Source organism: Lissotriton vulgaris, chromosome 6 (assembly GCF_964263255.1).
Source record: "Lissotriton vulgaris chromosome 6, aLisVul1.2, whole genome shotgun sequence".
Lineage (NCBI taxonomy): Eukaryota > Metazoa > Chordata > Amphibia > Caudata > Salamandridae > Lissotriton > Lissotriton vulgaris.
This window is the reverse complement of record NC_141694.1, coordinates 160,097,985-160,170,073: the sequence shown is the minus strand read 5'-3', so window position 1 is coordinate 160,170,073 and position 72,089 is coordinate 160,097,985.

Genomic DNA, 72,089 nt, shown 5'->3' with positions numbered 1-72,089 from the left:
CTCGCAGCCCTGCCGGTCAGTGGGAGTGCCCAAGTCCTTGCTGAAGATGTTAGTCAACCGCCGCTGACCGCGCAGCGGGACCCGCGAAGCGGGTCCGGCCAGCAGTCGGATCAGCAGCGGGAGCAGGCTGCAAGGGGAGCAGGTGACAGCGGCACCAAAGATCCCGAGGTGCTGGTTATGTCCGTGGTTTTTCCGCCAAAGGAATCCGCCTTCTGGTGATACCGGTGCAGCTTTGTGGAGGTGAAATGGGGGTGGAGCCGGCAGGGAGAGCAGCCCAGGTGGTGACGGGCGCGCGGGGACTCCTGGTCCTTGGAGTCCCCCGCTAGCAGCTCGCAGCCCTGCCGGTCAGTGGGAGTGCCCAAGTCCTTGCTGAAGATGTTAGTCAACCGCCGCTGACCGCGCAGCGGGACCCGCGAAGCGGGACCCGCGAAGCGGGTCCGGCCAGCAGTCGGATCAGCAGCGGGAGCAGGCTGCAAGGGGAGCAGGTGACAGCGGCACCAAAGATCCCGAGGTGCTGGTTATGTCCGTGGTTTTTCCGCCAAAGGAATCCGCCTTCTGGTGATACCGGTGCAGCTTTGTGGAGGTGAAATGGGGGTGGAGCCGGCAGGGAGAGCAGCCCAGGTGGTGACGGGCGCGCGGGGACTCCTGGTCCTTGGAGTCCCCCGCTAGCAGCTCGCAGCCCTGCCGGTCAGTGGGAGTGCCCAAGTCCTTGCTGAAGATGTTAGTCAACCGCCGCTGACCGCGCAGCGGGACCCGCGAAGCGGGTCCGGCCAGCAGTCGGATCAGCAGCGGGAGCAGGCTGCAAGGGGAGCAGGTGACAGCGGCACCAAAGATCCCGAGGTGCTGGTTATGTCCGTGGTTTTTCCGCCAAAGGAATCCGCCTTCTGGTGATACCGGTGCAGCTTTGTGGAGGTGAAATGGGGGTGGAGCCGGCAGGGAGAGCAGCCCAGGTGGTGACGGGCGCGCGGGGACTCCTGGTCCTTGGAGTCCCCCGCTAGCAGCTCGCAGCCCTGCCGGTCAGTGGGAGTGCCCAAGTCCTTGCTGAAGATGTTAGTCAACCGCCGCTGACCGCGCAGCGGGACCCGCGAAGCGGGTCCGGCCAGCAGTCGGATCAGCAGCGGGAGCAGGCTGCAAGGGGAGCAGGTGACAGCGGCACCAAAGATCCCGAGGTGCTGGTTATGTCCGTGGTTTTTCCGCCAAAGGAATCCGCCTTCTGGTGATACCGGTGCAGCTTTGTGGAGGTGAAATGGGGGTGGAGCCGGCAGGGAGAGCAGCCCAGGTGGTGACGGGCGCGCGGGGACTCCTGGTCCTTGGAGTCCCCCGCTAGCAGCTCGCAGCCCTGCCGGTCAGTGGGAGTGCCCAAGTCCTTGCTGAAGATGTTAGTCAACCGCCGCTGACCGCGCAGCGGGACCCGCGAAGCGGGTCCGGCCAGCAGTCGGATCAGCAGCGGGAGCAGGCTGCAAGGGGAGCAGGTGACAGCTGCACCAAAGATCCCGAGGTGCTGGTTATGTCCGTGGTTTTTCCGCCAAAGGAATCCGCCTTCTGGTGATACCGGTGCAGCTTTGTGGAGGTGAAATGGGGGTGGAGCCGGCAGGGAGAGCAGCCCAGGTGGTGACGGGCGCGCGGGGACTCCTGGTCCTTGGAGTCCCCCGCTAGCAGCTCGCAGCCCTGCCGGTCAGTGGGAGTGCCCAAGTCCTTGCTGAAGATGTTAGTCAACCGCCGCTGACCGCGCAGCGGGACCCGCGAAGCGGGTCCGGCCAGCAGTCGGATCAGCAGCGGGAGCAGGCTGCAAGGGGAGCAGGTGACAGCGGCACCAAAGATCCCGAGGTGCTGGTTATGTCCGTGGTTTTTCCGCCAAAGGAATCCGCCTTCTGGTGATACCGGTGCAGCTTTGTGGAGGTGAAATGGGGGTGGAGCCGGCAGGGAGAGCAGCCCAGGTGGTGACGGGCGCGCGGGGACTCCTGGTCCTTGGAGTCCCCCGCTAGCAGCTCGCAGCCCTGCCGGTCAGTGGGAGTGCCCAAGTCCTTGCTGAAGATGTTAGTCAACCGCCGCTGACCGCGCAGCGGGACCCGCGAAGCGGGTCCGGCCAGCAGTCGGATCAGCAGCGGGAGCAGGCTGCAAGGGGAGCAGGTGACAGCGGCACCAAAGATCCCGAGGTGCTGGTTATGTCCGTGGTTTTTCCGCCAAAGGAATCCGCCTTCTGGTGATACCGGTGCAGCTTTGTGGAGGTGAAATGGGGGTGGAGCCGGCAGGGAGAGCAGCCCAGGTGGTGACGGGCGCGCGGGGACTCCTGGTCCTTGGAGTCCCCCGCTAGCAGCTCGCAGCCCTGCCGGTCAGTGGGAGTGCCCAAGTCCTTGCTGAAGATGTTAGTCAACCGCCGCTGACCGCGCAGCGGGACCCGCGAAGCGGGTCCGGCCAGCAGTCGGATCAGCAGCGGGAGCAGGCTGCAAGGGGAGCAGGTGACAGCGGCACCAAAGATCCCGAGGTGCTGGTTATGTCCGTGGTTTTTCCGCCAAAGGAATCCGCCTTCTGGTGATACCGGTGCAGCTTTGTGGAGGTGAAATGGGGGTGGAGCCGGCAGGGAGAGCAGCCCAGGTGGTGACGGGCGCGCGGGGACTCCTGGTCCTTGGAGTCCCCCGCTAGCAGCTCGCAGCCCTGCCGGTCAGTGGGAGTGCCCAAGTCCTTGCTGAAGATGTTAGTCAACCGCCGCTGACCGCGCAGCGGGACCCGCGAAGCGGGTCCGGCCAGCAGTCGGATCAGCAGCGGGAGCAGGCTGCAAGGGGAGCAGGTGACAGCGGCACCAAAGATCCCGAGGTGCTGGTTATGTCCGTGGTTTTTCCGCCAAATACTTGGACAACCAATCAATAACCCATACAGTTACTCATATAGCTACTGATCAACATATGCAGCAGTTTGTAGAACAACAGATATAATGATGCACAAATTAAAACAGTTTAGTCACTAACCCATGCACTCAGTGAGACACATTTAATCACTCACTCAATCAGTCAGTCATGCACCTAGTAAATCCTTCATCCAGACACTTATATATCCACTCATTCTTCAATATGTAAAACATATTTTAACTTTACAGAAACATACAGTCACTGGATGTTGTAATCAGTGATGTCATCAGTGATGTCATTTGAGATGTCATCAGTGATGTCATCAGTGATGTCATCAGTGATGTCATCAGTGATGTCACTAACCATGTCATGAATGATGTAATATGTGACATCATCAGCAGTGGATTGCGGGTGCGCGATATATAGTTAGCGCTTTTAACTATATATGGAATTTCAATGGTTTTATGCGAGTAAAATAAGGTTTTCTAAATGCAAATCCCTAACTATATATGACCTAAAACCAATGGTTTTTTCATTGAATATATATATATATATAGTTGTCCTACTATGTGATAGATTCTGTTTGGCCCATGAAAAGAGGTGGGGATCGGGAGGCGAGGCTTCGCCTACCCGAAACCCGGTACATTCTAGCATTAGACAGCAAGCAGCCAAATGGGTTAAATGCCAGGGCGGACCTTTACACTTGTCTTTAGCCATTGTCCCAATGTATCCATTTAACATTCACTATTTCAGTCAGGAATATTTCCTTGGGGGTAGGTAAGACAGCAGTTGACATCAACAAAAGTGACCACTGTGCCTTTGACTAGGCTGGGTCACCCCTCCTGCTGCTCATGCCTGCCGCTGCCTCCTGCTGCCTTCCGAGTGACCCAGCCGCCGCTGAGCCGCCCGCCTGACCAGAGTTCCCGCCGCTGCATCCCTGTGGCCCCGCCCACCACCAGCCCTTTTGCCGCCCCGCTCCCGCCACCCAGCTGACCCGCCCTCCCGGCCCCTTACTTATGACACCCCCCGAGCGGACGCACGCAGCGGGAGCACCGATTGAGCGCCGAAGGTGCGCCAAAGGTAAGCCCGTCTGCGCCTGTCCGCGAATGGACCGCGCCCAGCGCCCGGACCTCTGGCCCCCGCAGATGCCAGACCATCTGCCAGACCTACGACTCCACCGAACTCAACGCACTCAACACCGGTCGGATCCCGGGATACTACCGAGCCACCCCGAGACGCACCCACGGACCCTTCAGCTGCCACTCCTGCAAGTTCACCTGCATCCGTACCTGCACTACACGATCACCCACCAAGCCGAGCACCAGCAGCGACCACCTGAAGTGCATCCTGCTCAACACTCGCTCCGTCCACAGACACGCCATCGAACTCTGGAACCTCCTCGACACCACATCTCCAGACGTCGCCTTCCTCACGGAAACCTGGATGAACACCTCCTCAGCGCCCGACATCGCCATCGCCATCCCGGACAGATACAAAATCACCCGGAGGGACTGCGGCAATCAGACCGGAGGAGGCATCACCATCATCCACAGGAACACCATCCGCACAACGACCAACAACGACGACACCCTCACAACTGCCGAACACCTGCACTTCCTGATCCACACCGACCCCAAGACCTCCCTCAGAGGCACCCTCATCAACAGACCCCCCGGACCACGCACACAATTCAGCGAAGATATCGCCGACTTCATCAGCCGGCACGCCCTCCCCTCCGCTGACTACATCCTCCTCGGGGACCTCAACTTCCACCTGGAGAACAACAACGACCGCAACACCACCACCCTGCTGGACAACCTCACCAACCTCGGTCTCAAGCAGCTGGTGACCACCCCCACCCACTACGCCGGACACACACTCGACCCCGTCTTCTCATCCAGCAAGGACATCGTCTTCAGCCACCCCACCGGACTCCACTGGATGGACCACAGCTGCATCCACTTCAGCTTCAGAAGAACCACGATCCACCATCACCAGCAACAGGTTGCACGCAGAAGCTGGAACAAGATCACTGCCGACCAGCTCGCCGCATCCCTGAGCCAGCACCCTACCACCAGCCCAGCGAACCCCAGCCAGGCCACCAACAACCTCACGAAGTGGATCTGCACCTGCGCAGACGACCTCGCCCCACTGAGGACCCCGCCTAGCAGACCCGGCAGTAAGAAAGCACCATGGTTCACCGACGAACTCAAGAGCTCCAAGAAGAACTGCCGAGCCCTTGAGAGAGCCTGGCGCAGAGACCCAACACCAGACATCATGACCACCCTCAAGCTCACCACTCGAAAACACCATCAACTGATCCACGCCACCAAGAAAACTACATTCAAGGAACGACTGGAGAACAACGCACACAACAGCAAGGAACTCTCGAACATCGTTAAAGAGCTCTCCAACCCCAACGCCGGAAACAACAACATCACCCCATCGCAAGACCTCTGCAACTCTCTCGCCTCCTACTTCCACAACAAGATTGCAGACATACACAACAGCTTCAGCACAGGACCAACGCTCCCCACGACCGCACCAACGCCCCCCACCACCTCCATCCGCGCCTGGACCCCGATCACCACCGAAGACACCATCCGTATGATGAACTCCATCCACTCCGGATCTCCAACAGACCCCTGCCCTCACCACGTCTTCAACAAGGCTTACGCTGTCATCGCTCCCCACCTGCGAGACATCATCAAAACCTCCTTCGACACCGCTACCTTCCCGGAGAGCTGGAAGCACGCCGAACTCAGCGCTCTACTGAAGAAACCATCAGCGGACCCCACCGAACTCAAAAACTACTGCCCCATCTGGCTCCTCCCGTTTCCGGCCAAAGTCATCGAGAAGACCGTCAACAAGCAGCTGGCCGCCTTCCTCAAGACGAATGGATCCCTCGACCTCTCGCAGTCTGGCTTCCGGGCCAACTACAGCACCAAAACCGCCCTCATCGCAGCCACCGATGACATCCGAACCCTGTTCGACAACGAAGAAACAGAGGCCCTCATCCTCCTGGACCTCTCCGCGGCTTTCGACACTGTCTGCCACCGCACCCTAGTGCAGCGCCTCAGCAATGTCGGAATCCAGGAGAAGGCACTGGAGTGGATCATCTCCTTCCTCGCCTGAAGGACACAGAGAGTCCGCCTTCCCCCGTTCAGATCAGAAGCCACCGAAGTCATCTGCGGCGTACCACAGGGATCATCGCTCAGCCCCACCCTCTTCAACGTCTACATGAGCCCCCTCGCAGCCATCGCACGCCAACACAACATCAATATCATCTCCTACGCTGACAACACTCAGCTGATCCTCTCCCTCACCAACGACCCCGCCAGAGCCAACCTACACGAAGGGATGACAGACGTAGCCGAATGGATGATGACCAGCCGCCTGAAACTGAACTCAGACAAGACGGAAGTTCTCATCCTGGGCTCCTTGCCCTCCGGTTGGGATGACTCCTGGTGGCCCCCCGCCCTGGGCAGCGCACCCAAAACGACAGACCGTGCATGCAACCTGGGCTTTATCCTGGACTTCTCCCTCTCCATGACCAGAGAAGTCAACGCCGTCTCCTCGTCCTGCTTCAGTATCCTGCGCATGCTACGTAAGATCTTCCGGTGGATTCCTACCGAGACCAGGAAGACGGTCATCCAGGCCCTCGTCACCAGCCGACTGGACTACGCTAACGCCCTCTACGCCGGAACCACCGCCAAGCTCCAGAAGAGACTTCAGCGGATCCAGAACGCCTCAGCAAGACTCATCCTCGACATCCCCCGACACAGCCACATCTCCGGACACCTGAGAGACCTGCACTGGCTCCCGGTCAACAAGAGAATCACCTTCCGTCTCCTCACCCACGCACACAAAGCCCTACACAACCAAGGCCCAAGATACCTCAACAGCCGCCTCAACTTCTACACTCCTACCCGCCAGCTTTGATCGACCTGCCACGCCCTCGCCGCCGTCCCCCGCATCCGAAGAGCCACAGCAGGAGGAAAGTACTTCTCCTACCTGCCCGCCAAGACTTGGAACTCCCTCCTGTAGGAAGGTGGATATCTGACTATGGTTACCCCCAAACTTTTTGCCTGGTGTTTAGCTGGTTTTTGACTTAGTTGGCCTGGGATCCTGCTATTCAGAGCCCCAGGCTGATTGCTCTCTCCTTAAAATGGACTCCATGTACCCTAGGTGCATAACATAATTGGAACTGGTTCACCTTATAGGCCCCTGTAACAGTGTACCCTAGGTACCCAGGGCATAGGTGCATCCAAGGCCTACCAGGGGCTGCAGCACGTCTTGTGCCACCCCTGGCCTGGCCTCCAGATTTGACACAACTGGCTGATCACTCAGCTGGGGTAAGTTGGTGTAATCACCTCTTACTTAGATATAGTATCCCTATATCTAACCTTAAACTGGACACATGTTAACCTGTAAGCCATTCCTATGGAAGGCCCCTGCAATCCTGGGGGCAGAGTGCATGGTTACATGTGAGATGGTGCTCTAGCATGAGCTGAGCCTGTCTGCAGCTGTCGGGAACCAATCCCTAAGCTGTTCTGGGATATTGCCATACCATATACTCTTAAGTGCATTATAATCCTCGCGGTTATATGCTATCTTTGGTTTGGCTTTATCAAAACATGTCGAGTAAGGTGTCATACGAATTGGAATACTATCCCCTCGCCAGTTCTGGCGACGGGGATAGCATTCCACCCTTCTAGAGGGACACGACATGTGTGTAGCCTTAACCCCGGTTAAAGTTAAACAGAGCCTCAGCTCCACAAAATGGACGCTGCCACCACAGACACAAGTCTGGCCTCCTGCTGCTGACCGAAACTCGGCAGATGGTGGCCTGGACAAAGGGTTTCCTGCCTTGGGAGGTGCGAGCACCACCCCAGACAGGATTTTGTGTATTAGGTAGGACAGGGCTGAAAAGAATCAGACATGCCCGGGGCACACAAGGTGTCCCCGTGCATAGGCCAGCCCAAACCGGTTCTGGGGCCTTCCAGCCCCAGTCCTGGCGCGGAGCTGGACAAAGGAAAGGGGGTGTAACCGCCCCCCTTCCTGGTTCCTCCCAGAGGAGGGACCTAGTAGGTGATCCACCCCCTAGATTGGAATAAGAGGGGGAGCAGTGCCATTGCACAGCAGATCATCCCGAAATCAACTTAAACTAAGAAGAAGACTGGACTTCGACATTCTGCTGCACAGAAGACTGAAGAAGAATCTCCCTTGTGGCCAAGGAGTGACCACCCTGTGAACACAGGTACCAACCAGCAACTCGACGTCTGCTTTGCCGCCGCCTCCCGCCGGAGCCCGAGCCCAGAGCCCGACAAGAACCAGATTCCCAGACCTCTCAGAGCCCGATCCACAGTCCCTGCAAAGAAGGGACCCGTGGAGGCACCGAGTGACGTGGGACCGGACCTCTTGGAAGACACTCGTAAAGCTGACTGCGCAGCTTCTGAGGCATCCTCGACGTTGTGCTTTGGGGACTGAGAACCCCCACCACCGAGCAGCCCTTGCACCGAAGATCAGCCCCCCAGCATCTCCACGATCTGCGTGGGGCCCTTTTTGCACTGTGCCACTCGACGCGCCATCCCGGCCACTAGCCACGCGGCCAGCGGCCATCTTGGCGACGAACCCGAAGATTTAAACAGCAGGTCTGGTTGCTCCAGACCTACCCAAGCTCCTGTGAAAAGGAGCACCCGCTCTGACCTTGCTGGTCCGAGTGAACAGCATCTTTCAACTTCTGCGTGGCTTGCATTTGCCAAGGCCTGTTTGCTCCGATCAGGTCGCCGACACCGCCAACAGCGAGAAGCCTACGTGGGACAGCTCGTGACCGACTCCTGGACGTCCTCGACCCCGGGTATCCACGTGGCTGCAGAAAGAAGCTACCCGACAACGCCTGTTTGCACCCGACATCACCTGGTTCCACTCTGGTTCCACGGCAGTCACTGGCTAGTGACTTTGAACACTGTCCCCTCTGCTTTCAGGTCTTCACATCTTCAGATCCACCCTTGGATCCACCGGAACTCTTCTCATCGAGCCGCCTGCAGCATCTCCTGCTCCAAGCACCATCGACCAGCGTGACGAAACCCGACACATCTTCGACCCTGTGCACCCGCTTCCTGTGGGTGAGGTAACTCAGCTCCGCCGGTGCTCCTGCACTGGTACACATCCCAAGGGCCTGTGTTTTAAGTTTCAGCTCCGTAGGTCACTCGGAAGGTTCCTAACTTTCTAACTTTGTGCTTTTTACGCACCATAGACTTTGTATTGAGAAGTGCGTGCACTTTGAACACTGCACCCGAGTCCCGTGGGCCTTTCCCGACTTAGTTAACTCCAGTCTCGAATAGCTCCAGCGATTCCCAAGGCCCTAGGCCTCTTCACTTTCCTCCTGGTATCCCTTATACCACTTATTTAGTATATGGTTTAGGTGGCCCCTAGGGCTCATCCATATTGTGCAACTTTTGTGTATTTTAAACTGTCTTGTGATTTTAACGCTTGTGCTTCTGTGCTCATAAAGAGTCCAGGGGATGTTAATGGTTAATAAATCAATATATATTTTCAATATATATCTGTGTGGTGTCCCTTTCATTTGGTATTCAAGGGGGTTGTGTATGGTATAACAGCTGGCTTCACATGCCTTTCAGAGTTTAGCCTAAGACTGCTTTGTCCACGTTACCACTAGGATAACTGGTCTACAAGGTTGAATTACAACCATCATCATAAGGGTTGCTTGGCATGGTACAAAGTGATCACTAGAACTAGTGAGCATTATATACCAGGCCAACTTCTCACATTGGTGAGCAGCGGATTGGGATCTGAGCTTGCTGTTGTTTTACCATTACAATCTTTGAGATTATCATTTGAAAGATCATACAGGTACCTGCTAGGTACATATAAAACAAGACTAGTATACTTAAGTTCTACTGAACTTAGTTGTTGTAGAGCAAAGGGAGTAGCACACCCTAGCTACAACTACTAGATAGGTTTAGTAGGTAAACACCAGTGTAGGTAGATTGCAACACATCCACCCACACTAGAGCAATGTCTGGAACAGAGGGGTCCAGTGGACTTACTCCTGTTGAGAGTGACCCTCCAAGGGCACCATCCCAGTTTGCTATTTTTCCCTTTAAGGAATTAAGACAGCTTTGTGTCTTAAGGGGTCTGAAGACAGGGCCTTCCCCTACTACAGACCACCTAAGAGAGCTCTTGGATCAGTCTGAGGCTCTAAAGACCTCTAAAGCAAACCCCACAGGGGATGCTGAAGGAGGCCATCCTTCAGAGGATGACACTGTAGACACCCCTGCCCCTATCATCCTGGTAGATGAGGAAGCCTCCACCACTGGAGCTCCTCAGGTAGATGTAGAGGAAGAAGAAGAGGAGGAGGAGGTGGAAAGCAGTGAGTCAGATGATGACAGAGATAGTCAGGTGCTGGTCAGTAGACTGAACCAGGCTAACTTAAGTCAACTTGGGAATGAATCAGGTAACAACCCATTCAGACCCCCAGGTGGACTTAACCAGGGCCATAGGAGGAGGAGGCATCACTCAGGTGAATCCAATACCTCCCATGTCTCTAGAGGCTCTCATGGTCACTCCAGGAAGGAGATGACTAGCCCTCAGAGAAGGGAACATGAGGCCAAGATGAGAGAGGCTGAGCTTAGGATCCAGAGGCAAGAACTAGAGGTTGCCCTGGCCAAGGAGAAACTTGCTAGAGCAAGACAGCCTAGAGAGAGTGGATTAGGATCCACTGGTGGCAGCAATATCCATAAGGATAAAGACAGGTCTTTTGATACAAGAAACCTGAGTAAGATTGTGCCCCCCTACAAAGCTGGGGATGATATCCACAAATGGATGACTGCACTTGAGAGAGCCTGCATGGTACAGCAGATCCCTCAGGAGCAGTGGGCAGCAATCCTGTGGCTCTCCTTTGAAGGTAGAGGCAGAGACAGACTCCTCACAGTTAGTGATGAGGATTCTAGAAACTACATGGTCCTGAAGAGTGCTCTGATTGATGGGTTAGGCTTAACCACTGAACAGTACAGGTTAATGTTCAGAGATACCCAGAAGACACAGACTCAGGACTGGTCTGAATTTGTTGAGTGTGCCACTAAGGCTCTGGAGGGCTGGTTGCTGGGAAGTAAGGTTACTGACTATACAGGATTGTATAATTTAATTATGAGAGAGCAAATCTTAAGTAATTGTCAAAATCAGCTTCTACATCAGCACCTGGTTGACTCTGATCTGACCTCCCCACAAGAATTGGGTAGGAGGGCAGACAAATGGGTCAGAACCAGGATCAGGCCTAAGAACCAGGGTGGTGACCAAAAGAAAGAGACTACCAAGCCTCAAGAGAAGGGTGGGGATAAAAGTAAGGAAAAGACTTCCCCAGGGCCCCAAAACTCCAAGAATGGGGGTGGGTCCCAAGACACTTCTACATCCCAGAAAAAGCCTTATTGTCATACCTGTAAACAGGTTGGGCATTACAAAACAGACAGCTGTTGTCCCAAGAATGGCAATAAGGAGAATATACCTCCAGGTAAGGCTCCAACACCTCCTGTCACTGTTAGCAGTGGTCCCCCAGGTGGTGGGAGCACCCCCAAGAATTTGGGTGGGTTTACTTTTGGAGGACAGGTGGACTCTGGCCTATCCAGGTCCCCTAACTCAGATACTCTTGTCTATGAGACTGGCATGGGGTTTGCCAATTTCACTGCTTGCCCAAACACTTTGAGCAAGTATAGACAGGAGCCCCTCATCAATGGCTTGAAAGTTGAGGCCTTCAGAGACACAGGGGCTAGCATCACCATGGTGGCTGAATGTCTAGTCCCCTCAAGGCAACTTTTACCTGATGCCAGATATCAGGTGACAAACATTGATGGCATAGAAACCAATCATCCCATGGCAGTAGTCAATCTTAGCTGGGGAGGTGTCACTGGCCCAAAGAGAGTGGCAGTGTCAGCAAACTTGCCTGTAGATTGCCTACTGGGTAATGATTTGGAAATCTCAGCCTGGGCTGAGGTTGAACAGCAAACCCATTCTAGAATGGTAAATCTCCATGGAAAGGTTAGTGGGGCTGTAATGGCTACAGCCCCAATTCAAGATGTCCTTCCTGAAAAGGTTGGGAGGGCTGAGCAAACCTCAGCCCCATCTTTAGACAACTTCCCTCCTGGAAAGAGTAGCAGGGCTGTACTAGTAACAGCCCATACCCAAACTGAGTCTCCTCCTGAAAAGGTTGGTGGGGCTGTGATGGCCACAGCCCAAACTCAAACTGATACATGGGTAGTGAAGCCTGAAATGATGGATCACTCCACCCAAACAGAGAGCATTGAGGAGGAAGAGAAATCTCCCTCTCACCAGACTTTAGGAAAGGATCAGCCTCCTCAGGGAACTGATCTTACCCCTGATGAAGGAACTGTCCCAGAGGTTGTTAGGCCTGGCCTAACAGAGCCTCTGATGGCAGTGGACCCTTCTCAGGTGGGACCCAGTCTGAAGCAGGTAACCTGCCCCTCTCTACCTTGCCTTACTCGGCCCAGGGCTGCAGAGGACAAGAAGGACAGTGAGACCCAAAGGGCCCCCTGTCAAATAAAGCACCCCCATCAACAGATTAGGGTCACCGAAACTAGTAGCCCTAGTGAGGTGCAAACTTTAAAAACTCCTGAGGGATCCCCCTTAAAAGTAGTTAGGGACCTCCCCCAGATGGATATTGTTGGGCACAGCCAAACCTGGGACCCTAAGGGCCCAAACCTGAACTGTCCCTCCAGTAAGCCAAACAGAGGGACTCAGCCTCCAGCTTTAGGTAGCCAGAGGTTGACCCTGAGAGCACAGTGCAACTCAGTCAAAGAAAGAAAGGCACACATGGTGGAGAGTGATTGGAGGAAGCTGAGCCCTACAGAGGAAACTCACTTCAGTACTCCATCCCAACACCAGCCTTTGACTTTGCAAAGACACACCACAGGTAGAGATTCCCTATGGTGGAGACCCTCAGATACCCTTAGGGTGAGGGATTGCTTAGTGGACCATGAAACAGGGGGTTACCAAGCCAGAGCTGGTACTTCCTTATATGGCCACTTAGGCAATATAGGCTTACCTGGTCAAGGATAGCCTTATCTCCTTTCGTTTGGGGGGGGGTTATGTAGGAAGGTGGATATCTGACTATGGTTACCCCCAAACTTTTTGCCTGGTGTTTAGCTGGTTTTTGACTTAGTTGGCCTGGGATCCTGCTATTCAGAGCCCCAGGCTGATTGCTCTCTCCTTAAAATGGACTCCATGTACCCTAGGTGCATAACATAATTGGAACTGGTTCACCTTATAGGCCCCTGTAACAGTGTACCCTAGGTACCCAGGGCATAGGTGCATCCAAGGCCTACCAGGGGCTGCAGCACGTCTTGTGCCACCCCTGGCCTGGCCTCCAGATTTGACACAACTGGCTGATCACTCAGCTGGGGTAAGTTGGTGTAATCACCTCTTACTTAGATATAGTATCCCTATATCTAACCTTAAACTGGACACATGTTAACCTGTAAGCCATTCCTATGGAAGGCCCCTGCAATCCTGGGGGCAGAGTGCATGGTTACATGTGAGATGGTGCTCTAGCATGAGCTGAGCCTGTCTGCAGCTGTCGGGAACCAATCCCTAAGCTGTTCTGGGATATTGCCATACCATATACTCTTAAGTGCATTATAATCCTCGCGGTTATATGCTATCTTTGGTTTGGCTTTATCAAAACATGTCGAGTAAGGTGTCATACGAATTGGAATACTATCCCCTCGCCAGTTCTGGCGACGGGGATAGCATTCCACCCTTCTAGAGGGACACGACATGTGTGTAGCCTTAACCCCGGTTAAAGTTAAACAGAGCCTCAGCTCCACAAAATGGACGCTGCCACCACAGACACAAGTCTGGCCTCCTGCTGCTGACCGAAACTCGGCAGATGGTGGCCTGGACAAAGGGTTTCCTGCCTTGGGAGGTGCGAGCACCACCCCAGACAGGATTTTGTGTATTAGGTAGGACAGGGCTGAAAAGAATCAGACATGCCCGGGGCACACAAGGTGTCCCCGTGCATAGGCCAGCCCAAACCGGTTCTGGGGCCTTCCAGCCCCAGTCCTGGCGCGGAGCTGGACAAAGGAAAGGGGGTGTAACCGCCCCCCTTCCTGGTTCCTCCCAGAGGAGGGACCTAGTAGGTGATCCACCCCCTAGATTGGAATAAGAGGGGGAGCAGTGCCATTGCACAGCAGATCATCCCGAAATCAACTTAAACTAAGAAGAAGACTGGACTTCGACATTCTGCTGCACAGAAGACTGAAGAAGAATCTCCCTTGTGGCCAAGGAGTGACCACCCTGTGAACACAGGTACCAACCAGCAACTCGACGTCTGCTTTGCCGCCGCCTCCCGCCGGAGCCCGAGCCCAGAGCCCGACAAGAACCAGATTCCCAGACCTCTCAGAGCCCGATCCACAGTCCCTGCAAAGAAGGGACCCGTGGAGGCACCGAGTGACGTGGGACCGGACCTCTTGGAAGACACTCGTAAAGCTGACTGCGCAGCTTCTGAGGCATCCTCGACGTTGTGCTTTGGGGACTGAGAACCCCCACCACCGAGCAGCCCTTGCACCGAAGATCAGCCCCCCAGCATCTCCACGATCTGCGTGGGGCCCTTTTTGCACTGTGCCACTCGACGCGCCATCCCGGCCACTAGCCACGCGGCCAGCGGCCATCTTGGCGACGAACCCGAAGATTTAAACAGCAGGTCTGGTTGCTCCAGACCTACCCAAGCTCCTGTGAAAAGGAGCACCCGCTCTGACCTTGCTGGTCCGAGTGAACAGCATCTTTCAACTTCTGCGTGGCTTGCATTTGCCAAGGCCTGTTTGCTCCGATCAGGTCGCCGACACCGCCAACAGCGAGAAGCCTACGTGGGACAGCTCGTGACCGACTCCTGGACGTCCTCGACCCCGGGTATCCACGTGGCTGCAGAAAGAAGCTACCCGACAACGCCTGTTTGCACCCGACATCACCTGGTTCCACTCTGGTTCCACGGCAGTCACTGGCTAGTGACTTTGAACACTGTCCCCTCTGCTTTCAGGTCTTCACATCTTCAGATCCACCCTTGGATCCACCGGAACTCTTCTCATCGAGCCGCCTGCAGCATCTCCTGCTCCAAGCACCATCGACCAGCGTGACGAAACCCGACACATCTTCGACCCTGTGCACCCGCTTCCTGTGGGTGAGGTAACTCAGCTCCGCCGGTGCTCCTGCACTGGTACACATCCCAAGGGCCTGTGTTTTAAGTTTCAGCTCCGTAGGTCACTCGGAAGGTTCCTAACTTTCTAACTTTGTGCTTTTTACGCACCATAGACTTTGTATTGAGAAGTGCGTGCACTTTGAACACTGCACCCGAGTCCCGTGGGCCTTTCCCGACTTAGTTAACTCCAGTCTCGAATAGCTCCAGCGATTCCCAAGGCCCTAGGCCTCTTCACTTTCCTCCTGGTATCCCTTATACCACTTATTTAGTATATGGTTTAGGTGGCCCCTAGGGCTCATCCATATTGTGCAACTTTTGTGTATTTTAAACTGTCTTGTGATTTTAACGCTTGTGCTTCTGTGCTCATAAAGAGTCCAGGGGATGTTAATGGTTAATAAATCAATATATATTTTCAATATATATCTGTGTGGTGTCCCTTTCATTTGGTATTCAAGGGGGTTGTGTATGGTATAACAGCTGGCTTCACATGCCTTTCAGAGTTTAGCCTAAGACTGCTTTGTCCACGTTACCACTAGGATAACTGGTCTACAAGGTTGAATTACAACCATCATCATAAGGGTTGCTTGGCATGGTACAAAGTGATCACTAGAACTAGTGAGCATTATATACCAGGCCAACTTCTCACACCTCCCGATCCACCTCCGCCTGACCCAAGACCACCTCGTCTTCAGGAAGCAGCTCAAGACCTGGCTTTTCGAGCAGTAGCGGACCCCCCCTCCCCAAGCGCCTTGAGACCCTCCGGGTGAGTAGCGCGCTATATAAATGTTTTTGATTGATTGATTGATTGAAGGAACACCAAGAAGGAGGATTGATAATCTAGGGTTTATATTATTAAGGTCTTTTGATTATAGCTTGTACTGTACACATTTGTGGAAGTGGAACCATTCATTTTGGCATTTTTCTGATTATGGAGATGTCCGCACTTCTTCTTTTCAATATTAAAATGTAATGAGCTACTAGAAGAGAGTTACACTAGGAGTATTGGCTCTACTCATGTTTTGCATTAGCACTAACACAGTTTTTTGTTATCATGTATTAATTTGCACATTTCTTTGTTGATCTCTTTTATGTCGGTATCTTTTTTCAGGGTGTCACATAGTTATTAGGAATTCAAACAATATTTGAGCAAAGAGTTTATTCGATAGACACATGCGGAGGACATGCGGAGGACACATTTGTAGTAGTGATTTATTTCTACTGTTCTTAGGAAAATGTGGGTTTACCGTGAGCTATATAAGCACATTTATTGCTAAATATTTGGTAAAGTCACATAAAAATCCCTATGTTCAACATGGTTTAACAGTATTTTTTCTATGGTGTTGGTACTGTGAAATTGCCCGTGCACTAGCACTTTAAATACCAGCACCAGCTCTTAGCAACTTGCCATGTGATCAAGCTTTGTGAAAGGCGAAACGCGGAATGGCAGCTGGCTTGCTGGACAAAATAAATCACCTTGACTGAGCACTTATTCATGGGTCTGCTCCTTCGTCATTTAAAACCGGGCTGGGGCGAGGTCTGGAGTCTGTTGGCGAATTACCTTCATACATATATGAGTCATTGGCTGCTGAGACGACAACGTACCAAAAATATATATATATATATATTTATATATATATATATATTCACTGAAAAAAACCATAGGTTTAACACCAGTTATAGTTAGGAATTAGCATTTAAAAAACCTATTAAATTCACTGAAAAAACCATAGGTTTCACACCAGTTATAGTTACCTCTAAACTTTACTGACATAAAACCATTGAAATTCCCCCGTTATAGTTAGTTGGACTCACTATAACTTGCGCGCCTGCAATGCACTGCTGATGATGTCACATATTACATCACTCATGACATGGTCAGTGACATCACTGATGACACCATCCTTGTGACAGAGTGACAGACCTCCTTTCAGTTTAATGTAACCCTTAATACACATATTCAAAAATAGAAATTAACATTTTCAAAAAAATGGAGATACCCATACCAGTTACAACAAACAATTCAGTAATTCCACCATCTATATACATATCCACTCATTCACTTTTGCAATGATCCAACACAATAGAAAGGCATCATTGCCCAGCTCTGGAAACCATCAGCATTTATTAAAAATAACGAAGTTTGAACATGCACTAAAATCCAACCCTGATGCATTTCATAATAAATATATCAGCTCCACTCCTGTTCACAGCATTCAAGAAACAGAGACCGACACGCTGGGTGAGAATTCTATATTTTAATCACAGAAGGCTCCTCGTGTGTTTCGGTGGTGAAACCACCTTGCTTACATATCACGGCACCATTGCAGAGTTATTTTATAATGACATGGTAACCATATTAAATACATGGACATAAAAGAAATACTATAAAACCATTGCTTGTTAATAACACATAGAAATAATTGGAATACATGTAATTAAATAAAATTAAATTTCCAAACTTCAAGCGAAATGCTTATGATTACACCGTGGAACAACTTGTGATGACATCACATCTATGTAAGACAAGTATGGTAAAGTCTCAATTCATCCCCACAGGGATAAAAAATCCCTAATGTATAATACTCAATATAGGGCTGCCTACTTATATGTACATGTTAGCTAGGTGTAGAAGAAGTGTTAACCCCAAGTGGGTGGTTACTGGATAATTCACTATTCTTCACACCTTCTAAATACAAATCCAATATCTACACTGCAGTGAACAACCTATAATGCCATATATACACGCATAGAGTTAGATAATTGTCACCAGCAGGGGTAATGAATGTTATGTCAACATTCCAAACTGCCAGTATGTACCCAACAATCTTATTCATTGCATTCCTACACATTCAAATATAGACGACCAAAGTATCAGATACATTGGGCCCGATTCAAAAAACAAACTTAAGACAAAATCCTAAACTTACTACCATTTTTGTATTCACAGCAGGTACTTACTCACTTGGTATTCATAGAAGGCACTTACTCATTTTGGTATTCACAGAAGGCATTACTCATTGATGAGTTAGTGCTGTCTGTGAATACCAAAATGAGTAATTCGTAGTAAGTTTAGGATTTTGTCTTAAGTTAGTTCTGTGAATCGGGCCCAATATGAGCAAGTACAATATACTGACATAGTGTCTAATATAAAATTGCACAAAGGAATTTTTCAAAATAAAAAAAAACAACCAAAAATAAATTCATTTGAACCATGACACTGTATCCTAGAGTAACTTTAAGGCACAGTTCTAATGGCTACTGAAGAACTGTAAGCATATTTACAGATGCACATTTAAATCTTCTCCTGAGTATAATCCGTGCAGAATATTACCTTTCAAAATTAATATATATTGGTATTCCAGTCTCCTGAGCTGTAACTTCCTGTTCCCTTCTCTGGAAATCTTCGGGGTTGCGTCTATGATATAATAGATAAACTCATTGGCATTGCCCCTATGGTGCTCATGCATATGTTTTGCAAAGCAGTCGCTCATGTCATCATTGCCTATGGCCAGAAGGTGTTGTAGTACTCTCACATGGACCATGTGGATGGTACTGCCAATGTTCAATTTTGGACATGAACACATAGACCATATACTCACCCCTGAAATTGAAAGCCGCACGTATGGTTATCGGGATGTTTCATAAAAGTGTCTGAATAACCTTGGTGTTTCGCCCTGTGGTATTTTTGAAAACTACAACTACCACTAAGCCAATCAACTCCTGAGTTATTTTGCAAACCATTCGGCACTAATTCATTATGCATCGATTATGCCCATCTGAATGACATTAAAGTGGTTTGGGGTATGCTTTGTCCAATATCTGGGTCACTTTTAATGAGATTCCAAAGTCTAAGCAAAATGCTCCTCAGTTTCTGGTGGTAAATAGAGTATACTGTTATTAATCAAATCTGACTGGTGCCTCCAGTAAGTGGCTTCTTTTTGCCAGTGCTAAACAGTAAATCTTCTCTCTTCTAAGCATTAACCTTCTCTTTAGCTGTGTGTAGAACTGCCACACTATACCACTCAAACTGAGTCTTTCATTTAGTTCCTCCTGTACCCCTTTAAGTGTTTCTTCATTACTGGAGTTGTGCTTGATGCAAAGATTTTCTGCACAGGGAATACTATTTTTTGTTTTGGTCGATTAAAATCACTAGCATGTCGTATGGAGTTGCCTGATGTTGTTGTAAACTATTTTAGGACACTATTGTAAATTTCCCGATTCATGCCCTTATATAGGTATAAATCACTATGTCCTTATCTACAATGATTTCTTGAAAAACTCGGCTTCAGCAGCTAGGGACTTTCTCTTGCTCGAGAACTGACTTTTCCAAGAACTCATGGAGTTTTCAAAGAACTGGGAGTCTTTAATGACGTTATTATGTCCACCTTTAAGTCAAACTCGGCAACTTCAAGGTATAAATATTCCCACACTTGCCTTAGCAAACACACGCTGGTTTGGAGCAGTTCGACTATCTACTTCCCCGACACATCCTGCTACAGCAAGTGCCAAAGGAAGCGATCCTCCAGCAGACGCACTGAGAGAGACGGTGTCTTTTCTCCTGCTGAGAAATCCAGCTGCAGTGTTTTCAAGCTATACCTTGCTGGTTGTTGGGAAATCGAGTCCTGAGCCTGACCTTCTTCATTCTGAACTAAGGTACAGAGCTGATTAGACCCTAGATAAATCTTGGACAGATTCTTGGCAAACGAATACTACATTTATGCTACGACTCACTTACTTCTTCCCTCGTACTAAGCTTAGGTTAGGTAACCAGGGTAGGCGTATTTCAGAAGCACCAATTGAGTACTTTTACCCTCTGTTATTTATGTATGTATTTATCTATGGTTTAGGAACCATACAATGCTCTTATAGTATTATTTTATTCTACTGTATGCATTATATTTTACAACCAGTTTTACGATTGTAGCAGTTAATTTCTTATGCTTGAGAAAGAAGACTGTTCAATAAAACCTTTTTATTGAAGACACCCGTCTATCTATTTCTCTGCACCTCTGGTGAAACGAAGCATGCACGATTGACTGAGTGAAATATCTATCGATTGTTTCCACAACTCTGAAGATCAGTTTTATCTTGGAAAAACAAAGTTGCCATGTTTATGCGGTTGTCAGAAACGAATCCTTTTTGTTTATTCGAGAACATTTCTAGTGACCTCTGAGCTTGCTGGCACTCACAATTAAGTCTAATATATTTGATAGAGACCTAGTGGACCTCAGTCCTACGTCTAATCTATAGGATATATTATTCCAATGCTCGGAGCCTATTGGGAATATAGGAACTCCACTACAATGTAGGTTTTCTAATTGTATTTGTGTGTATTTGATTGTCCTTCAAATACACTGCTAGATCTAAAAAGTGTACCTCCTCTGTACTTATGGTGCTAGTGATAAAGAGGTTCAGATCATTGGTATTTCATCTCTCTGCAAATAATATTGCAGATTTGGGTTTTCCCTTTGATACAATAAACAGGTAATCAATATAAAATTCCTCAGAAAATTTTTCACAGTACACTCACTTGCATATCCTCCCACCAGCCCATATGCACATTTAAATAACTGGGGCGAAGCAGGTACCTAATGCTTGTAACCCTGATCTGTCTTTATGTCTGTTGCTCAAAAAGAAAGAAAGAAGTCACTGTTGAGACACCACTCAGTTATTTCAAAGAGCATCAGTGTGTGTTGATGATGGTGTATAGTTCTTGTGTCCAGATAGTGCTTCAGAGCTCTAATGCCATCAGAATGTGTGATGCTCGTATACAGTGCTGTGAAATCCAAATATATATATATATATATATATATATATATATATATATATATTACCTACTGGCGGTCGCCAGTAGGTATATATAGTTAGGATTTTTTCTCTATTGGATTTTTGGAAATTCTATGTCTAATAACGTTGGCGTTTGTGGACGGAATTGGCTGAAATTTTCAGGAAAATGGAACATTTTGTTTCTGAGCAGCCCCTGAAAAGTGGGGGGGGGGTTTCGTCAAGGGGGGGGGCCGAGAAAAAAGGGGGGTCCCAAAACGCGTTTTTCCCATGTTAATTTCCACAGGGCGGTTGGCCTCACTTTTAGCTCGAACGGCTGAATGGATTTGCACGAAACTTGGCAAAATTGTAGGGACTGTTAGCCCGATGTGCCTTTGCTAGGTCTCAATATATGTGCTCCAGTGGATTTTGATAAATTAACGTTAAAAAAAAGATATATATCTGTGACAGCGCTCCGGGTAGCGCTCCGGTTCGCGTACCTGACGCGTAACGGAACTTCGCGAAGCGAAGCTAATTGGCTCTCCGGTGTCTGTCAACATTCTAAACAGTCCGGAGTGGCCGCCATCTTGTCTCTCTGTAGGATCGAGAGACAAGAGGAGGCCAAAACAAAGGGGGAAATGACCATAAGGGGGCATAGTAGATCCTCCCTGACCCCCTAGGTTTGATGTGGAGGCTTTAAAAGGGCCCCGCGGGACAAAAAAAAAACAACAAAAAATTTTTTTTTGCGTGGGGTGCGCCCGGTACGCGCACTGGAAAGCGGTCCGGGGAGCGTACTATGAGGAAACAAGAATGATAGACTTTTTAAATATTGTATGTTTATTGATTGTTCGTTTTTTTTATTTTTTTTATTTAAGTAGCAATATGTAGGTACCAATGCAGAGTCAAACAATTAATATACACTGTCTCCTTTGTAGATATCTTGCATGTTGTTTCAGAAGTTATTGTGGAATATGGAATTCATACCATAGTGTGTCAGGAAAGTAGAAACAATATGGAGGCAGGAGATGATAAAGAGATGTTAAATGGAAAGGGGCGACCATTCGGTCCCCCCGAACGTATGGCGGAGTACCACGATCCCCCCGGGAAGCCATCTTGGGCGGGAGGCGAGTCTCGGCTGGTATGCCCGAAGCGGCGTAGCCGGGGCGCGCTTTTTCCCGCCCTGGAGTGGGCTGGCCTAGACACTGACGCGGCCGGCCACGCCCTTTAAGGCAGGCAGGGGCGGGTTGACGCCCGCTCTGAAGACGGATAAAAGGAGCAACAAGCCAAGAAAGCATCCTCTTGTTCCTGTGCTCTGAAGCTGCACCTCCTCGCTACACGTGAGCTCGAGACGGAACGAAGAGCCAATTTTGAACGTGGTAATCTTTATTTTTGTCTTGCAGATACTCTGTCTGAGAATGCCTAAGAAAGTTGGAAAGCGAGTTACTACCGACCAGATGCTCCGTATGCTCATGAAGGAGGTAACCGATCTAAAGAGGCAGATGGCGGCTAGAGACGGGGAAGGGGGACCGAAACGACCGTTGGCAGGAGCCGCTCCAGGAGGGAAGGGCAAGAGGCCCAGACGGGGGGCAGCGGGCGGAGACACCCCGGTTCCCGATACCCCACTCGAAAGGCCAACTCCGGTGCCGACAGAAGGGAATCCGATTCCCGTGGTGGTCACCCCCGTGTCCGGGGAGGATATGCCGCCCGAGTTGGCAGCACAATTGGCAGCGTGGTTGGGGAAAGATGGCGAGGGCGCCACGGCTGACGACGCACGGGTGTTGATGAAGCAACTGCGTGAAAATAGGGAGGCGGTGAAGGCACCATCGCCAGTTATCACGCCGTCTCAGGCGGGTGGAAAATCGACAGGAGCAGGTCCAGCGGCAGACGCAGCTTCCGGTTCAGGTAAGCGGCCATTGCCGATTGCGAGGGATGAGTCTGCACCCTCACGAAGGGAAAAATTGGGTCAGCATGTTCCTTTGGCTATTAAGGAAAAGATGTGGGCAGATGAGTATGTAAACATGTTCTCGTTGCTTACTGATCATTATGAGATGGAGCATGTTAAGAGCCAAAAGGAGCTCATGCATCCGAGTGTTTGGCGCGCAAAGATGGCCGCCTTTAAGGTTGACGAAAACATTGGCAATTGGGGCAGGGCATGGGGAATTTTTACCGCCATCATGGGTGAACGTAGGCCCGAGTTGCTGTCCGAATTGCCTATTTATCAGTCACGGATCATGGAATATTCTGTATCGTATGGGGGCAATCAGTGGTTTTGTTACGATAATATTTTTAGAAAAGCGAAAGAACACGACAAGAACTTGACTTGGGATTGTTACGATTCTGTTTCATGGTCGAAAATGGAGAGTACTGGTATGTTGAGGTTACCATTGGTAGGGAGTAGCGGGGGTGAATCCTCCCGCCAATATGCTGGGACACCCTTTCGATCGAGTACAGGTAATGACTACCACCCGAAGCCGAACGGCAACGCAGGTAAAAGGGGGATTTGTTGGAACTTTAACAGGGGTAAATGTACGAGGCCCCAGGGGTCATGCAAGTTTAGACATGAATGCAGAGGGTGTGGGCAGCCATCCCATCCTGAGTCCATGTGCAGAGCCAAAACAGGTGATAACGGTGGTAGGGGAGGCGCTAAGCAGGTCTGAAATAGTCCGAGGGGCGCCTTTACCTACTCCGATTGATACCATGGCAATGATTCCTTGGCTCAGCGAGTACCCGGATTATGTTTCCGCTGGGGTGTTGCGGAACGGGTTTTCATATGGTTTCCGCATCCCAGTGGGGGATTTTCAGGGTTTAGCAAAATGTAAAAACCAACTGTCGGTCTTGCAACATACAACCGTGGTACAGGAGAAGATTGGGAAGGAGGTTACTCGAGGTCGAGTCGCCGGTCCATTTGATGAGCCACCATGTGCTAACTTTGTTTGTTCCCCTTTGGGGGTGGTCCCTAAGAAGGACCCGGGTGAGTTTAGGTTGATACATAATTTATCAGCCCCACGTGGTCTTTCCGTGAATGATGCGATAGACCCGGAAGTGTGTTCGGTGCGGTACGCATCCTTCGATGAGGCCGTCGCCATGTTGAATCGCCTAGGGCCCGGGGCGCTGATGGCAAAATCAGATATTGAGTCAGCGTTCCGGTTGCTCCCGGTACACCCAGACGATCAGCGTCTCCTTGGTTTCATGTTTCAGGGTCACTATTACATGGATAGATGTATGCCGATGGGATGCTCTATATCTTGTGCCTATTTTGAAAGGTTCAGTTGTTTTCTGCAATGGGTCTTCACAAAGAGGACGGGTTTTCAGCATGTCATGCATTATCTCGATGACTTTTTGTTTCTGGGGGCGGCTGGGGATCTAGAATGTGGACAGGCTTTGAATGAATTTTGTGTCTTAATGAAGCATTTTGGTGTGCCACTGGCACCAGGTAAGACTGTGGGTCCCTCGACTTGCCTCGAGTTTCTGGGGATCGAGCTCGATTCAGAGGAAGGTTGTTTTCGATTACCAAGTGAAAAGGTGTTAAGATTCAGGGCTTCCCTGAAAAAGTGTATTAGTGAGTCTAAAGTCAGACTGCATCAATTACAACAATTGGTGGGCCAGCTGAATTTTGCCCTGAGAGTAATGCCGATGGCCCGCCCTTTTTCCCGCTCGATCGCTCAGGCCATGGTCGGCCTGAAGGAGGGTCATCATCGCACGAGACTATCGGCAGAGGTTCGCCAGGACATGCGCATTTGGTTGGCATTTCTGGCGGAGTTCAATGGTCGAATTGTCTGGAATAAACCGGCGGTGTCCTCCGAAGAGCTGGGGCTGTGGACAGATTCGGCTGGGAGCATTGGTTTTGGTGCCATATTCGGCACACAATGGTCGGCCCAAAAATGGCCGTTATGGTGGCATGAGTGTGGGCTGACAAGTAACATTGCCTTTCTTGAACTTTTTCCCATTTTGGTGGCCCTGAAAACTTGGCCTGAGGGACTCAGAGATCACTCTGTGGTTTTTTGGTCTGATAACATGACCGTGGTTGAGTGTATCAATAGCCAGGCAGCACGATGCAAATGGATTCTGAGATTGCTCAAAGAAATTGTGTTATTGTGTATGCAATTGAACGTGCTATTTAGGGCAAGACATGTGCCGGGGGTGATGAATCAAGCGGCTGATGCGCTTTCTCGTTTTCGTATGCAGGCCTTCTGGGGTTTTCTGCCCACAGCGGACCCGGTGGCGGCACCCTTTCCCGAAGCTCTCTGGTCTCTCGGTGCCCCGAACTACAGAACCTCGTGGGAGAGAGTTTAGCACCCAGGACGAGGAAGGCATATGAAGGGGCGTTCCGATCCTATTGGGCCTTTTTGGGGACTGCTAGGGGAGAGCTTTGGGGTCAGGAAGAGCTAGTGGTAAAATTTCTGCTGTCCTTACATCAGGCAGGCAAATCAGTGGCTACGGCCCAGAGGCATCGGGCCGCCATCTCCTTTATGGCAAGGGCTCATGGGATCCAAGACCCGACTGCGTCTTTCGTGGTGCAAAAAGCGCTACGTGGGTGGCAACGCCTTGAGGGTCGCAGAGTAGATGAAAGGCGCCCGATAGGTTTGGATAGGTTGGCTCTGTTGTTATCGGTACTTCCTGCAACGTGTTCATCCCAGTATGAATCAGTGTTATTCCGAGCCGCTTTTGTGCTAGCATTCCATGGGGCTATGCGAGTAAGCGAACTAGTAGCAAGGAACAAGCAGGATGCCATGGGGGGACTGTGCCGAGAGCACGTTCAGATCAGGGGGGAGACCATGACTGTCTCGTTGGTCAGGTCCAAGACCGATCAAGGTGCGATCGGGGACAGCATAATCATACAAAGAATTCCCGGGTCTTCCATGTGCCCTGTGGTGTGCGTGCAGGAATATTTAACGCATAGGGTGGCATCATGGGGGGGGACCTTGTTGAGACACGCTGACGCCACCCCACTGACGAGGTTTCAGTTTCAGCGGGTGCTTGCGATGTCAATTTCGGCCGCGGGCCTGAACCCCGGCGAGTTTGGGACCCATTCCTTCCGGATAGGAGCTGCTACAGAGGCTACAGCCAGGGGTCTGAATGTCGAACAAATAAAACGTGTGGGGCGTTGGTCCTCAAACTGTTATAAGAGATACGTGCGGTTGCACATGTTGTGAAGCTGTAATGTTGTACTCACGCTTCTTGTTTTTGTTTGGTTTTCAGTTGCGCAAGCCTACGAGGCGGGGCGGACTGTGCAGTCGACCCGACACCGGGGGGCCAGCGGTCAGACATCACCGGCTGTGAAAAAGGAGGTGTGGGTCGTGGGCCACTCATACGTGAGGCGTGCCGCGGACGTATTCAAAGCAGGTGACATGATTCACGTGGCTGGGGAATACGGGTACAGTGTGTCCTTCTACGGAAAGGGCGGGCTCTGTATTGACCAGTTTCAATCATTTTTCGAGGGTTTGTTAGGGCGGACGAGGTCACCGCCGTCTGTAGTCATAGTACATCTTGGGGGCAACGATTTGGTGACCACTGGTAGACGACTTCTTCTCGAGGGGATGCTTTCCACTGTAAGTTGGTTGGCGAGAAGAGTTCCAGGGTGCACAATTGCATGGTCCCATATGATTCCACGGAAAGTGTGGCGGGGGGCGATTTCGGTTTCTGCTCTGAATCATTCAGTAAGAAAAATTAATAATAAAATGAGTAGATTGTTCCGTTCAAGTACAATGCATTCTATTTCGCATGGTTGTATTAAAGGGGATAGTATGTATTTGGGGGATGGTGTTCATTTGTCCCGGATGGGGAACGAGTTACTCATAGGAGACTTGATAGCTTGGCTAAAGACTTTGTGACATGACCTTTAGGCAGGAGTGTTGTGGGGGGTCCGGATAGCCGGTCAACTATCCGGCCTGTGGCGGTAAGGTCATGATCGGTGAGCAGTAATTGGAAGATCCCTAGGGGTGGGCGTCACCCATTACGGATGGGAGCGCTCAAGGGAGGTGGCCATTGGCCCCTCAACGGGGAGGCGGTCCCTTCTAAGGATGGGCCGCCGAAAGGAAAGGAAAGGCGGTCAAGGCCCCTTCCTGGGTAGGAGGGGCTACAGCCCCCTCCTGGGGAATTTCCCGGGGCCTGGACGTCTGCGACGGCAGATGTGGTAAGTTGTGTGGGGTTTGGGAGGGGGTCTACGCTACCTTCTAGATACCTCACACGAGTCCTCGGACGACCTTTAAATGGCGTCGAGTTTATTGGGGCCCCCGTCAAGTCAAAGGGAAATTGGTAAATGCACTTGAGGTACACCTCTGTGCGGTCGCCCCTCACAAGTGAGGGGGATATGTCTGGTTTAGGGATCTTGACACCGGTTACGACCTTGCCGTTGGCCCTTAAACGTTAGGATGTACAATTTCAAGTTAAACGTTTTGTAGGATGTTAGTTCGGCTAGGAGAACCTTTGTATTAGAGAATATGTTAAGGTTAGCCAAACATCGCAATGTGGAAATGAAATTGTACATTAATATGAAACTGTTATTTTAATGTTTTAATTTGGTTTCATATTTTAATAAATACGGCCGGGAGGGTCACTCCCTCCCGCCTTCCAAAAGTTCAGAACCGTTTCCGGTTTCCCATTCTTGGGGATTGTGTTGAGAGGGGGTGGCGGGTATCTCAGCCATATGGAAAGGGGCGACCATTCGGTCCCCCCGAACGTATGGCGGAGTACCACGATCCCCCCGGGAAGCCATCTTGGGCGGGAGGCGAGTCTCGGCTGGTATGCCCGAAGCGGCGTAGCCGGGGCGCGCTTTTTCCCGCCCTGGAGTGGGCTGGCCTAGACACTGACGTGGCCGGCCACGCCCTTTAAGGCAGGCAGGGGCGGGTTGACGCCCGCCCTGAAGACGGATAAAAGGAGCAACAAGCCAAGAAAGCATCCTCTTGTTCCTGTGCTCTGAAGCTGCACCTCCTCGCTACACGTGAGCTCGAGACGGAACGAAGAGCCAATTTTGACCCACCCACCAGCCCCTGAGGACAGCAAGTGGTTTGAATAAAGTTTGATGTGGTAACACTAATTTTTTGCAGGTTGTGATGACTATTGTGATAACTTTGAATATGCAATAAGGAATGGTCGAATTATAATATGTTTTGCAAATAAAGTAATTATGCACTAGTGTTGATCAGTAATCATGCCTTTTAATAAAGTTTTAAATTTTTACTGTCTTTTAGTAATTTAGTCATTTAGTAATTTAGTTAGAATTGCCGTATTTATTTTGGTCAGGCGGTAAGGTCATGATCGGTGAGCAGTAATTGGAAGATCCCTAGGGGTGGGCGTCACCCATTACGGATGGGAGCGCTCGAGGGAGGTGGCCATTGGCTCCTCAACGGGGAGGCGGTCCCTTCTAAGGATGGGCCGCCGAAAGGAAAGGAAAGGCGGTCAAGGCCCCTTCCTGGGTAGGAGGGGCTACAGCCCCCTCCTGGGGAATTTCCCGGGGCCTGGACGTCTGCGACGGCAGATGTGGTAAGTTGTGTGGGGTTTGGGAGGGGGTCTACGCTACCTTCTAGATACCTCACACGAGTCCTCGGACGACCTTTAAATGGCGTCGAGTTTATTGGGGCCCCCGTCAAGTCAAAGGGAAATTGGTAAATGCACTTGAGGTACACCTCTGTGCCGTCGCCCCTCACAAGTGAGGGGGATATGTCTGGTTTAGGGATCTTGACACCGGTTACGACCTTGCTGTTGGCCCTTAAACGTTAGGATGTACAATTTCAAGTTAAACGTTTTGTAGGATGTTAGTTCGGCTAGGAGAACCTTTGTATTAGAGAATATGTTAAGGTTAGCCAAACATCGCAATGTGGAAATGAAATTGTACATTAATATGAAACTGTTATTTTAATGTTTTAATTTGGTTTCATATTTTAATAAATACGGCCGGGAGGGTCACTCCCTCCCGCCTTCCAAAAGTTCAGAACCGTTTCCGGTTTCCCATTCTTGGGGATTGTGTTGAGAGGGGGTGGCGGGTATCTCAGCCATATACACATTGGAGATAATATAGTTGGAGAAAGGAAGTAACTATGAGCAAAATTATTGTGTAACATAAAAAAGTTGCACAGTATACTATAAGTCTGACTTTACATTATAATCAATTTGGTACTAGTTTATGATTTACATATAAGAAGGATTAAAGACTCGAACAATTTTTGATTATTAAATATAAATTTATTTTTCTGATTCTTTTTCAAAAATTAATAGACTGTCTAACATTTGACTGTCCGAAATGTCCTCTTGTTGAGTGAACATAACTTCCCACATTTTATCGTCCTCATAATGAAGTAACAAATCTACAGATTCTACACATTGTAGAAGTTCTTGGTCTCGCGATTCGTCCATGAATTCCAAGTCAATGCGTTCAATGATTTCCTCATTGTTCATCTCTTGGGCAATTTCAAAGGAAACATTCTGTTCTCCTTCCATTTCTGTGCTGAAATTTGCATAAAAAATAAATATATCAGTAGAGATAGGGCAATGTTGGGTTTAAGATCAGACAGGTACTTGTGAGTTTATAACAGAGAAGTTATCTATGGGCACTGTATGGTTTCAGGCGTGAAGTAGTACTATTAAAAAGTGCCTGCGAAAAAGCCTAAGTAAATTCATATTTATAACAGAGAAACGTAAATCAATCCATAATTATAATAAACAAGCCTTTCTCAATGTCTAACTCTTACAGAGGGATAGTATATAACTATCTGAAAATGTTTTCCAAATTAATTTAAATTGCATAACATAGTTCTCCGGTCAAATTTATAAAATAACATCTTACCTTTTAAAAACAAGTTTAAGTTGTCAGTGAAAATGTTCTTGCAATGTACTTCCGGAAGTAGTAGTCAAAATGGCTGTGTTTTTCTCTCTTTCTTTATATATATTCAGGTACATAATCAATCAAATGTCAGGTAAAAAAAGTAGAAAATAAAAGTAACATTTTAATTGGTTGTCAATTCCAACACTTCAGATGTGTTTTGTGAAGTAATTTACCTCAGAGAATTTAGAGAGGTCTACATGCTAAATGGCTAAATGGAATTCCAACTAAATTTGTGAAAATGGTAGGGATTGGTATGTAGTATGAGCTAATGTATATTTGGTGAAAGTGTCTCCAGTGATTTTTCTGTAAATTACTTTCCCACCTTTTTTAAGCGAGCGCTTCTCAGTGCATGCCCCGGTACGCGAACCTGCAGCGTTACGGGAGTCCTCCATTTTGTGTTTCGGTAGAATTGAGATACAAGATGGAGGGTAAATAATGTTCAGAATGGGTGGAAGGGGGCCCTAGGTTTTTTGAGGGTGGCTGGGGAGTCCCATATGTGCAAGAAAAAAGATTTTTTTTAAAAAAGATTCGCGCGGTTAGCTGCCGGTACGCGAACCGGGTAGCGGACCAGGAAGCGAACATAAGTGAAAATTAGTGAAAAAAGGTACATATGAAATTTTTAAAGAGTAATTATAGTTAAGGTAGCTCTGAAAAGAGCTTTTGGGTTCTGTGTAACTTCTAGGTACTTATAAGTAGGTACCAATACACAGTCTTAAATTTTGTATGAAAACTCTGTTCCCCTCATCTGAGAAGTGCACGCCATCTCCTCTGTAGATATCTTGCATGTAGTAACACAAGTTATTGTTGTAGATGCAGCCCATTCCATGGTCTCTCATGTAAGCTGAAACAGACTTATTTACATGCTTTCTCGATTTCTCAATTTGTGGACAAAATTAATTGGACCACCTCCATTTTTGTCTTTGGCATATATTGGAATATACCAAGGCAGTTTGAGGAAAAAGTGCCATCAATTGCTCAAAGGTGTCCTTTAAGAGCATTTCTAGACCTACCCCAGTCAAAGTGCCCAAATCATTTCCTCCAAAGTGCACTCTTATGAGGTCAGGGTTTGGCAAATGCAAAAAGGTTTTCACCAATGGTATCAATTGGTGACATCTCAATCCTCTTTGCCCAATCCATTTGATTTCCACATTTTGTAAATTGAGGTTGTGTAAATTTCTGTTATCAGCATACCTGTGAGCCCAGTGGATGTAGCTATGTCCAAGAATCCAGACAGAAAAAATGGCGAGAGGAGGTTCTGCTGCAGTCAGATGAAGTGTGGGAATGAAATGGCAGTTGAAACAGTGGAGTTTGTAAAGAAAAAAAACTGTGGAGTTTGAGTGCTAATGATTCATTAGAAGTGATTGGTGGATTTCCATTGCTGAAAACAGAAAGTTAGGGTGCATGGATGTGTTCTTTGAAGGATGTAATTTGAATGGTTAATAAAAAATGATTTTAGGAAACACTGCAGTGGATTAGCAGGTGTAGTGATAGTTCAGAGTTCATTTGAAACATTGTTGTGTGAACTTGTAAACATGAGAGGTCTGTCAGGAGGTAGTTGCTATGGAAAAGGGGCAGAAAGGGCAGAGGGGGGAAGGGTGTTGATTTGAAAAAAGTGAGGGAAGAGTTTTGATTGGGTGACATGAGAGATATGTGTCATGAATATCAGCATTTCTGTGCCTTTGTTGGTTCCAGCCTCTGGAGTGCATACCTTTTGCTCTGCTTTTGTAAAATTGGTGTATTTCTGAGACTGTTTTGAAATTCAAAAAGCATTTGCTAAGGTGAGATATGGTTCCTTTACTTTAGAAAGAGACTAGTATGCTTTTTGGAGAAAATAAGGAAGCCAGCTGTGCATTTAAAATGATGTTTTGTGTCAAGTGCTTGCATTATGTTTTCCAAGAAGATTTTGCTGCTTTTACAAATTGTAATTGGTGATAATGTGAAATATTAGTACTGACAAGGTATGGTTGTACATAGGAGCTGTGCTGTGTTTTCAAATTATGACCAGAAAATCGTTTTTAAGGAAAAGGAATGCTTTTTAAATTTATGAGAATTTATTTACTTGCGATGTGACTCCTGCAATGCGTCGCTTTTGCGGAACAGATGCATGATGCATCTGTGTTGTTTTTTTCCCCATGGTGCTCCACAGTGTACATGTTAAAAGTGATGCATAAGTGGTGCAAGGGCCTTGTAAATACACCCCTATGTGTGCTTGGCATTTTAAGTCACTTCCCCCTGGGGAAAGGGTCTTCTAAATATGACCTCATGTGTGCTTTGCAATTTTAAGTCACTTCTCTCTGGTGCAAGTTCTTTGTAAATACGCTGTTATGTGTGCTTGGCCATTTCAAGTCACTTCCCTCTGGTGCAAGGCCAGGGCCTTGTAAATACGCTCTCATGTGTGCTTGGCCATTTCAAGTTACTTCCCCCTGGTTCAAGGTCCTTGTAAATCCGTCCCCATGTGTGCTTGGCCATTTCAAGTCACTTCTCCCTGGTGCAAGGGCCTTGTAAATATGTCCCCATGTGTGTTTGGCCATTTGTAGTCACTTTCCCCGTGGTGCAAGGTCCTTGTAAATACGCCCCCATGTGTGCTTGGCAAATATAGATTTTGATTGTTTGAGTTACATAGCCATGTTAAAAGTGATGGAAAAAAAGGTGCAAGGGCCTTAAAAAAACGCTTTCATGTGTATTAGGGCATTTTAGGTCAGTTCCCCATGAATGTAGGTATATAATTGTTTTACATAAAAAGTTTAAAAACGTTTTTTTAAATCAATTAGGTTTCTTGATATGTACTGCTAGTGTTTCATAGGTTGTTTGGGGCATATTTACAAGGCCTTTGAGTCCCTTTGATGTTATTTTTTCCATTTTAATTTAAGACATTTCCCGGTGGTGCAAGGTCCTTGTAAATACGCCCCCATGTGTGCTTGGCTAATTTAAGTATTGATAGGGTGTGCTTCTACATAGGACCTAGACTACATCTGCACAATGAGATAACTAAGCTGAAGAAATACAGGTGATGTGATTGTTAAATGTGCAAAAATATTTGCACGTTTTTCAATTATATCACTTGTGTTTCCTAACATTATGAATCACATTGTGCAGATGAGGTTTAGGCGTGTTCAGGGAGATAGAGGAGGTCTGGCCTTTGTTCAAGAGTGCAGTGGACATGATTCACGTCATTGGTAGGCCTGTACATGTATTATCACCTCTGTACTCTTCAACAAGCCTAAATATCATCTGCAACCCTGAGTAGGCCTCACCTCAAACAAACCTCTAGATAGTCCACACCTTATCGTCATCCTGAATCAATCATTTAAAGTGTTAGGGGCAGATTTATGATGGCTGTGCGCCTCTTTTGTGCTGCTGTTGCGTCACTTTTATAATGCAGCAGTGATTTACAAGATGTACCATGTTGCAAGATAGCAGCCGCGGGCCGTGGAGGGAGTTACGGTGGGGCCGGGAGGTAGGGAGGGGGAGGGGCAGGGTGGAGGGACCTAAACACTGGCATATGGATTATTGCAGGTAAGTATACAATTTAACGTGCGTCAGGTTTCATGTGGGCGTTTTGTTGCAGGGTGGGCAGTCATTTGCATGAAAGCCCTTTAAAACTAACACAGTAAAATTAAGAAGATCTCACTGAATCATCTTTATGGCATTGCTGAATCAAATCCTTACTGTTATTGATTTACTGTTTGGTAATAGTGGTTAATAACATTTTTTATTATATTTTACCACAGATTTAACTGCAGATCATTTCGAAATTAGACAATGCCGTCTGAGGATAGAATCCGAAAGGCTACAAAACGACAAAGACAGCAGATTACTAAATGCTTGCAGCAGTCATCTACAATAAAATCTCGTCAAGTCACGAAGAAAGCTCCGGGTAAGAGAACGAAATCATTCCTTAGAAACATTTGTAGAAACAAAAGTATAACTACAGAACAAGTTTTAATCCAGAAAAAGAGAGCCAATTTAAACGGAAAGGAAAGGACTATCAAAAATGTTACTGGTAGAGCAGGAGATAACTCTGTGCATGGCAGTAGAAGGAAAAATCAGTTTAGGGACATTCGTAGACGAATGTTCCGCAACAGGATAATTGGCAATTTGTTAAAAAATTTTAAGAAAGGTCAACAGAAAGTGGCTTTTTATAAGAGAAAGAAAAATGTAGAGAAAATTATTGATCAGGCTTTTGAAATTAAGCGAAAGTTATTTATTTTGGTAATCAATAGAATTAGGAAACTAAACAAGGTAATTTATGATTTCAAATCAAATAGTAGATGGAAGAGAGTAGTTAATCGTAGTAATTTTTGTGAAGTTTTCTCAGGAGAATGGATGCATAGTTCAAGTTGTGAGGCATTTTTCAATGAGGAGAGTTACATTCAGGACAATGAATTGGTGCATGCAGTTGACACCAGTGGTCGAGCTTATGAGGTGAAAGATGGTTGTCCTGTTGAAAAAGAAAAACTTGTGTCAACAGAGGCAGAAGAGGTGTTAGGTAATGACGTTTTAGGGAGATGTCCTAAGGGACCAGTGTATACCTGGAAGTGTAGTTCTATTTGCAGTGTGCGAAAGGATTCCATCAATTTTCTTTGTGATTTTGTACGGACATTTAATAAGAAAAGTTTAAAACAGAAAATAAAATTGTTGCAAGAATTAGATCCTTGCAGAGTGAGAGAAGTGACAGGTTTGCATGGTCATTCACTGGCTTGTCTTTCCAGGAGAGTATGCCGGAGTGTTTTTCATCATTTCAGGATGCTAGTAGTGCATCATAGTAAAGTGAGGAAATTAGTTAGAATGTTGTATTATAGTAAGAGTCCAGCAATTATGCTTAAACAATTATGCACTGCTCTTTTGCATGGTTCTGAAGTAGATGTGAAGAATATTTGTGAAGAAATTGAGTTTTGTTACTTTACAAGTAAAGAGGAGAATGTTGAAATTGACCCAGAAGAAGAAGGTAATGTGGAAACTAGTTTACAGGTTTCCAGTACAGATAATTTTCAAAAGGAAATTGCCACGTTTCAGGTTAAATCAATTGAGAGGCCTAATTTCACTTGTGTGTGTTGTCGACGCACTTATTATAGGAATCAGACTAAGTTAGTGGATTTATATGCGAAAAGTGAAAAGGAAAATAATAGTGAATGGAAGGATTTTGCAACATACTTGATGGTAGAAAATTGTTTTGATTTGGGTTTGGATCAACGTGTGTGCACTTATTGTTGTAACAAATTTAATCAAAACCGGATGCCTGCTAGAGCGGTTCATAATAATCTGGAATTGGTTGACATTCCTTCTGAATTGAAGGATTTAAATACTTATGAATCTATTTTGATTCAAAGTGTGCATCCCTTTCAGGCTATTGTAAGAATGAAGCCAAAGAGAGGGAAATTGCCTCCATCAGATTTACAGAGAGGATTAAAGGGAAGAGTTGTTTATTTGCCTCTAGATTTAAAAAAAATATTAATACAATTGGAGTAGAGAAAGTGGAAGAGGAACCTCTGGTTATCTTAGTTAATGGGTTTCCGACTAAGAGTAAGAAAATATGGCAAGATTTAGTGGATGTTAGGAAAGTCAAAAAGGCAACATTGTATTTGAAGAAAAACAATAAGTACTACAAGAATGTATATGTTGCAGAAGAGGAAGTAAGTGAAGAAGAGGATAGCGATTTGTGTGCTGGTCAAATTGAAAAAGTAGAACCCTCTAAAAATGAAGAAATATATGAACATTATAGTGTTCATCCTTTGCATTCTAAGGAAGTCATGGGGAATGCTATTGAGTTGTTTCAAATGAAAGAAGCCAAAGGGAGTGCCATTAGTGTTTGGGAGGAAAGTTTGGAAGCTCAGTGTTTCCCACAGCTATTTCCAACAGGTCAAGGAGGAAGATATGATGAGCGACCTGTTTAAATTCCTGCTTCTGAATACCGGACTTTACGATTGTATGCAGAAGATCCTAGGTTTCGTCAATGCATTTCCTATTTGTTTCATCTACTGTTTGAAAGCGATCTGTCTGGACTGTCATATGCAGTGAACCACATCTTGAAAAGTGGTGTACAGATGCAAAACATCTCGGCAAGTGACTTTATGGATAAAGTCAATGTGCAAGATAGTATTTTGGATTCTCACCTGATTAATCTTATGGCGTGTCAGCGTAGTACTAATGAGTACTGGTACCGTCGTCATGGTGATTTAAAATGTATGCTGAGGAACTTAGGAACTCCCACGTGGTTCCTCACTCTCAGCTGTGCCGAGTATGGCTGGGAAGACTTACTTGAATTTCTACGAGAGGCAAATGGAAACATTGAAAATATCGAATTCAAGACACCCGGAGAACTGTGCTCTTTGGATCCAGTGAATGTATGCAGGTACTTCAATCATAGATTCGAAGCTATGATGTCTTTCATCATGAACAAGAAAAATCCACCTCTTGGAGAGGTGTTGGATTTCTTCTGGAGAAAGGAGTACCAAGCAAGAGGTGCTCCTCATACACATATGCTGCTGTGGATCAAAGATGCTCCCAAATTTGGAACAGATCCAGATGACTTAGTGATGAGTTTCATAGAACAGTATTCTACATGTGCTGTTCCAAAGACAAAGGAAGACAAAAGTCTAAGAGAACAAGTTTTACGGTTTCAAAGCCATCGTTGTGGAAAGTACTGTCGTCGTAAATTCAGAAACAAGAACAAGTACTATACAAAATGTCGTTTTGGATTTCCACGATCGGTGATATCTAAAGGAAGAGTGAACAATTTTATGTCTTCTCTGCGACATAATGTGACGAGGAAATCACCCAAAAATACATACAATTTGAAAAGGAACGAAGAGTCCAAGTATATCAACGACTACAACCCAGTGATTTTGTCCATGTGGAATGCTAACATGAATATACAGTTTGTGGCTGATAACTGTATGGCTGTGGCTCGGTATGTGACATCTTACATCACCAAAAAAGAAAAGACAGAATTGAAGGATATGTGGGAGGACATTTCCCATGAAAAGAGCCTCAGTAAGAAGTTGTACAGTTTCAGTCTGAAGATGTTGTCGCATCGAGAAATTGGAGCTTACGAATGTTCTGACCGGTTGTCTTCAGCAAGTCTTTATGCCAAATCCAGGAGTATAATTTGGGCGAGTCTTGGTCTTGCTGCAACGCGTAATCGAGTTCTGAAACCTGTACGGGAAATTGAGTATTTGGCGGAAAAGGAGCCAAACAGTACAGATATTTTGAATACCAACATGTTGGATACATATTATCCAAATAGAAGCAGTCACCTTGAGAATGTTTGTCTGTATGAGGTTCTGCAAAATTACATATTCAAAAGGAACATCAAAGAAGATATTGATAAAGGAGTGTATGCTGTAATTGGAAGTGAGGGATGTCTGGTCAAGCAAAGAAAATGCCAATTGGTAAAACATCGAAAATTGAGTGGTGAATCTCCTGAAAGAAAAGAGTTTTTCTATTTAGCTCTTTTGCAACTTTTCAAGCTTTGGCGTGCAGAAGAGGAACTGCTTGGAGATTTCCTCTGTTACGAAGACTCTTTCAATGCAGCCAAAGAGACCATAGAATGTCCTGTTTTTCCCAAATATCTAGAAATGTTGAATGCGGAAATCGAGCAGGAAGCAACGATTGCAGCCGAGATTGCTAGAGACAGTTCTCAGGACAGTCAGAGTTCTGTTTCATTGAGTCAGGATCCACTAGGAGGACCAGTTATCGAAAATGAAGCTGCCACTGCTATGATTGAAGTGGAAAGAGCCATGGCACATGCTCAGGAGGATGCGGTTAACTTAGAAGACTTGGAAAGACAACTCAACGTTGAGCAGAGGAAAATATATGACGAAGTTACCAACCAAATTGATCATGGATTAAGTCATGGGAAGAAAGAGTGCTCATGTACATCGTTGAAGAATGTCCGACTGTACGTGAGTGGAGAAGCGGGAACTGGAAAAAGTTTCCTCATTAAAGCAATTTCACGTTATTTGCAGAAAAGGACTGAGTCATCGCTGTCTTGTGTTGTCACCGCTCCAACTGGACTGGCAGCACATAACATTAAAGGTATTACTTTGCATCGTCTACTGATGCTGCCAGTGGAGCATGATAACACATTACAATACCACAAGTTATCTGGAGATGCTTGTTGTGAAGTTTCAAGAGTCTTGAGGGAAATTAAACTTCTTATCATTGATGAAGTAAGCATGGTTTCCAATGTCATGCTTGCCTTTGTGCATTTGAGAATGCAAGAAGTTCTCAAAACAGAGTATGATGTGTTATTTGGTGGCAAACAAATCATTGTTTTCGGTGATCTTCTGCAGCTGACACCAGTGAAAGGACAACCTGTGTTCAAAATGCTCACGCATGAAGATACCAGGAAGTGTCTAGGGAGTATTGGCAACGTCAATAAATGGTTAAACTTCAATTATGCTGAACTGCGTGAAAATATGCGTCAAGCCAAGGATGAAGATTATAAGAATACTTTACAAGATAAGTAACAAAAATACAACGATGGACCCTTCCTAATGTCAGCACCTGACTACCTTTCTCCCCGTAATATTCTAGGCCCTTAAGTTAAATGAAGGGAATTGTGTGCACACTGGATGGCACCCATCATTACTATGCCTATTCCCTAGGGAATCACAGTGCAAATAAAACAACCGCAAAGGTGCACCACAAAGGACAAGACAATAAGTGCAAATGGTATTAAGCACAAGGATGAATTATTCCTCAAAGAGATGTTGTTAATCTTCTGATAATCTTTATTTTCAGTTTTCAGTAAAACAAACAGCCGACGCATTTCGTCCCAAGCTGGGACTTCTTCAGGGCTTTTAAAGTTTTGATGCGTCGCTTTTTAAGCGAGTGTTAAAGAAACGGGGGTCCAAGGGGCGCCTTCCCAGACACTGTGGTCCTAATGTGCGAGCCGGAATATATATTTTCCTTCCAATGTCGAACAGTCAGGGTTGAACTGTAAAAGTATTTTCAAACGGTGAGGACAGTGCTTTGCAGGGTTCCTGAACAGTAAATGAGAACGTTCTTGCAACCTTAATTTGTGTGTGACTCAATTCGTATTCTGAGTAATTTGTAGGAATTGCAGAGGACAGGAGGTCCTATCTGTCCCAGGGAGGAGGGTGTGGGCACTGTGTTCCAGTAGGCTGTTCGTAATAAAGCAGCCGGCGCCCATCCACAGCCCTCGTCCCGCCGAAACACCCGCAAAGACCTTTGCGGTTGTTTTATTAATACTTTACAAGATGTTAGATTTGGAAAAGTGACCAAGCATGGGAAAGAAGCTTTACATGCACGATTACTGTCAAATTTGTATCCAGAAGAAGACGTTGTACCTGAGAATATTTTTCGGAAAATTACTGAGAAGAAATCTGGAATATGTTTTATGGCAACTCTTGCAGAATGTGCCATCTTCAACAACAAAATGTTGCATTTAGAAAACCAAGAGATTGTGAAACTGGAAGCTATTGACAGAGTAGAGCATATGGGAGCAACAATTATTTTGTCTGAGAATTTGAAATCTAAATTGGAATCATTAGAGAAGACTATATATAAAACTGCAGGTTTTGAAAAGACTCTGAATGTGTGCTTAAATTGTCGTATAATTTCAAGAAGGAATTTACATGTTGAAAGAGGTCTGGTAAATGGATCAATGGGTAATGTTGTTGATTTTGAGAAATACAGAAATAGAGATGGAATTGAATTTTTAAAAATTAAATTTGATGGCATTGAGGAAGTACAGCTAATTGGTTGTTGCTCTGCTAGGTTTTTGCTTGTAAAAGACTTATATGTTCGCCGTAAGCAATTTCCTGTTTGCTTGGCATATGCGGTGACAATCCATAAATCGCAAGGTTTAAGTGTAGACAGTGCATTGGTGAATATTGGCAGTTCTGTGTTCAAGGAGGGTATGGCATATGTGGCATTGTCACGAGTTAGAACTTTATCGGGATTGTACTTGATTGAGTGTGATGTCACAAACATTTGTGCGGATCTAGATTGTGTTAAGGAATACAATAGGTTAAGAAAAGAGTATGCGCCACATTTGCCTCAATATCCTTTGTTTGAGAAACGTGTGGTAGGCCGGAAAGGAAGAAATGTGACCAATAGTCGGGAGGTTGTAGCAAAAAGACAAAAAGTCGATGAACCTGAAATTATAAGCAGAAAGAAAAAGGATTCTGTTGAAGATGTTGTTGGTTTTCAATTTGAAAACAGTTCTGGTGTCAACTGCTATGCTAATGTAGTGGTTAATGTTGTCTTTTCTCTAGAAACTTTAAAAGAACAGATTGTGATCAATCCGGATCAAAGTTTTTGCTGCTTGCTGAATTCTGTGTTAGAGAAATGTAGCACTGATAAAACAAAAATAGAAAGTGTGTCTGAAATTCGAAATCTGTTAGACAAATGTTCAGGTCAAACGCAATTCTCTCAAAATATTCAGCAAGATTGTCAAGAGTTTTTAATGTATATGCTTGATGTATTACAAGATGAAGGTGTAGATGTAGATCACCTGTTTGGCCTTTCTTATCAATGGCAGCATGACTGCGAGAACTGTAGGCTATCAAGTACTAGTAGTGTAGACTCAGAAAGATTTATATATTTAACTTTGCCAGACAGTAAATAAGTGTCCTTTAATAAGCTAGTAAAATCAGCCGATCACAACATGGAGTGTAGCCAATATAAGTCAGCAATGCTGTCCACATTATTTATACGAACATATGGCCAGTATGTCATTTTAATGTTCCAACGATGTAGGCCTGATGGAACAAAATTTACAACTTTAATTAAAAATTTTGTGGCTTCGCAGTTGTCAATATCAGGAAGGACTTTTGTAACTGCAGCAATTATATATCATGACGGTACTTCAACAACATCAGGACATTACACAGCTTATTTAAAGTCTAGAAACGGCTGGTCATTCTGCAATGATTCTGTTTTAATTCTCAAAAAAAATTGCCTTTTGACCTTAAAAATTCTTACCTGGTGTTTTTAAAACCAAAATTTTAGGGAAAGAATCTCGGGATTTGTTCTGAGGAATTTCAAGAGGTTCTAATGGCTCCTACACTATATATCCTTGTGGATAAGTGTAGTATAGAGTCAAAAGTTAAATGTGGAAATATGGAACATGAGTGACCAAGAAGGGTGAGATATTACTAGTACAGGATTGTGAAAGTGATCTTGAACGTTTTCTTTCTAAAAATTGTGGAGAAAGAAAATGACGGGATTTGCTTAGAAGAATTCCAAGAGTTATAAATGGCTCTTTCACGATTTGGCCTTGAGGAAATGTGCAGTAGAGAGCGAGAAGTCATTTATTGAATGTAACATATTTCTCAAAACGATGGAGGTTTTCTTTCAGAAAGTGGCGGGCTGAAAATATTAGCAGCACAACAGAGTATAAGCTGTTCATAGGATATCCTTTGATGTCATCGAAAGTAAGTTACTTCTAAGGAGTACAGATTTCTGATTGGTTATGCTATATGGTTTTTTTTAAACACAATCATTTTGATTATTTTTTTCTTCCCCGCTGTTATATGATGAATACCTTCAACTCCCTGTTTTTAGTGAAATTTGATACATTCTGAGAACAGCAAAAATAAACCATTTAACATGTATAATTAATTCTGTACGTTTTGTATTTATGATATACATTGAGAACTGTGTAGGAGGCATGGAAAAAATGAGGCTTCTGTAAGTGTCAAGGGAGGTGAGTAATGTACATTGCTCTGTTGCATACAGTCCTCACCTTCTCCGTACTCTTGGATATGCTAGACTATATCTGCACAATGAGATACCTAAGCAAAGGAAAAACACAAGTGATGTGATTGTGGAATGAGTAAAAAAAATTGCACGTTTTTAAATTACATTACCTGTGTTTCATAACATTACGAATCACATTGTATAGATGAGATTTAGGCCTGTTCAAGGAGATAGAGGAGGTCTGACGTTTGTTCAAGAGTGCAGTGGACATGACTCACTTCGTTGGTAGGCCTGCTCATGTATTATCTCCTCTGTACTCTTCAATACCTTAAATTTCATCTGTAACTCTGAGTTGGACTCACCTGAAACAAATCTGTGGAGGCCACACCTTATCAGCATCTAGAAAAAATCATTAAAAATGTTAGGGGTAGATTTATGATGGCCGTGCGCCTCTTTTGCGCCGCTGTTTCATCACTTTTGTGACGGAACAGCAGTGCAAAAGATGCACCATGTTGCAAGATAGGCCTCACTTCATCTTCAACAAGATACCGTCAGTTTAAAATGTATATATTTAGGACTGTGTAGGGGGCATGGAGAAGTGGAGGCCTCTAACTTTATTTTTTTTGTAAAATTGGATGATTGTCAATCTTTTCCCTTTTCTTTTCTAAATATAAAATACATGTTTTAATATTTTCCAAATGTTTGTTCTTTCTTTCACAGATTGAAAGTATAAAAATAACAAGTAACTAAGTTAACGACAATTATAAGGTAAATGTTTTGTACTCTTTTCGTTACGTTTCTATCACATTTAACTTCTATTAGTTCCACTGCTTCATTTGTTTAACCCTCAATTTTCTGCCTTTGCTACTTACTTCATTCATTTCTCTATTACTTACTTACTCTACTCCTTCCACTCCTTTTCTCAGTCCCTCTTTAAACAGTATCTCTGTGTTACTCCCTCTAACTGTCTTTCTTTTAACATTACTCTCAATTTATTTTCTCTTTTTAAAAAAAAAAAAAAATTTTTTGAGTTCGCTTCCAGTTCGCTTACCGTCCGCGCGAACCTAAAAGCGAACCAAAAGAAATAGAGGTTGTCAGAGTGCTAAACATTCTAGCAAATTCTTATAAAGGGGAGGTAGTTCTGAAAAGAACTTTTTTTTATTATTTTTCTGAACATTTTTTTTTTGTATTTTTTGAACGGTTTTATATTTTTTTTGTTTTTTTGGGGGGGGGGAATGAAAATGATTCGTTATGAAGGGCTCAACAGGAGCAACAAAAAAAAAAGATAATTTATTTTCGGGGGCGTTTGGGACATTGATGATTATCAATAGCTAAATTGATTACATTTATGCTACTCTCTCTGTAGCAAATGAGTTGTCCACAATGAATACAGACATGTTTTATGCTCCCAAATTTCATTTGAATATTTGGGACCATGTCGCTCGCCTCTGGTCCCGTCACTGCCTCTTCATTGGTGGATGTACTGGCCACAGGTCGGGGGTTATCCACCAGATCACGTACTTGAGCAGCACTGTAGTTGATAGGGTGCCACCTTTCCATATGGCGATGCATGGTATAATTACCATAACTGTATTTTTTTCTGTTCCTCTGGACAGTTCATTTTTACAAATCAGGGAGGTAACATACCGGGCATTAACCTTTTTTTGTCCCTGGGGAAAAGAAAAAAAGTGCCATATATAATTTGGTTTGACATGGGACCTCCTTGGCTCTTCAGGTAAAAACATCCCAGTCCCTTGCTCCTCTTCCTCTTCTTCCTCTTCTTCCTCCTCTTGTTGGAGGATGACCTGAGAAGGTGGTCCTCTCTTCCTAGGAGGTGGTGGTGGTGGTGGGGGTCCACCAGCTGCAGCAATCATTGAAGCCATTTGTAAGGTAGACAATGTAGGTCTTTCTCTCATAAAAATGAAAGTCAGAGTGAGGAAAAAAGGTGGGACTTTCATCATATGGGAAAACAAATGCTCTAAACCAAAGAAAAGTGTTGTTTTAAGGTCATATGACCAAGCCTTCCATCTTTAGGAAACTAAAAGTAAAATGAACCAATGAAAAGTTTTATAAACAAGTCACATGACCTGTTATGCTTACGTTACGCGCTCCGCGCTGCGCCCTGGATCGCTTCCGGGGCGCTGCGCTTCGCGCCTCGGTTCGCGCTCCGGAACACTTCCGGGTGCGCTAACGCGGCGCATCATAAGACGCATTACGCGACAACGCGATACATCGCGCTTACGTGACGCGTCACGATGTTGTTTTCTAACGCGGCAGTTGCGCAAAAAGAACGTTTACCAGTTCGCGGACCGAGTCGCGGCACTAAATTCAGGTAACGCTAAGCTACCCGGTTCGCCGACCGGGAACGAAAGAAAAAAAAATAATAAAAAAAAATACATACAATAGAGGTCAACCTAATTAGACTAAAGAATGTCTTTAAAAGGCAAATAAAAAAAAATGTTGTTTTCTTTGCGTGGGGTGCACAACACATTCACATTGAGATAGGCATGACAGGTTACAAAGGGGACAAAAGTCTGCATACCTATCCTTCACTATCTGCAAAAACTAAACAGAGTATTGCGACTCTGTGCTTATTTGTTAATAGAGAATCACCCAAAGAGAACAAATTCCGAACAATCATAGGCTATTGGCAGTGGGCAGAGAGGCCATGACACACAAAATGGCTGTTACTTACGTGCATGATGGGGCCTAAAAGGGACTAGATGGCTTGGCCACTGTTTAGCGACTTTCACTTTACTTTCAACAGTGGCTGTGGTGAACGTAAATGAATGCCGCTTATGTATACCTAATTTTAGTCATTTTCCACAAAAAAGCTTTTGATATTTGCTATTAAAAAAACATTGAAATTCACTGAAAAAACCATAGGTTATAGACCATATATAGTTAGGAATTAGCATTTACAAAACCTTATTTTACTCACACAAAACCATTGAAATTCCATATATAGTTAGTTGCACTAACTATATATCGCGCACCCGCAATCCACTGCTGATGATGTCACATATTACATCATTCATGACATGGTCAGTGACATCACTGATGACATCACCCAGTGACTGTATGTTTCTGTAAAATTAAAATATGTCTTACATATTGAAGAATGAGTGGATGTATAAGTGTCTGGATGAAGGATTTAGTAGGTGCCTGACTGACTGTATGAGAGAGTGATTAAATGTGTCTCAATGAGTGCATGGGTTAGTGACTAAACTGTCTTAATTTGTGCATCATTATATCTGTTGTTCTGTAAACTGCTGCATGTGTTGATCAGTAGCTATATGAGTAACTATATTGGTTATTGATTGTTTGGCCAAGTATTTGTATGAGAGAGTGAGTTTGTGTGTGTGGGTGGCTGGGAGGTGTGTAACTCTGTGCATAGATGTGTGAACAGTTGATTCACTAGATATATGGGTTCAAAAGTGCATGTGGAATTAGCTGTATGGGCGGTTGACTGTGTGCATGAATGTATTGGTGAGTGAATGGATATCTCAGTGCTACATGTCAAAGTAAGTACATATGTAAAACACAGTACATGTGAGAGTTGACATATATAAATAACTGTGCATAAGAGCCAGTGAATGTGTGAGTGGCTGTATGGATCATTGTAAACTTGTATCAGGGATTGTATAAGAGAGTAAATATGTGTTAGTATATGTTTGAATAAGTAAGGTGTGTATAACTGTATAGTTGAGGAAATGGAGGTGTGATTGTGTTTTTGCATGACTGACTAGGTCTGTGAGTAACTCCTGGGATGAGAGACAGTCTGTGAGTGTCTGTTTACACTGATTGTATCTAAGGTTATATTAGAATCTGAAGAGGTTCATTGTATTATCACATAAATGATATCATCAGTGATGTGATGAGTAATGTCAGTTGAGATGTCATCAGTGATGTCATCAGTGATGTCACTGACCATGTCATGAATGATGTAATATGTGACATCATCAGCAGTGGATTGCGGGTGCGCGATATATAGTTAGTGCAACTAACTATATATGGAATTTCAATGGTTTTGTGTGAGTAAAATAAGGTTTTGTAAATGCTAATTCCTAACTATATATGGTCTATAACCTATGGTTTTTTCAGTGAATATATATATATATATATATATATATATATATATATATATATATATATATATATATATATATATATATATATATATATATATATATATATCTACTGTCTTGTCTGCCCATGCAGCCTGAGATATATAGGCAGTACAGTCCACCCGCTAAAGATCAGGATACTTGAACACCAAAGGGCGATTGAAAAGGTAGATCCATCATACCCAGTCGCAGGACACTTCAATGAGATACACAACAGGGATAGAAGTAAATTACAATACTTCGAACTGGACAGCATCCCGGCTAACACACGGGGGGGAGACAGGCTAAAACAGCTGAGACGTCTGGAATCCAGATACATAATAGATCTGATGACAAAAGCACCCCGAGGTCTAAACAGCAGGGAAGAACTAGCTGTACACTTAGGAAGATAGACAACACATGGTACGAATCAGGATCTTTGTAATACTTTTTTTGTTAGATGGAATGTAATATGTCCTCCTAAGATAGGAGGTCAAATCATAGATGAACCTGGAACATATCCGCTAACTAATTTTGACTGCCAACTTTTGGAAATTTTTTACGAAATAAATTTTGCACTAAGCAATATGAATTGATATTATGGCCAACTTGATTTTGACTGATACTTAATTAATTATAACATATCTTTAGTTAGCTTGATCTAACAGTTTATGGGCTCATGAACTCTATAGCTTTAACAGGAGGAGAACCTGGCCTTATGCTAATATTTGAATAATTGTATGTTTTTTGTTGCACTTTTTCTTGCACCAAGAGAGCACTATATATGAAATGCACTATTGATATATAATCTGTTATGCGTCAAACCTTTTGCAAATGTGGAACGGGGAGGACTATGATTTACAAGTTTAATGGAGTAGTAGATTCTATGAAGATGGTCTCACATCGTTACACACCCTCGTAGGTGGTTCTTTCGGGGGCATTCAGCCGATCTACGGCAGTATTCTTGGTATGGGACAATATATTGTGAAACAAGGTAGTATTTTATCCACATACGATCCAACATGATTCACATAATGTTATAATCGACATTCCCATTAATCACATATGAGACCACATAGGTCCCCGATGTAATCCAAATCTGGGGTAACATGCCGATACACGGCAACACAACCTTAATCTCCATTTGTACCATTTCTGGGGAAGCAAGCATTAGTAAGGTGACAATTTCACTTTGTCTTTCTGTATGGTTTGTCCACTCAAAGATGGCCCCCGCATATGACTTGTGAATGGCAATGCAGTCCGTTCTCTATGTTTTATGTTTGACGATCACAAACGTAACATGTATGGCTGAACTGTGATGTATAATTGGCACCGAGGAAGGCTTGAAGCATCAGTTCGTGTACGAGTGCTGTTTTCTTCTAAACGACGAGGAATCGGAGCTGTATGTATATATATATATATATATATATATATATATATATATATATATATATATATATATATATATATATATATATATATATATATATATATATATATATATATAAATATATATATATATATATGAACAAGCAAAGTCCCGACTGCTCCTGGTAGCAGTTCAAGTGGGCGCAGACCTCCACTCCGCAAGTTGAAATGTCAAGATGTTAAATCATCATAGCCATCACACCAGATAAGGTGTCAGCAGTGCATATTTAATGAGCAAAAGTGAAAGAGCAAGTGCCCTCCCTGACGCGTTTCGCTCCTTCAAAGGAGCTTGGTCACATGAATATATATATATATATATATATATATCTCGCACAATTATACACAAATATATTTGTACAAATGGGGAGCTTGTTTGATTTTACCCCAAAGGCAACCTGAAAATAAGTATCCAAAAATATACAAAAAACTATGTACAAATGCATTCTACAAATTAGTTCCTACAAAATAGTAATTGCTATTCATCTTTAATGGCTTCTTTAAAAATCGTTTTCCTATGAAAACCCATATAATTCAACCCATGTTTGTACGCGGAGGAAAGCTTACATCTGTAGTGAATTGTTTAATAAGATTAAGGCATATGTATCTAAACTGCAACTTTTTTTCATGTACTGCAGAGTGGAAACATGAGACAACTATGTAAAATAATAAGTAGCCAAGAAAACATTACTCACTTACTGGCGGCATATTCTTATTGAGAGAGGCCTCGTAGCATTTTGGGCTGGAGGTGATGATCTATCTGTGATAAAACTGATAGAAATTTACAAGTTTGAAAACCACTAATACCAATAATACATCACTGCAAATTGCATCATGTTCCATGACACTAAAACCAGATCAGAGAAATGGCCATGTGGCTTCTGACTCAAGTAAGGTTGTGTGAAAGAGATTACTTGATATGAATGAGCAGGATTTTTTCACTGTGGTCAGCTCTAACATATTTGCATTTGTGTGTGTATTTTTGTGGTATTTGTATAGTGTGAACTTAGCTCAGATGTAAGGGAGGGCAGTAGAGTGGGTGAAAATGAAGACTTAAAAGTAGGATACATGACTATAAAAGGAAGGTCATAGGTAGACATTACATTAAGGGGTGGGGAGGTTAATGATTCTGTAGAAATACTGTCCTCTACAAGTAGCATAACTCCACAATGCAGTGTTGTGAGACGCTATTGCAAACCATCTATTTCTAAACAAACAAAGAGTTTGAAGCACATACACTGTAGTATTTTCCTGTCCTTGATAAGAGAGTCCAATTCAGTAGTTGATGATGTTTGATTTTTCTTTAATTCATAGATGATTCTGTATATGTAACTTATGAATTAAAAGAACATTTAGCATCATCTACGACTGAATTGGACTCTCTTATCAAGGATTGGAAAAATACTACAGTGTGTGTGCGAGGGTGCCATTGTTTGTTTAGTAATAGTCTAGACTGCGCAGCAGTATGGCAAATTGCACACAAGGTGGCTAGGTGCTTTGCATGGGTCTGAGTGGCTTAGAAAATCTGGAGTAAAGCAAAGCAGCGCAAATTGTTGCATTGTCTTACTCAGCCCTGGGTGCCTCTTTCTGCACAAAACCAATCCTGCATGTGGCACAGGCACCCTTGCGCCATGGTGCAAGGTGCCTGCAATTGCGCTAAGCTGCCAAAAGGGAGCCAGCACAAGGGAAAGGACAGAAATGCTTTCACTAAAATATGCTGCATTCCTGCTCTTTCCCTATCACGCAGTGGAGAGCACCAACATGACTTTACTAGGCGGCACTACGTCACTTGTTCATAAAAGAGCCCCTATGTTTGTAATTTTGTAGTAATCACAATGGATATCGATGAGTTCAAGTGTAAATTGATCAAGGCTACAAGAGGAGAGGTAGGCATAGCCTCTAACATCAACCGCTTTCCTTGCAATTGGCATTTAACCATGTTGCTAGGAGACAGTGTGATTCCATTAAGAGAATCACCACAGATGTCCTCAGTCACCCTAAGCATGAATGGAATATAACATGTCTTCCATCTTTCCCAAACAAGGTAGTATACACATGTAAAATGTAAGTATAGACTAACCATACCAATAAAGTAAAAATAAGAGTATGATTGACTAAAGGAATAACGAAAAACAATATTAACATTTCTAATAATACAACTATAAAAACAGTTATCAAGAGCACATAAAGGAAAAAAAATGAAAAAGAAAAAAAAAATGCAATAACTAACTAGTCTCTATATCTCGCAGGTCTAATAGTTCCTCTGCAACTTCGTCTGACCAAATTTGGATCTGATTGAATAGGTCTAGAAATTTCAGAAAATTGATCTGGACTAGGATGAACGTTGTCACGAACCTTCACAACTCTATTAAGATTCCACCAATTTCCACTCGAGACTTTAACAGCATTTCTTACAATCTTGAGAACCTGAAAAGGTTCACTAAACTTAGAAGCACCTTTCTAGGGGAACACAGGAGACTTAATTCTAACCATGTCACCAACCACAAGAGGAACCAGTTTGGTAGCTTTCTTAACATCAAACCATTTTTTTTGTTTGATTTGGGATTCATTTACATTTTTCTAACACAGCAGGCATTAGTTTATTGACAGCAGAATCACACTTTATCCATTTACTAATCCAACCTGGTATAAAATTGCTATTGGCCTTCCTTCCTCTAAGCAGTTCAAAGGGACTAAATTTGGTGGAAGAATGAGGCGTGGTCCTGTAAGACCAAATCCGACTGTTAACCGCTTTCTGAACGTCATGGTTTCCAGATATAGCCTATCTTATGCACTCTCCAATCACCCTATTCATTCTTTCCACCAATCACATCATCACACAGACAAACAGGTAAGTTTGTGGACCAATCATTTTGCTGGGGGAAAGAAATTAGCCTATGGAAAATATTAAATCTAAAACGGATCAAAATAAATTTTTCGAACAAATTCATACTGTATGCTAAATACGGTTGCAATGTAAAGACAGTCTGAATAGACAATAAATGCTGAACCGAACTTTTCCCAATTTCATTTGAGAGACGGAGCTCTCCTATATGTGCTAATGAAATCTTTTTTAATTCTTTTTTGGGCAACTCAGATATAAATGACGGATTGGTAAAATATATTTCAAACCCAAGATCTTCCAAAACGTTTTTCACATAGGCTAACCATTTAATTTTGTCCGTGTTAGCTCACACTGATCTGTAGACAAGATCCTATGCCATAACATGATTGGTCGGATTCGTATGATGTCTGTTATGTAATCCAACCCTAGCTCTAAGTGACATCCATAAGTCGTAGTGCTCCTGGGGTCTACTAGTAGGTATCTTAGAAAGGTATTTTCAATCTTCTGGAGAATTTCCACTTTGGCATGCCCCTACACCCCTGAGCCATAATTTGCAACACTCGTACTTTTGGCCCTGTAGATTTTCAACATTTCTAACGGAGCTCTCTTACCAATTTTCTGTGCGAATGCCACTAGAGCAGTGGTAGCCCTCAGGAATAACAGCTTCCTTGAATTATTGGCCTGTGTCCATTTAGATTTATTATCTATTAGAATTACTAAGTAAGGATAAGATGTGGTACATTCTAATACGGTGTTGTTAACATATATCTCGTTAATTTTCTTTGGTCGGGGCCCTCCATGCATAGTGTAGGTTTTCTTTATATTTACTTTAGGATTTTAACTATTCATGAAACTACAGTAATTATTTAGGGTCCGCTGTAACTGAATGGGAGTTCTAGCTAGGATCAATGTGTCGTCGGCATATATTAATGCTGGAATTGGCTGACAACTAATTGTTGGGAGATTTTTCGCCCTTCCAACATGGCTACTTCTAGCCCGTTTGTGTATAGTGTGAATAGGAAGGGGGCCAGAACACAACCTTGTCTGACCCCCTCTTTATTCGGAAGGATTCAGTGAGTTCTCCCGCCATACCATGTCTTACTTTAGTTGGTGCTCCCGAATTCAGCTTGCGCAGGAAATTCACCAATATAGGGTCCACTCCCATTTCTAGGATGATTGACCACAGCTTTGTATGGCTAACGCAGTCAAAAGCTAAGGTCAAATCAACATACACCATGTGGAGGTACCCCCATTTAGCTTGTACATTTTTTCCAATAAGAAGTGTTAAATTCAACACCTGGTCCACTGTGCCCTTTCCTACGCGGAACCCATATTGTAGGTCTGAGATTATTTTATGATCAGTAGACCAGTCACGAAGTCGCTCTAATAATATGCGGCCTACAACCTTACCAAATGAATCTAAAAGTGAGATCGGTCGATAACATGTTGGGCTTTGCCGATCACCTTTTTTGAAAATTTGAACTAAAATTGAAGTGGACCAGGAATCGATTAGCCCCCCATTTTTTGCTGCTTCAAGCATTATTGTAAGAATAGGGGACCATGGATCAAGATTATGTTTAAAAAGATCCGCAGGGACCCCATCGGGCCCTGGTGCTTTTCCTGATTTCGAAGCTTTTAAGGCATTTGACACAGTCAGACTCCATGGCTTTTAACCATTCGCTTTCAGAACATAAATTCAAACTAGGGACTTCTAGAGCTGCAACTAAGCAATCTTCACAATCTTCCTCTGACAGCTCATGTAAATTGACAATATCAGAAATTGTGGACCTAACTGGAAACCTGGACAAAAATTCAGCACAACTATTTTTTCCCCCTGGTACGTATTGAATATCGAACTGGTATTGAAGAAGTTTCGAAACCATGCGTAAAATTCTGGGAGTAGAGCACTTACTCAAACCTCCACTCAGGATGGACACTAGAGGCTTATGGTCAGTCTGTAGTAAAAATATCTTACCCATACATGAGAGCGAAACTTCCCTATCGCCCATGTGCACGCTAATAATTTATTCTCTATGACAGAGTATTGAAGTTCAGCAGACTTTAAAACTCTGGAAGCGAATTCGACAGTATTCTCAATACCTCAGTCAATTTGAGTTAACATGCCACCCAAACCTACCTGACTTGCATCAACCGTGATGCAACAGGGAAGAATATTGTCAAAAGGTTTAAGAAACGAATCCTTACCTAGTGAAGATTTAATTTTGTTAAGGGCACCCTCACATGCATCACACCAAATAAACTTGATTTTTTTTAAGAAGCTTGCTAATAGGTCTAATAATAGTAGCAAACTAAGAGATCAATCTGGAATAATACTCGCGAAGACCCAACAGCGATTTAACACCAGCCTTATCTTTAGGGAAAGGAGCATTCATGATGGCTGAAAGCAAACCAGACTTAGGGCTCACACCATTGTTGGAAACAACATGACCTAAGTATTCCACACTGGATTTGAGAAATTTACACTTCTCCTCTTTTAGAGACACACATTTTTCTTCAAGAGAGAAAGAACTTTGTCCAGCATCATTTATGAGAATTTAAATCTCTCCCAAACACTTAGGGCCTGATTCACAGAATAATGTTAAGACTAAATCCTAAACTTACTACTATTTGGTATTCCCAGAATGCACCTACTACTTTCGGAATTCACAGAGTGAACTTACTACTTTCGGGATTCAAAGAATGAACTTACTACTTTCAGTATTCACAGAATAGATTTAAGACTACTAACTTTACGTCCGCACTCGGGCCGGAAATTACGGCCCGGAGGCGGAGTTTCCGACCCGGAGGTGGAACTTCCTGCTTGGGGCGAAGCTTGCGGCCCGGAGGCAGAAATTCCGGGCCATAGGCGGAGCTTGCGGTTTGAAGGCGAAGCTTCCAGCTCAGAGGTGGGGATTTAGCCATGGCTGAAATCTCCACCTCTGGGCCGTAAGCTCCACCTCCGGGCCTCAAGCTCCGCCTCCAAGCCGGAATCTCTGCCTCTGAGCCGGAAACTCCGCCTCCGGGCTAGAAAGTTCGACCCTGAGCCAGAATTTCTAGCCCGAGTGCGGACTTAAAGTTAGTAGTCTTAAATCTATTCTGTGAATACCGAAAGTAGTACGTTCATTCTGTGAATCCCGAAAGTAGTAAGTTCACTCTGTGAATCCCGAAAGTAATAAGTGCATTCTGTGAATACCAAATAGTTGTAAGTTTAGGATTTAGTCTTAAGTTCATTCTGTGAATCGGGCCCTAATGCATCGTCCGGGAATACCAAAACGTCTTACACCTCCTTAAGCATGTTACCTATGATTCTCAGAAAAACAGAGGCAGCGGACGCCAGTCCAAAAGGCATCCGACAATACCTGAATGTACCTAAAGGAGAAACAAAAGAGGTTAAGTGACAAGACTCAGGGTCTAATTCTACCTGGTGGTATGCACTGGCTAAGTCCAACTTCGTGAAATAACACGCTCCCTTAGTGGAAGCCAGAATGTCACTAATTTTGGGTAAAGGATGTGAATCTATCCAGATCTCCTTGTTTAATGATCTGAAATCAACACAAACACGAAGATCTCCACTCCTCTTCCTGACTACCACTAAGGGAGGCAACCACAGAGAGGACTCAGCGGGTTCAATGATACCCTTTGAACAAAGATTTTGTAGTTCACTTTCTAAGTCTTTTTAACACTGAAAGGAACTCCTCTGAGCTTGTGTTTGACTGGAATTGCTCCTTCCTTAACAACAATCTTATGTTTAAAGCCTTTGATTTTACCTAGTCTTTGCTCAAAACTTTAGGAAATTTGTTCTTCCATTTTCAACACTCATCATCACTACTAACAACGAGAACCTGTTCTTCCGCAACAGGTTTAAGCATCATGCCAAAAAGGCCCTGATGAAACCATCCTAGAATGTTGAGTCCTTTGACTGCAACGTAAAGTTTACCTCTCATTGTTCTGTCTTTAAAGACCAGTTTGTCTTCAAAAACCCGTAAAAGATCAATCTTCTGCCCTTCATAGGACACAGGTGACCTATCAGGAGGTGATAACAATTGTGACCCTTCCCAAACATCCTCGAAAAGTCTCTGAGTTATCATCGTTATTTTAGCTCCAGAATCTACAAGAAGTTTGATAGTGTGTGAACCAACAGTAATGTCAACAATAGGATCTCTACACAAAGCTGGATCACCTTCAACAACAACCTTGGAGTTGTTACCTTCTAAATTGTTCTCATATGTAACCACAGATACCACTTCAGAGTCAGAGTCACTATCTGACTCAATGGAGCAAACAGCTGTTTTCTTAGAGTATTTCTTTTTAAGACATACTTTGGCAAAATGTCCTACTTTCTTACAGTAATTGCACATTACTTCTAAAGCAGGACATTTGGTACCTTTCTGGTGAAAAGAACTTACACACCTCAAACACACACTTTTATTTCCTCTAGAAAACTTAGAATCTTGATTTTTATGGAAAGATGTGGTGTTGGAAGAGGTAGGATTGGATTTGTTGCGTGACTTTGAAAGATTGCTAACCTTTACCACACTAACAACATCATTAGGCTTATCATCAATTTCTTTGAGCGATACAACTGATATTTCACTACTCTTGGCAATTTTCAAAGTCTCATGTAAAGTTGGGTCAGATAAACTTAAACGTTTTTGCCTAATATTTTTGTCTATACCGTGGCACACAAATTGATCTCTGATCAATTGGTCAGTAAAATGTTTGAACTTGCAATCAGCAGCAAGTCTTCGTGAAGTGGAAATATAGGTGTCAACGTCCTCAGACTCCGTTTGTTTCCTCTTAAAAAATATATGAAGTAACACCATGAGGCTGGGCTGTTTGTCAAATCTGTGTTTGAATCTTGAGACAGATTGTTGATATTCATCTTGAGTCAAAGATGGCAAATATTTAAAAATTGATCTTGCTTCGAAACCCAGAGAATGAAGCAGTAAGCATTTTTTCCTCTCAGCTGCAAAACGAGAAACTCCAATAGCACCTAAATACATTTCAAAGGCAAACAGCCCGATTCATGAAACGAAATTGCGCTCGCAAAGGGCCAGATTCTGAGAATCTGGCCCTTTGCGAGTGCGATTTTTGCATTTGGGATTCATCATCCTAAATGCAAAAATCGCTATTTGCGAAATCGCATATTTGCGAGGAATTGGATTCAAGGAATCTCTAATAGAGATTCCTTAAATGCAATTCATCACCCTATTTGAAATTGCGAATTCGCAATATTTGGTCGCAATTTACCACAAAATCTGACTTTGTGGTAAATTGCGAAAAATGAGTAAAAAGCACTTTAGTACATTTTATTCTTTTGCATGTTACACACACACATGTCCTTTGGACATGTGTGTGCGCAACACCTGTTTGCGCAACACCTGTTTGAATTTGCATTTAAGGGGTGCTACAGGGGGTCCTTTGGACACCCATTGGCACCCTTTAAATCGCTATCTTATTTGTGATTAGCAAATTGCTAATCGCAAATAAGGAATACTCCCCATTCATTCCTATGGGCCTTTTGGCCCATAGGAATGAATGGGGAGTTATTCCTTATTTGCGATTAGCTATTTGCTAATCGCAAATAAGGAATGTGTAGGAATCGCATTTAATTTTGCGATTCCTACATGAATCACGTTTTGCGAGTCTGTAATAGCGATTCCTTATGAATCGCTATTACAGACTCGTAAAACGGGTCTTTGATGAATCTACCTGATAGTGCCAAATTTCCGAACGAATTGGAGGATCACCTGGAGAGTCTAAAAAGTAAGATGGAGGATTAATAGATTGTGCAGATGTCATGTTAGAATAAGCACAGAATTATAAGGTAAAAGTAAAAGGACACTGTAACTGTGAGTAAATATCTTAAATAGTATAATGTAACACGCATTAAAGTTTTTAGAAAAAAAGTGTAACAAAAAGTGTTGAAACACAGTGGCTTTTAAAAAAAATATATCTCCTTATCCGTCAACAACAGAAAAATAAAAACATGTGAAACGCTTGAAACTTGGCAAAGTCAAACAAAGTCAGTCATACACCTTCCTCTGGACACCTTCCTCCGGACAACATGCAGAAATGCCAAAAGAAAAAAAAAATCAGAGCCTGGAGAAGTAATAATAAAAAAAAAGGGTGCGTATCACAGAAGAAGAAGTGTGTGTGTCACTGCAGTAACACGCTTGATATAAATAATATTAAACATCTTGAGATAACACAGTGTGCGTGTCACTAAATGAGTCAAGCTGCCACTAGACCTAACACTTATCTCTCCCTGCAGGAAAAGTGATCACCAGAGTTATCTTGACATTTTTATTGTTGCCTGAAATCTTCTTGATGCATAGGAAACTCTGCACCAGGTGCCTGTAAATCCATAAGTTACTTCTTAAACACAGAGCCCCCAAGGGCAGCGCTAGGTGCGACTGCACTTGTCGCACCACCCTAAATTCGCCCTGAGGCAAAGAAGAGCAAACAGAAGAGCCACATCAAAAAATGTCATCGGAAAGTCAGTTAGAAGTTAGTTTATCCAAGCACTCACAAAAATGGAAACTCCAATCTGCCTGACAGTGCTCATAAAGCAAAAGACATGGGTTTGAAAAGGAAAGAGTCTCCCAGGCTTTACACTGCAGCCAGTTCCAAAATAGGCAAAGTAGGCCTCAGCCTATGGGCCCCACTTCTTTCAGGGCCACAGTGACAGCTGATCAAAATATTATTGATTTGATATTGAAAGAAAATTACAATCAAGCTTTCTTAAATATTGTTTCCAAAAGATAGAAAAAAATTAATCAACTCAAAGAAGCGAAAACATTACATTAAAGACTCTATAGAGAAAATACTGTATTAGTGTAATGTACCGACTAACAACTTAGAGTACATAAACCAGAAACATCAGCTTCACATAACAATTTGTCTCTTGAAAGCTTGGCTCTGGCAGCTGTCAGTTTGTAAAAAAATCAGGTGCATTGGGTATTAAAAGATAATTTACAAGTGGGGGCCCTGAAATTTCAACTTCCTAAGGGCCTCCACAGGGTTTAATCCGGCACTGCTCCAGCCATCTAATCATCCCAGGAAGCAGCTCTCAGACAGTTTGTACCTGACATAACGGCAAACGAAGATTTCAGTTTTCAGAAGGTTTATGTACACTGTTTTGGTTAGGCCTAGGCGGTGAACTCCGCTCCGTTCGCGAATTTTGCTGAGTTTTCTGCACTTTGTGTTCCGCATAGCTCACGAGGTGCCGAAAACTCCTCTCTGCATAGTGCAGCAGAGTTTTTTTCCCCACTCGCGCTTGCCAATTGTAGGTTGGTTAGCACGAGCTGCCACTCGGGTAGAATGTCTACTCGAGAGTCATGATGATCAGCGCTAACTGCAGTTCGCACTGCACTCTGCCACTTATAGCTTTTTTGTCACTTTGCGGATTTCCGCATAGCAGAACTCCACAAACTACACCCAGGCCTACTTTTGGTAATAAACTTTCTCTCCATGCAATTCTTAGGAGTCCTCTGCTCGTGCAGTCAAATGCCTGGGATACCGAACATCAAGGCTGCTTGTTTTGATTCCATCACATGTCTCTCCCTTCCACCACCTCACACTTCCTGGCTCATTATATTTCTGTTCTTTTTCATTCCAGCTTTTTCTCTTTCTCACTGTTGTCATATTTTTCTCTTCCTTTTTGTGTCATTGTTTTCCGGCTTTCCTCTCATTTCCTCTGGGTCAAGGTCTGATAATGAAAAATAAGTACCACTCCGCAAAAATGAGTGCTGGTGCCCATCACCTGCACCAACCACCAAAATATAAGCACTGCAACAGACCCTTCCAGCACTGGTTAGAGGTGCATTGGCTTGAGGCATCTGCTTGATACCTGCAGGTTGCAGCTTAGGTTTTCGTCTTTTTTAAGTCAATAAAATGAATGTCATAGACTTGGGTAATTATAAGTAAAAGTCAATTTACACCTTCCATCTGTATTTTTGAAGATATCTTTAGGCACAGAAAACCCTCAAACGTGCTTAAATATTATAGGGAAATGTCTTCGCTCTCATTTTTCCACATCTGTTTATATTCATTTTTTTGAGTTCAGGCGTTGCACGCAAAGGATGTATGAAACATCTATCTTGAGGATTAAGGGTGCATTTTTAACGTTTAGATGCAGGACCATTGACTCACGCTTACATTCAGGTGACACCAATAAATTTGGTTTATGTCGGTAAGTGTCCTCAGTTCCCCATTTTGATGTTAAGTTTGTAAACCGTAGAGAATTTGACGCAATGTGGTAAATACAGGAAAAGGATGTCTCACTCTCTCAACTTACTGAGGCTAAACCAACCTGAGGCAGTAAGTCACCAGGTGTTAAACCGCTATTAAGGTTCATTGTCATCAACATATTTATAGAAAATGTAGTGCCTCAGCTTTGTGTTAAGTATAATTGCGGTCCACATAGGAAATGAAGTGCAGAAATGCTATCATAGTAGCACATAGCTGTCAGGCAGTGAAATAGGGTTCCCTCCAAAACTGGATATACCACATTGTATTTATTTAATTGTAAAACATCAATGTATCTATATAAATGTATAATACATGGGATTCTGCAATCCCCCTATAACAATGTGTCTCTAATTTCTTTACAATAGGAGTGGGAACTTGGGTTGTTGGTTGACTGGAGTGTGAGCTCTGGTCAAGCACCAGCCACAATCTCCTGCATCAGGTCTGGACTGGGAACCACAACCGGCCCAGGCAAAGTGCTCGGCCGGCCCCCCCTCGCGACTCGGGGGGTTGGAGGTAACGCCAAACTCTTTGCCAGGGCCGGTTTTCACCCATTTTGTTACAGGGCCAATTTTGCAGCTATGCTGCAAAAACGGCCATGTACTAAAAACTGCCCACAGGGGCCCAAAACCATCCCCAACGCGTGCAGCGCACTGGGGGATTGCCCGTGCCCGCTATGGCCAGTCCGGCCCTGCCCTGCATGGTGAACCACAAAAAGTTACTAAATCAATGTGTGTCTAACCGTGGGTTGCTTGGCACAACAGGCTTAACTTAGAGGCAATGTGTAAAGTATTTATGCAGCACTCAAACATTAATGAAGTGAAAACACAACACGAGAAAAATCAACAACTAAGTTAGATAATTATAGTAAATTTTATTAAAATAGTTGACACCAAAATTGCATAAATCCTCTCAGTAGAACCGAAGTTATGAATATTTAAAGTTTTTAGTAAAAACTAGCACCTAAAAGATCAAAGTGCCAACTGCTGACATCTAGTCGCACAAGACTAAGCTGAAGTAAAAAAATATGGCTGACTGCGATAGAGAGCTTGTTGGATACAAGAAGTGGACTGGCTCAGGATGCGCTTACCTTCGTACTTAGAAGAAGTTTCACAAACATTTTTCTGAGAAGGTAACGTTCAGCAGGACAAGGCTGCAAGCAGTGTCCGAAGAGGGAGTGTTGTCGTAGGGGAGCTGCTGAATGAAGTCACAGTAAAGATTCCAATGTTTGTATATAGTCTCTTTTTTGGAAGCTGAAAATCTCCAGCGGGATGTGGCAGGAGGCTGTAGCCAAAGACAGTGCCTTGAGCTCAGATACGCTTCTGATGAAGGACTACTGAATAGCATTTACTGTGAAGAAAACTTTGTGGAAGTCAGGCCGAATGGTGATGCACATAGGGCGGATTGATGAGCAGGTTGGTCCAGGTCTTTCCTTGGTTCTCAGAACATCTTTTAGCCAAAACTTTTCAGAGCCCAAAGTTATGAATTCTAGCTTTCTGGGAACCTTTAGCACCACAACCAAGGGTACAGGTATGACTAGACACCATTTGGGGGCTCAGGACTCACTCAGGCTGAGTTCAGGTGTAGATTCAAGATCGTGGGAGCCTTTTTTGTCCCTGTGGCTCTGAACAGGAGGCCAGCAAACTAGCCCTTGGAGTTACTCTGATAGTCCGGTGTAAAGAAGCAGAACTCAAACAACTATGCTGGTCTCTAAGGGTTCAAGGCAGGCTCGAGGCAGCACAGCAGTCCATACAGGAGCAGCAAAACAGTCTTGTGGAGCATGCAGCAGGCCGCAGCAGCAGGCAGTCCTCTGAGAGTCCTTCCACCGGTTCAAAAAGTGATCTGAAGAGTGGGTCTGAGGGCCCTGTTTTATAATCTCGTGCCTTCTTTGAAGTTAGGAGTAGTTTCTAGAGGTTTCACTTGAAGTTCTTGGAATTTGCTGACTCCACTGCCTGGCTCCAATCTGGCTGCAGGGACAATGTGGAGGCGACAAGCATTTTGTGTTAAAGCAGAGCACAGCCTATTTAGTTGCAAGTGGGACTATGCCCAGCTCCCCCACATCCTGCAAACAGATGGCCTTTTATGGCACACTTAATCTCTCTATTGCGTGACTATCTGGGAGGAATTCACAAAGTGTACCTGTCAGTTATACCCAGTCATGTGTCCCAAGATAGACTGCAGGCACCAACAGGCTATGGGCAACACAATGGCAACTTTTTAAAAGTGGCATTTTCAAGATAGTAATTTAAAATCAGAATTTACGATTATAGAGCCTTTTTAATTACAGTTTAAAACTGCATTCAAGCTGCAGTGGCAGACCTGGGACATGTTTTAAGGGGTTTCCTAAGTGGGTGGCAAAATACATGCTGCAGGCACATTAGTAGCATTTAATTTACAGGCCCTATTTATATGGTATTCCACTCTACAATGTGCTTATAAGTAAATTAAATATGCCAATCAGATTAAAACCAATTTAACCATGTTTAGCATAGTGAGAACTTTACCACTGGTTAGCAGTGGTAACATGCTCAGAGTCCTAAGGCCAACCAAAAAAAATGGAGGGTAGAGGCAAACAGTTTGGGAGTGACCCTGCACAGAGGTTCAGGTCCAGCAATAGGAAACTTGTGACAAACTCACTCAACTATTAGAAAGAAATGACAGAACTGAATTGTAATAACTTGCAACTGTAATAACTTATTACTTATTAAAGCTGAGTTAGTACTTATTACAGTTGAGTTTGGATGCCACAATGCCGAGCCAAAAGCTGAGGGGAAAGACAGATTAGGTCATGAAGCATAATTAAAGCATCTGTTCAACAAACGCAAATAAAACCTTTCTTTCCTGTCTTCTGCTCTACTTTTCTACCTGAATAGTAACAAACTAAAATGAGATATTAATGGCAAAATGTTTAGCTTTTCCACTCCGTAGGTATGTATAGAAAATGTTGAATCTATAGAAAATGTATAATATTTCCTTATGGATAAGATTCCCATTACCCAGATCAAGCATAATGCCTACTTCACTAAAATCCTCAAATGGATGAAGTCCAACTGTCTGAAGCTGAACACCGAAATTGTGATCTTTGGGAAGAGCACTTCACATTAGGACCCCAACAAGGCATAGCTTATTTCCCACCACCTGGGAACCCACAGAATTGCTGTCTTGCTGCTGATGGGGTGGGACTACGCCCCCCCCCCCCCCAGCATTCCGCAGCCGAGGAGGATTAGCAACCAACAAGCTAAAAGCACCTTTCTGTTCCCGCTGATTGGGATGCACTTGTGTGCTTTTGCCCGACCATGCCAGCGGAAGCTCGGCTGGGCTAGTCTCATGGCTCTGATTCCTCAGGCCAGAATACACTTAAGGTAATTCTCTACTTCAGCTTGTTTTGAGAACCATCAAGAAGGGGTGTTCCAGTGGACGAACGTAAGGGGATCAGCATGCTCTGGCGGCTAAGAAAAGACAACCAACTTCTAGATCCATTACTAATTATATTTCCTCGGTGATGGGCATAATTGATTTCAAAATAAGCCATGTTGAGGCCAGGCTGGATGCGACCCTGAAATACCCTAATTTTGTTATTGTGAACCTTCAAAGGGAAGGGCATGAAATCCCTCAGGGACAAGCATGGAAATTTCCATAACACCTGCATCCTCTCAGTAGTCTGACTCCTTGCAAATTGCTTCGCATCCTAGTGTGGAGGGCATAGCGTTTACACATGGTCATAATCCAAGTTTCATTGATGATCTGGCAAGCTTACCTATTTTTGAGATTTCAAATGTATCCAATAACCCACCTCTGAAAACATCTCAGAAGGCCATCTTGAAACCTAAGGGATCTACAACCTTGCCCCTGTTATTTTGCCATATTCATCATGTGCTACATGGAAGAAGCCTGCTACTACGTTAGCTAGGAAGATGTCATTGCGCCTATCTAAAAAATACTATACTGAGAGGTGCCTTGGTAAACTGGACAAATTAGAAGCCCTATTCAACAACTTTCACTCCACAATTCTGTCTCAGTTAAGAGTTAGGGACAATATATTTAAGCTCTTTTGTAAAGCTTCCAGGATTGCACAAACATCATTTACTAGAGCTGACCTAACGGAACTAGGTAGACAGGAACAGGTCCAATCTCTGGCACATTCAAAGGTGTGCCCCTTGATATCCAGTCTGTAAAAATCCCCACATAGAGCCATCTGTAAGGTGGGGGCATCATCGATTATTCAACGGGGCAAGTGAGTTACATGCACCACAAAGTCTCCATCAGTGAGGGCTCACTTAGCCCATCACGAGGCAGAGAGAGAGTTCCTGCATTAGTACTTTAACCATCCTTTCAGTTTGGTCAATGTTACTAACATTTGCCCACGGATTCTGCCACAATGTACTCCGTATATTGTTGTCTCAGACAATATTCCAGCTCTTGTATACCCCAATGTAGAAACACACGCCTCACATTTCAACAAAGTTGCCCATTGGCTCAGGAAATAATGCAGATGGGCATGTAACCCCTTTGACAAGATTTCCTTGGGTGGAGACAAGTGTGGAAACATCCAAAGGAGACTGTATTAATATTCATTTTAAAAATCTTTCATTCATTTGAGTCATGTTACATTGTGTTCACCCTCTGATTAATCTACAAGGTAATATCCAAGCACATTGTTTTTTTATTTTACTGTACACCTTATTGTGTCTCTGGATCGTTTAATGCCCTGGCACAAAGGAGTAAATATATATATAACTAGCCCACTTTTTGTAAGCCAGACATTGACCCATAATAGTTTTGTGCCGCTCTCATCCTTAGATCAGCCAGACTAACATATCAGTCCAGCTGAGGCCATGTCTGACGACAAAGTATGCCCCCAGAAGTGTGTTCCCCACTTCTGTACTACAGTTCCAGCTGTTTCTGTGAGTCTTAAACTAATTTCATGGAACGTGGCTGGCCTACGGGCTAATTTGAATAACCCAGACTGGCTGGAATTTGTTAATCAGCACAATTTTATCTGCTGCCAGGAAATCTGGGACCAGGAACCACAGCACAGGACGTCTTGCTGATAAATTTCAATCAAAATATTTTTGATACTATATTTACAACAGATGTGGAGTGCCCTAGGTTCCTCCTTGAACCCAACCCTCTTCAACGTCTGCATGGCCCCCCTCGCGGCCCTCGCCAATATTGTCTCCTACGCAGACAACACCCAGCTGATCATCTCCCTCACCAATGAACCCACAGCTGCTAGAATCATCTTTCACAATGGAATGAAGGCCCATGCTACCTAGATGAAAGACAGCTGCCTCAAGCTCAGCTCGAACAAGACCGAAGTACTCATTCTGGGATCCATCCCCTTATCCTGGGAAGGCTCCTGGTGGTGTGCCGAACATTAAACCCCTCCCACCCATACGGATCATGCATGCAACCTCGGCATCATACTGGACTCCACGCTCACAATAAACTGCCAATTCAAAGCAGTATCCTCATCCTGCTTCCAAACGTTCCACCTGCTGTAAAAGAAATTCAGATGGATCCCCACAGAATCCAGAAAGATGGTCACCCCTGCACTCATCCCCTGCAAACTCAACTACGGCAATGCACTCTATGATGACACCCAGAAACAGCTCAAGAAATGACAGAACATCCAAAAAGCCACTACCAGACTGGTCCCCAATATCATCCGTTGTAGGCACATAACACAACACATCCGACATCTCCACTGGCTCCTAAGCAACAAGAGAATCACCTCCAAGCTCCTCACACAGGCCTTCGAGACTCTCCAGGACTCAGGACCAGCATATCTGAACAACCATCTCACTTTCCACACACCCGCCAGTCAACTCCGCTCCGCCCATCCCGCCCTGGCCTCCATCCCATGGATCCACAAGTCCAGAACCGAAGGAAGATCTTTCTCCTTCCTCGCCGTCAAGACCTGGAACCACCTGTCCATCCACCTAAGGCAATCCGTGTCGTTGACTCAATTCAGGACGGACCTCAAGACCTGGCTCTTTGACTAAAACATCCACACCCAGACCTATCTGCAGCCCACCCCACCCCCTCAGCCCCTTGAGACCCTCATGGGTGAGTATCCATTTTAAGACCAGGTCATTTCTAGGGGTAACAAACTGCTGCTAATGTTACTTAGCAATGTACAAGGAAATCCTTGTAAATATTGTATTGTGTGTTTTGCTAGAGTTGTTTAATGGGAACGCCTACCTTGTATCTCAGTTTTGGTAAGTCATGCTAAACGAGTGGCGCTATGAAAAAATTACTTTAGCGCTGAAAAAATGCCACAATCTAGAGTTTGTGGCAACATGTAAATTTGGCAATAAAGCAAAAGCCACTGACACTACGCCGGCGCTAAAAAAATAAGCCCTTTGGTCTTTTTGAGGAGACATCAGAGTGCTCAAAGTTTTAAAAAATCATCTGCCATTATGTAGTATCTTTTGGTTTTGCAGAATCACTGTTTGGAATCCTGTCCCTGGAGCATACTAACAATAACATAGCCAGGGTTTATGTGATCAGGCCGGGGACACTAATCTCAGAGTTTTGGGAAGGTAGTTCATGAAGCTGGACGGCTCAGTTTTTAGATAAAGATTGGGTGGTCACCATTTACCAACCTCCTGTAGGTGGCATGTTTCGAGAACTCTCTCTTCTTGTCCTAAAGTCTCTTTAAGGTTCTCATTTTCTAGACTGAGACTACTTAAGAGTGCAAATTGCTTGTTGGTATATTCAGGGCTGCTTGGGTGGGGCTGAATCCCCTTGAGGATTATATAATTCATTCACATACCTTACTTTTCTTTATGGGACCGTCAGTTGTTTTTTTCCTCTGCAGAGTCCTTTCTTAGTTTAGTTTGGCTTTATAGAGCACATGATTACCTGTGAGGGTGTCAAGAGCTTTCACAGGTTGCCAAGACATATCTTCAGTGATTGTCTGAATCCAAGATGAGTAGAAAAAGTGCTAGTGGATAATGGCAAATAGTTTCAAGCTTCTGCTGTCCAATAATAGAAAAAGATAGCTCCTTTCTTGAGCTTTCTTTTTAGGCAACATGGAAGCTGGGCAAAAAGTACATGAATACTGATATGTGTACCAAATGTCAAGGATACACTTTAGTCCAAGATTGTGGAGACCCTTATTACATGTACATTAACATTTGAAAACAGAGTGTTTTGTAGCTAGACAGCAGTGACATTTTTTTTAAATGTGTGAAAATGGGAGAGCAGAGTTGAACTTTGAGTAGGAGAAGGGCAGTCACATTTTGGACCAATTGCAATTAATGTATTAGATATTTGGGAAGACCCAAATAGAGTGAGTTGCAGTAGTCACGACTCAATCCAAAAAGGGCTTGAATTACAGACAAATAAATATCTTCTGTCAGAAGTTGGAGAACCTTCTTTAGAAATTTTAACAAGTTAAAGAATTAGTAACCTCTGGCGGAAGTATTCCTTCAATTGCTCCCAGCTAAATTTCTCTCTTTGTTAGCATCACCTCCACTCATCAAATTGGGCAGCTTGCAGCTCTTCCATGATCTGAGTTTTTCTTCACTTTCGCCATTACCTTCACTGTTCTTCTTTTTTTTTCAAATTACTTGCTTGACTTTCTCCACAAACTATACATTGTCTCACTATCCCTTTACTGGTCTCCTGCATTTAAGGTTGGCTTACACTTGCTTGATGTTGTGCAGTGCATATCTATCTGTATTGAGTGTTGGCTGTACACACTGACTAGTGGTTTGGCCCTTCAGGTTGCTTATCTGTCACCTATGGTGAGGCTCTGGTCCACAGAGCCTCATATGTCATTCCTTTGGAGGGATGGGGGCTTCTTGGGCTGAATCTAGAATCTAGATATCTGTTAGGCAGCCACTTGGACCTCTCTCCACAATGTTGTGTCCCATTATAGGACCTAGGTGGCCATTTGAGACCTTGTTTGGAGTTGCTATTTTGGTGACTAAGGCTGATTCATTTTATTTGATTGCATCGTTTGACCTATGTATATTAAATCAACTTTGTGCTGCATGGAAGTTTGTCCTATGCATTTTTTTCCATGAATCTGACTTCTTGCAATGTTCTCAAATAAATCAACTGTGCTGAGGAAGAGGTGATTGTGTACCTGTAATCTTCATTACAAGTCCTACTCTTACTGTGACAGTTTCACATGCTGTGAGTATCGTATTATTAATGTGGTGTTTCTACTTTTGTTTTTTTCAAGGCTTTTTGTGGGATGCTGATCCTGTAACACCATCCCTTTACCTGTGTGATACGGGGAGTTGGGTTTAAAAAAGACATTTTCGTGTGAGGACACCATGGATTGTGGTGAGGAAGAGACATGAAGATTAAACAGAGCTCTTGCTGCCCAGTTCAGTGTCTTTCATAGTAGACTACATATGAGCTATTTTACACAACATATAACAGCTTGTTGGAATAAACCTTATGCCTCTTACCTCACACTTTTGTCATTTGTAACTGGTAGTTGAGTTGAAGTGGGGCGGTCCCTTGAGATGTCATGTCAGTTGAAGGTAGGTTCACTGGAATACTTAATTTACTTGGTGTGCTAAAGAGAGTCTGAAGAGGAATATCGCCTCAAATTTCTAACATTTTTTGCATTGTGACTATGCTGTTTTAAGCTAAGCGACCCATATAAGGGGTGAGTCTACAAAAACAATGCATATGTTCCTGTAGTTTATACACAGGTAAGTCCCACCTTGAACCAACAAAAGATGAGGTTGAGACACTTTGCAATATTGGATTTATCCAATTACTCAGGCTAAAATCATCAAGTGTGCATTGATTAAAGAAACATACTCATGTCAACATGTCACCTGCTCCCTTTAATAAAATGCTTCATTCCGTCTCCTCATAATAAATATGCTCTAACCTCTGTGTGCTAATTATTCCTGATATGCTAAACTCATTGCCAAAGTCAATTGTTGTTGTTCCAGTTTAATAAATTGCTAACGTCAATAAACACAAGCTATCTATCTATACTATTCTATGAAAGGAATTATTTAGTCCTTTGGTAATGGTACTGCCACTTACTTTCTTCTCAACATATTGAGTATCCAAGCAGGGCTAAGCCATGGTTAGAGGCAGGTGATCCCATTAAAATCAGTAAAGATAAACCCTCTTTTGGATGTTATGGATGGTTGTTATGATGAATGAGACTCAAATGAAGACACTGGAAAGCAATTGGGTTCTATTTTTAATAGTTTTTTATCAGGATCATCTTTAACAGGAATGGATGATGTTTGTTATCTTGTTTGCCTTGATTGGAGAGTGACGTGTAAGAATGGAAAGAATTCCAAAGCAGGTTACACGTTCAACATATGGACAAGTTGATAAGTTCATATTTACAGTGGGCAAACCTAGCTAATAGAGCCCTGTATTTAACTCCGGGTTGTACTGGATCATGTACATTGAAGTGCGTGAATTGATGGAAAACCGAAAACTAAGAAATAACATTGGATTGAAAGCAATTCACAAATTTTAAGGAAAGACAATTATAAGAAGATACAAATAAATCAAACATTAAGGGCAAAACTATTTTTTAAGGAAACAAATGGAAAATGTCATCAAAATAAAAAGCTGAAATAATTAAACAATATGATTTTATTGGATTTATAAATTCGAAAGTTAAGTAAATCTGCATTCGATCTCCATTATAGTAAATCTGTTTAGTGACGTACCCCATATCAAACCAAAGTTAGAGAAAAAGGTTTTAATATGTACACACATATACACATATATGCATATGTGTATATATATAAATTCGTAAAAAGGGGGAGCTTGAAGGGATTTCACCGCAAAAGCATCCTGAAAATAAGTATACAAAAAACTGTGTAAAAATGCATTCTATAGATTGGTTCCTAAAAAATAGTAATTGCCATTCATCTTGAAAAGTTTCATTAAAAAGTCGTTTTCCTAAGAAATCACATATAATTCAAGGCAGGTTTGTACATGGGGAAGAGCACATATCTGTAGTGAATTGCCTAATAAGATTAATGCAAATGTATCAAAACTGCAACTTTTTTCATGTACTGCAGAGTGGAAAAATGAGAAAACTATGTAAAATAATTAGTAGTCAAAAAAACATGATTCTCTTACTGGAGACTTTTGGGCTGTAAGCGATGATCTTGCGTTCTTGCCACCAATCTATGACCAAACAGGTGGAATTTTACAAGTTTGAAAACCCCTTATACCAATATTACACCACTGCAAACGCATCATGTTCCATGACACTGAAACCCGATCGGAGGAATGGCCATGTGGCTTCTGACTCAAGAAGCTTGTGCGAAAGAGATTACTTGAAATGAATGAGCAATATGTTTTCACTGTGGTCAGCCCTAACATCTTTGTATTTGCGTATGTATGTGTGTGATATTTGTATAGCATGAACTTAGTGGGGGTGTAAGGGATGGCAGTAGAGTAGGTGAAGATGAAGACTCAAAAGTAAGATTCATGACTACATTAGGGAAGTGATAAGTAGACATTACATCGAGTGGTGGGGAGGTTAATCCTCCTTGTAGAAAATGTTTTCTCTACAAGGGGCCTACTCCACAATCCAGTATTGTGAGACGTTATTGCAAGACATCCATTTCTAAAGACAAAACAAACAGCGGCACCGAAGCACACACACTGTAGTATTTTTCCAACCCTTGATAAGAGAGTCCAATTTAGTCATAGATGATGTTAGATTTTCCTCTAATTCATTGATGATTCTGTATACGGAATTTTTCAACAAGAAGCAGCCGACACGTGTTTCGTCCATACAGACTTTTTCAAGGCTACATTTGTCTTCAATCACTTGGGACTCCATGCTTGGCGTCCGGGGAACAATCATGGGGGTGAGCAGGCTTGTCAAGGTCCTGTGGGTTAAACTCTTTCTGGATAAAGAGGGTTTGTCCTTTACTTTAACATACAGAGGAACGGCTGCCATTCGGGTCATATACAACCCTTGCACTACAGACAGAGGGCTCTTTCTGGACACATACACATTTGGGGAATGACACCTTGAGGCTGGCTGATGAGGGCTGTTAGCCCAAAACCGGTCCCAGGATGCTTGTTTCCAGTCCGGGGAAGACATGGCTTGGCAGTTCGGGCTGCACTGTTCCCATGAGGCACAGGGTCAAGACTGATTTGCATATAGCTGTGTCTAAAGTGAGCTAAAGAATAATGATGTATTCAACTCAGATATGTGACTGGGGGTGAGTGTCTGAAATGTTTCGGCATTCTGTCCATCTTCTCCTTTTGTTTGCTTTGTTCGCCTCAAGTTGGCAGGGTATGCCCAGACGTGGGTCCCTTGCTCACTTTGCCATTGGATACAAGCTAGCCTGGCTGATGAGGGCTGTCAACCCAAAACCTGTCCCAGGATGTTTGTTTCCAGTCCAGGGAAGACATGGCTTGGCAGTTCAGGCTGGACTGTTCCCATGAGGCACAGGGTCAAGACTGATTTGGATATAGCTGTGTTTGAACTGGGTGGCGAAGTGAGCTAAAGAATGATAATGGATTCAACCCAGATCTGTGACTGGGGGTGAGTGTCTGAAAAGTTTCAGAACTCCGTCAATCATCTCCTTGTGTTTACCTTTAGGTTGGTAATGGGCAAAGAACTGTTGAGTGATTGAAAACAAATTTACCCTTGAAAAAGTCTGGGTGGACGAAAAACGTGTCCACTGCTTATTGTTGGAAAATTACATATACAGTATCATCTATGAAATAAAGAAAAATCTAACATCATCTATGACTGAATTGGTATCTATTATCAAGGATTGGAAAATACTACAGTTTGTGTGCTTCATTGCCATAGCTTGTTTAGTAATACATCAGCAGTATGTCAAATTGCACCCAAGGTGGCTAGGTGCTGTGACAACATGAGCACCAATGCAAATAACTCTTGTCTGTTTTGCTTATTAATACTTTTAGATTTTACTGCCAAACACTATTGATGGATGTGTACACACTGGGCCATAGCCACCTACGATAGGGTTTAGTCTTTTCTAAACACTACTTGGCTTTGAGGGGGTTGTTGGTAAGCTTTTTTTTTTACCTCGCCACAAGTTCAAATTTATAACTTTTCCCAAAAGGATGACCCATAGGAATCAGTAACATTGGTAACTATTGGGCTTATTTATGAGAGGGTTGTGTCAAGTTTACACCATGCAACATAGTGCATGCGTGACCCAAACCTCTAAGTCAGATTTTTTAAGCCATGCAAATTCACTTTGTGTGGCTTCGAAAATCTGGAGTCATACAAAGCAGTGCAAATCGCTGCTATGCGATACTCTGCCCTGGGTGTCCCTTAATGCACCAAACCAATCCTGCATGCAACACAGGTACCCTTGCACCATGGTGCAAGTGTCCCGGCATTGATGGTAGGCTGCCAATAGAGTACCAGTACAAGGGAAAGGACAGAAATGCGCTGTATTTACTTAAATATGGTGCATCCCTGCCCAACAAGGTGACTTTGCTCCGCTGCACTGCGTCACTTGCTAATTAATTAGCCCCTATGTTCATAAGTTCAGCAGAAAAACCACAATACCAGTCTGTGTCTGGGCTTCCAAAATAAATCTTAACCAAATAAAGTAAAAATCCTGCTATTGCAGGCATTGGGGATATGTTGGAAAGCTCCCTTTTATTTGGTGTCCTTCCATTAGTCTTCCTCTCATGATAGAAAGTCAACTCTGGAATACGATAATTGGTGCAGTTCTAAGGAGAAGGAGGGCCATCTACAACGATGATGACGCCCAGTGTGACAATTTATTTTGGAACCACTTCCCCCCATGACCTCCTTCTCTATGAATTCCCTCACTACCACTCCCCACTAGTGCCCCTCATCTCTCCATAGCCCCTCTCTCACATGCATGTCATTTGTTTTAAAGCTAAGGTTGGGTTTTGCTTCACTAATATGAATGTATTCCTACCCAAAAGAACCCTTTTCAGATCAATTAGGAATAGATAATAAATGTCTGGGGGAAAAATCTTAAAATCGTAACCTATACTATTCAGTTTGCATGCAGCTCTTTGATGACAATTAAAAGAACAAAAGGATCTGTGTGACAATAGCAGAAACCCACTGAGCTATCCACATAAAATACAGTTTTGTGATCTGCCTATTACGTGTTCTTTCTCCTCTACTTTATGATGAGTCAAACTGCCACTAGACATAACTTCCATTTCTACCTGCAGGAAAATTATCACCAGATGGCCCTGAGGGTAAGCAAACAAGAGCAAATGGAACAGCCAGTTCAAAAAATGTCATCGGAAAGTCAGCTAGAAGTGACTTTATCCAGGCACTCACAAAAATGGAAACTCCGATAGGCCTGATAATTTTCACAATGCAAATGAAATGGGTTGGAAAAGGACAGAGTCTCCCAGGCTCCATACTCTGATCATCCTGGGAAGCAGCTCTCAGGCCAGTGCTTCATTTGTAAAAAAGAAAAATGCTAAGGCCATCGTTAAGAGGCTCCTGCAGCTTGCACCACACATCGTCCCAGCCAGCGCTGCCAATGCAGTCCCAACACAATTACTAATCATCACATCCTTAAAAGTGTGACAATTCAGCCAACTCTATGCCCCGAAAGCTATAAGAAAGGCTTGGACAGGAATCAATAGTCATTTTTAACAGCGCCACCATGTGGCAGACTGGTGCTAGACCCGGTGTTGACCATTAACCCTTTAAGTGCTGCCGTCGGCCAACGGTCGTCACAAGCACTACCTTGCCAGTGCTGCGCATGACCGTTGGCCGACGGGTCAGCATTCGTTATTCGAACGTTCAGCACTGGGCGCTGAACGTTCGACACTCCCAATGTGTTAAGTGCTCTGCTGAGCACCGAAAACCACAGGCTCAAATTAAGCATTGCCTCAGGTAGTTTGTACCTGACATAACGGCAGACGAAGGTAACGGTTTTCGGAAGGTTTATGTATACTGTTTTGGTAATAAACTTACGCAATGCTTAACGTGTTGAAAAAAAGGGCAGGGTCCCTGCTTTTCTTAGGAGTCCTCTTGGTCAAAGTCTGATGATGACAAATAAGTACCATTCCCCAAAAATGAGTGCTGGTCCCCATCACCTGCATCAACAAAAAAAATTTAAGCACTGCAACAGTCCTTCCAGCAATGGTTAGAGGTGCATTGGGTTGAGGCGTCTGTTTGATA